Source organism: Syngnathus scovelli, chromosome 15 (genome assembly GCF_024217435.2).
Source record: "Syngnathus scovelli strain Florida chromosome 15, RoL_Ssco_1.2, whole genome shotgun sequence".
Lineage (NCBI taxonomy): Eukaryota > Metazoa > Chordata > Actinopteri > Syngnathiformes > Syngnathidae > Syngnathus > Syngnathus scovelli.
This window is the reverse complement of record NC_090861.1, coordinates 12,452,509-12,524,597: the sequence shown is the minus strand read 5'-3', so window position 1 is coordinate 12,524,597 and position 72,089 is coordinate 12,452,509. Positions and strand designations below refer to the sequence as shown.

The window sequence follows — 72,089 nt, the reverse complement described above, 5'->3', positions numbered from 1 at the left end:
GCACGCTGGCACTGTGGCTTGGCCCAGCGAGGTGTTAAAAATGTCTGTGATGACCCCAGCCAGCTGACTTGCACATTCCCTGAACACATGCCCAGGAATGTTGTCGGGGCAAGGGGCCTTACGGGGGTTGACGCTCCTCAGGGTCTTTGTTGGATTAATTTTAAGTGAAGCCTTGGCCTGCCAGACCTGGAGGCCTCGCCTTTACGAGTTTATCTTTCCTTTTATCTAGGTTCTTCCTTTTATGTGATAGGGATGTCTTTTGATCCCTGTCAGCCATTTGTATCCTTCCTGTCCTTATGTTGTCTGTGTGTTTTTGTTCCCGTAAGAGGCCTCCACTAACAATAAGCAGGGCTTATTTGCATAGGTGCCATGTTCTTTGTTTAATTCACAGGAACTTCATTTCTTTTCATTTAGCTGTAGGTTTGGTTCATAGATTGCAGACCTGTTTTTCTTTGTTAAGGGTTATATACAGTTAGAAGTAGTTGCATAAAAGTTATCCCATATTTACTCAATGTTTGTTTAAAGAACTGCATACCAGTTACCTCACGTTTGCTTAAGGTGTGTTGAGGTGTTTAGGACAAGTTACTTATTGTTATTGTGTGTTAATTTACCAAGTAGATAAAGTTAGCAAAGGTTTAGTTGCATTTGTTCGGCAGCAAAGCGGCAATCAACGTGCTTCAAGGTATTTGATCACAGTCGAGGACGAGTCAACCAACTGTGAGAGAAGACGGCTGGTTGAGGAAAGGGAACGACCTCTGCGGGGTGTCATGTAACATGGGGGTAGAGATGGTGCAAATGGTAGAATATGGATTGTTCACAGGAAGAAATTGGCAGAGCTGAAATTCCAAATTTGTCCAAAAGATGGCGCCAGACCAAAACGGGAGACCAATAGAGGTGCCAGAATAAGCTAAACCGGTTAAAATGGATATAAAAAAGGAACACGGTGTCAGACTGTGAGTCACGCATGGAAGCACAAATGTGATTTTTATTGTTATTTCTTTGCTTGGCTAAAAATGTATTCTGTAACCGCTTTAAGCAATATTATTTGTCAATTCGATCAAGAAACCCGTCACTATGAGAATAATGGCGTGACATAAGTTGTTTGGGGAAGAACACATGTGATTTTTATTTTTATTTCTTTGCTTGGCTAAAAATGTATTCTGTAACCGCTTTAAGCAATATTATTTGCCAATTCGATCAAGAAACCCGTCACTATGAGAATAGTGGCGTGACATAAATTAGGTCAAGGGTGAAAAGGGGAAGTGAAAGGTTTTACCACTAGCTGTGCATTTGGTGGAAAGTACTGCGTGGTCAGGACGGAAACAGCTGCTGAAGGCCACAGATAACAAAGCGTGGGGAGGCTGGCCAGTTCCCTCTATGGGCGTGGGAAAACTGGCCAGTTCCCTCTATAGGCGTGAGAAAGCTGGCCAGTCCCTTCTATAGGCGTGGGAAAACTGGGCAGTCTTACCCTATAGGGAAAGTACCGGAGAAAAGAAAGGGGAGGGGGGGGACGGAGAGGTCTATAAAAGGTCCTGCAGGAGCAGCTTCAGGGCTTTTCCCCCCAAAAGAGCTCTCATACGTGAAGAGGCCCGGAGGAGTTTCAAGATTTTTTTTCCAAAGTCCCAAAGATCTTTGTGTGAGACGCAGGATCACTGGACTGAAATTAACTTGGATTTACTCCTAAAAATTGGACTGGACAACTTTAAACGAGAAATTGGTGAGGATGACCGTTTTTATGTATTTTAGCGAGAGGGGGGAATAGTCATCGGGCCGCCGGCGTCCTCGTGGCCAGCCTGTTTCTCTAATTTGGATTTTAGAAGCAAGATCGAACTGATCACTCGACTTTGCTTCCACCAAAAATAGCACGCAGCTGGTATTTACCTCTTCCCTTTTTTATGAACTGTGTTTTGCAATCGAATTGTTCTGGGATTGAATGATTTTATTAACACGGGTATCAGTGAGTGAAATTGTTCAGTTTCTGGAGTAATTGAGATTTGTAATTCTATTCCATGTTTCTACAATAAATGTGTTTTGTATATTACTTACTTCGTTGTGCGCGGATTTGTACTGAATATGCAACCGAAGGCTCAGGCCCGCTTCCCCTTTTAGACGGGCCGCGTAAAAAGGAACTCCGAACAAGTTAGAGACTTAAATAACTTCCGTAGTTATCTGAGCCACGAGTGAATTTCGATCCGTTCGAAAGTTGTTTCGTCTGAATAAATTAAAGGAAGTGTTTTAATCAGATTATTGGTTTTGTGTAGAACGGAAAGTTATTTAACTATTTGAAAGGCTCAGGCCCGCTTCCCCTTTTTGACGGGTCGCGGAAAAAGTAACTCCGAGGAAGTTGGAGAATTAAATAACTTTCGTAAATATTTAAGGGAGGAGTGGATTTCGTTAAAAGTGTATTGTTGGAAATTTACTTCTTCTAAATAAAATAACGACGACGGTTAAAATAAATCATTGGAGTTGGAGGAGAATAAAAGTATTTCGATTGTCCGTCGGGCGCAGCCCAGTTCCTAAAATTGTCGGGCCGCGTCAAAAGTTAAACGGGACACGATCAAAAAATAGACTTGCCTTCCAAATTAATTATTGGGCAAATCTAAACAGAGCACGACATTTTTATCCGGTTTAGGATAGTTGTTATTCTTTTTAAAGCAATTAAGAGGGGTGAAGAACTCCGACGGTTAAGTGCTAGATTTGCGTATACGAAGTTAGAATTAATCATATAAAGTGCATTAATTTTCTTCTTAAATGCTATTATTGTCACACTTTTATTAATTCGATTCTCTTTCGAATAAAAAAGTTGGTCGGCTCGCTGCATGAGCGACCAAGTGGAACGGACCCATATCAACATTTACTTCGGCAAAACTAGTGCTTGGGTGCGCTATACAAACGAATCCCTGAGGTCTTAACAAAGACATCTAAAAAATATCCGTAACGAATAAGAACTTCAAACATTAGCGGGGAGCCATCAATACGATGCGGTCACTTCGAAGTCCTGCCTCGAATTGAGTTACTCGGCACGAGCTTCGGGTGACTTGAGAGGGATTGGCGTCGTACAGAAATTAGATTGATTCCGGTGGAGTTAATTTAACTCGGGTGGTTAGATTACGGACGAATCTCCGAACCCGGCTAAAACAAACCCGTTACCGGGAAGCCGGGGGCACCTTAATCCGAGAGGTGCGTTTGACAGGGGGGTTACGAGCCAACAATGAACTGCTAATTCACACCACACTACATTCTTTAGCTAATCAGCGTTGCTACAGACACAATCTCCCCTCCCTTAGTGTAGCAACGCCTCTGTAACCAGGGGAACCATAACATTAAAAAGAGGGGCACGTGGAGTAAGGACTCAGAACTTATGGCGGTTGTAACTGAGATTGCTTTCTCTATCGTTCTCCTCGCGAGTAAACCTGTTCTGGTTGTCTTCTCCTCTTCATTCCAGCGAGTGATTTAATGTCTAATCGTATTTAGACCCAACAGTCTTCAACACATCGGCGGAGTCAAGGCAGAGTACCTCCTCTTCCTGATGGGGGACAGTTTTAACTGCTGGAGTGCCATTTAGTGCCTCGAACCTCCCAAAGAAGTTATTTAGACCATTTAGGAAGTCAGCATCAACTTCACCCACCGGGGGGAGGGTGAGTTGTAGTCTGTAATCGGCCGTATGCCTTGCCACATACTCCTGGTGTTGTTGGCGTCGTGGAAACGATCCTGAATTTTTCAACTGTGGTCTCGCTTCGCTACCCTGATGGCACGGTTCAAGTTGGCTCTCGCTGTCCTCAGTGTATCCTTGACGCCAGACTTGAAGGCAGAGTTCCGCGCTCGTAGCGTTTGACAAACCTCCTCACTCATCCAGGGTCGTTGGTTGCCCCGGGTGATGATATTCTTAGTGGTGCTGACGTCCTCGGTGCATTTGTTGATGTAGGCTGACACAGTCATGGCACACGCATGTCAAATCTACATCGGGAAAACTGGGAGGGAGGGAGGGAGGGAGGCAGGCAGGCAGGGAGGCAGGCAGGGAGGCAGGCAGTGTCTCTCTGTTGAGGTTTTCACCTTGTTCTTCTCCTGCTGAAGTTCTGACCGGACATCCATCAGTTTGGCTCTCAGCTCGTCATTGGCGGCTTGAAGGGCGTCCGTTCGCTTTGCCTTGGCCCGCCCTGCCGGAGCTCGTTTGGACATCTCTTACTCGAGTCTCACCCGGTCGTCGGTCAGAGATCACAACAATTGTACCTGGAGAGCACAAACGCAGCGCTGTTTTCCACTGGCTTCGGACTCAACTTCAATCGGTACCGTAACTTACAACATCATAAACATAGACATAGCTTGACTTATTCATTGAATAAATGCATTTGGTTCTTCAAAACTGCATCACGCAACATAACATGACCGAGACGGCCGTTATCCACCTGCGTGAAGTTATTTGGTGAAATGAATGAGATGTTTAAGACACCATCGTTCTGTCTCTATGTAGATGAAGGGAAATAATCGATTGCTGAAGAGTTGAGTAGAAGTACGTTTGCGAGGACTAACAGGCAGGGAGGATAAAATTTTCTCCACAACTAAACAGCTGGGAGCTGTTAAGAGGTGTTGTTAAGACAAACAAATAAACATATTAGTGATTAGTGACATATTTGTGACAAACATATTAGGCAGTATAATCACATATGTTAACTTGAGTGCCCACACTGTATTTATTTATGGTTATTTCAAAGTCAAAGTCAAAGTCAAAGTCAGCTTTATTGTCAATTTCTCCACATGCCAAAGACACACAAAGAAACCGAAATTTCGTTCCCCCCTATCCCACGGTGACAAGACATGGCTCACAACAGACAAACAAGTAAACAAGTATAACAAAAGCGTGCTGAATAAATAATGAATAAATAAATAAATAGGAGGAGCAGAAAAAAAAAAGGAGCAAGTGCGCGTACAGCAGACATTCCCGAAAATAGCGCAACAGTGCCGCACGCTACGCAGAAGGGGGTAGCGAGTTCAGGGCCCTAACAGCCTGGAGAAAGAAGCTGTTGGCGAGTCTGGTGGTGCGGGAGCGCAGGCTCCTGTACCTCTTCCCAGAGGGCAGAAGGTCAAACAAAGAGTGAGCCGGGTGACTCACATCTCTGGCAATCGAGGTTGCCTTGCGGGCGACATGGGAGGTGTAAATGTCCTTCAGGGAGGGTAGCGAAGCACCAATAATCTTACCAGCCGTATTCACTATGCGCTGCAGGGCCTTCAAGTTCTGTTCAGTGCAGTTACCACCCCAGACAGCGATGCAACTGGTGAGGACGCTCTCAATGGTGCCACGGTAAAATGTAGACAGGACTGCCTGAGGAGCACATGCACGCCTGAGCTTCCGCAGGAAGTACAAGCGGCGCTGAGCTTTCTTTGCCAGTGACGAGGTGTTTTCGGACCAGGAGAGGTCCTCACTGATGTGCACCCCCAGGAACTTGGTGCAGCTCACCCTCTCCACCACAGCACCGTCGATGATCAGCGGCAGGTGTGTTGTGTGACCCTTCCGGAAGTCAACAATCATTTCCTTGGTCTTATTGACGTTCAGCAGGAGGTTGTTGTCCCTGCACCACGTGGTCAGAAGGTCAACTTCCGACCTGTACCGAGTCTCGTCGCCCTTCGTGATGAGACCCACCAGAGTCGTGTCGTCAGCAAACTTCACTATGCGGTTGTCGCTGTAGGTCGCAGTGCAGTCATGCGTCAGCAGGGTGAAGAGCAATGGACTGAGCACGCAGCCCTGGGGGGCTCCCGTGCTCAGCGTGATGCTGGCGGAGATTTTGTCGCCAACACGCACCACCTGAGGCCTCTGACAGAGGAAGTCCAGTATCCAGTTGCAGAGGGAGGTACTGAGGCCCAGCTCGTCGAGTTTGCAGATGAGTCGCTGCGGCACAATGGTGTTGAAGGCAGAGCTGAAGTCCACAAACAGCAACCTCACATATGAGTCCTTTCTCTCCAGGTGGGTGAGGGCCGAGTGGAGGGCAGAGCAGATGGCATCCTCAGAGGACCGCTTGGCACGGTACGCAAACTGGAAAGGGTCAATGGTGGGGGGGAGAACGGACTTGATGTGCTCCATGACCAGCCGCTCAAAGCACTTCATGATGATGGGCGTCAGTGCCACAGGGCGGTAGTCATTGAAGCAGGACGGTGCAGGTTTCTTTGGCACAGGAACGATGGTGGCAGCCTTGAAACACGAGGGGACGATGGCCTGCTGCAGGGAAACGTTAAAGATGTCCGTGAAGACACCCGACAGCTCCCCAGCACAGTCCTTCAGCGCTCGACCCGGGATGTTGTCAGGGCCCGCCGCCTTACGGGTGTCAATAGCGGCAAGCGCCCTCCTCACACCGTCGGCAGAGAGGCGCAGGGGCTGCTCGTGTGGGGGGGGAGTGGACTTCAGTGGGCAAGTGCTGTTCTGGGCGTCGAAGCGAGCAAAGAAGCGGTTCAGATCGTTCAGCAGACGGACGTCGCCCTCACAGCTCCTCGGCGCGGGCTTGTAGTCCGTGATGGTCTGAATGCCCCGCCAAAGGCTACGTGCGTCCTTGCTGTCCTTGAAGTGGGTGGAGACCTTGCACGAGAACGCCTTCTTCGCTTCTTTGATGCCTCGGGACAGGTCGGCCCTCGCTGTCCTCAAGCCAGCCTCATCCCCCGCTCTGAAAGCCTTGTCCCTGGCCCTCAACAGTCTGAGGACAGCCCCCGTCAGCCACGGCTTCCAGTTCGCGCGAGTGACGACGGATTTCGAGCAAGTCACATCATCGATGCACTTTGTGATGTAAGAGGTAACAGAGTCAGTATACTCCTCTATGTCCGTCCAATCGTTGTAGGTGGCTGCCTGCTTAAACAAGTCCCAGTCAGTGGTGTCGAAGCAGTCACGAAGTGCATCGGAGGCACCCTCAGGCCACACTCGAACCTGCCTCCGAACCGGCCTGGATGCCTTTACCAATTGTCTGTATGCGGGCAAAAGCAAAACGGTGAGATTGTTAAATCGAGTACTGTTAGACATGAAATAGGAAGTGTTTAAATAATTTGAGGACGAAAGGGGTACTCACCATTGTAGCTCCTGGTCAATGATACGAGCCTTTTCTTGCAGTGGAAAACATACAGCCAACAAACACCGTGGAACCTAAAGGAATGGAATTAAACATTAACATTTAGCCTCAACCAACATTCACAGATACAACGCAACGCAAACTACACAAACGTAAATCTTTTTAAACACAATGAGTTGTACTTACCGTGTACGCTCTAGACGGTCCACTTGCAAGCAGAAAATAAAGATATTTCTGTTGATAATTGTCGTGTTTGTATCCGCTGTCTCGCTCAAGGCCATTGCGCCCACAGATTTGAATTCTGGCGAGAGTTCAGCGTATTGACGTCATTTCCGCGGCACATGCCTGCGATGTAATACCCGCATATCTGAAACGGCAAAGTTAAGAGTAGAGTAAAATAAAGTTTTTAATCAACGCAATAATTTACAACCGTTGACCAGTCGAAATAATCGTCAAAATTTGGCGTCTGTGGCTGGAAGCAGACGCCGAGTTCGACGTTCCTCCCAAACGCCACACTCCTCGCTTTTCAGGGCTAAAAAAAAACGTATTTTTCAAAACAATGAGTTGTAATTACCTTGTACGCTCTAGACGGTCAAGTTGCAAGCTGAAAACGAAAATATTTGTCTTGTTAGTCGTCGTGTTACTAATCACTGTGTCTTGTTTGCCAGCATTGCCGCTTTCCTACTTCCTGTTGCAAGCCACGCCCAAGGATTATAATTTTGCCGCGAGTTCCGCCTATTGACGTCATGTCCGCGTCACATGACTGCGACGTAATATTATCTAAAACTGTTTGTGCAGTATTGTGTTGTTCTGTGCGGTATCGTGTTGTTTTGTGCGGTATTGTGATGTTCTGTGCGGTATTGTGTTCTGTGCGGTATCGTGTTGTTCAGTGCGGTATCGTGTTTTTCAGTCCAGTATCGTTGTGTTGTTCGTATTGTGTTGTGTTGTTCGTAATGTGTTGTGTTGTTCGTATTGTGTTGTGTTGTTCGTATTGTGTTGTGTTGTTTGTATTGCGTTGTGTTGTTCATATTGTGTTGTTCGTATTGTGTTGAGTTGTTCGTATTGTGTTGTGTTGTTCGTATTGTGTTGCCTCTAACACTTAGCCTCTAATACTTAGCCTCTAGCACCTAGAAGGTGAATAAATAAGAAGGAAGGACTCACCGGTGACATCTTCGCCCACGTCCAAGCGTTGTACCTTGTATTTTCATCCTTCTGACAGTGGAAAACATATAGCCAACAAACATCGGTGAACCTAAACAAATGAAAGAAAACTATCATTTGGCCACAACCAACATTCACAGATACAACACAATGTGACGTGCGGGGTTGAGGTTAAAGTGCTAGAGACATCCCTTTTTTTTTTTTTCAATTAGAACGGAATTTGATAGAATGTATAAAGTGAACACATTTGCCGCATTGGAATACAGCTGAAATGAAATGCCAGTTCATCGATCGGGTCCCGCACGAAGCCAAACTGGCGGCGCCATTACTGTGACGTCACAAGTTGTACATCTGGATGTCAACAAACCCAAACAACATGGCAGATGATAGCGACAGCTCCGTTTCTAGCGGCAATATTAGCATCATTTTATCCGATTCAGAAACCTCTTTTGACGCAGAATATGATGAATCTAGCAGTTCACTTGGGCTGAGCTGAGCACATTTTCTGAATTGTGCCCCTCCCGTCACTCTGGTTAGGTTGGCATAGTAAAAAGTAAAAAGTGCTCTTGGGGGCTTTAGAGTGCCGAGTTGATCTCGGCACATGAAGACATGACCACCTGCAACGTTTGGTTTAGGTTTTATAAGCATTTTTAATTTTATTGCTTAAATCGCATTTTCTCGACGAGCTGAGCACGTTTTCTGAATGGTGCCTCACTGTGGTTAGGTTGGCATAGTAAAAAGAGTAGAGTGCCGAGTTGACCACTGCGAATGAAGAAATGAACATCTGCAGCGTTTGGTTTAGGTTTTAGGCGCATTTTTAATTTTATTTCTTAAATCGCATTTTTTCGACGAGCTGAGCACGTTTTCTGAATTGTGCCCCTCCCGTCACGCTTCGACATACTTTTCAAAGTCAAAGTCTCAAAGTCTCCTTTATTGTCAATTCCTCCGCATGTCAAGACACACAAAGAGATCGAAATTACGTTTCTCACTATCCCAGGGTGACAAGACAGCGTTCACAACGCACATACAAGTAAACAACACAGGAAAAATAAAACAAGAAGATGAACAATAAGAGTGATAGCCCGCTAGCCGCTCCCGATGCACAGCAGAGTCCGGAAAGATAAGACAGAGTTCACAACGCACATACAAGTAAACAACACAGGAAAAATAAAACAAGAAGATGAACAATAAGAGTGATAGCACGCTAGCCGCTCCCGATGCACAGCAGAGTCCGGAAAGATGAGTCAACCAAGCCACTGTGAACACGAGCACACAGCAGGCACGCACTGTCCGGTTCGTGGATCCTATTAGGCGAACTCAACCCATCTTGTCGTCCCGCGAACGAACGTACGCCAGGATAATGGAAGGCACGGCTAGGCGAGCTGGGTTGGCCGCAAACCTGGCCCGACGTCTCCGCGCTGGCCCCTCTTCTCTTTTTGTTTACATTCACTGAAGCTAAACGCGTACAACTTGAGACGTCATGAGACGTCACTTCCGGCTGGCGGCTCGATGCAGTCAAACTCGTCTGTGCGGCAAATTTAAATTATATTTTTCAGAGCAACAGCTTCCTTTTCGTTGTTTCGAGCGTCAATTTATATTTATAAGCCCATAAGCTAACTAAAACCGATTTATACATATACCGGTGTCTCTAGCCCTTTAAAGGTTGAGTGAAGGGCCCTCGTTTTAAACTACTTTTTTGAAAAGGAGTGGGAACAAGTAAGACGTATTTATTTAATGGGAAGTAGTAAGAGCTATTGAATTTATTCTATGTATTGTATTCTATTGTATTGTATTCTGTTGTATTCTTTTGGATTGTATTCACACGAACCCCACTAAAACTTCAGCCCACAAAAACTAGCCTCTGGCACCTAGCCTCTGGCACTTAGCCTCTAACACTTAGCCTTTAACACTTAGCCTTTAACACTTAGCCTGGAAGGTGAATGAATAGGGTTAAAGGTTGAGTGAAGGGCCCTCGTTTTAAACTACTTTTTTTGAAAAGGAGTGGGAACAAGTAAGACGTATTTAATTTATTTAATGGGAAGTAGTAAGATTTATTAAATTTATTTAATCTACTTTTCTTCCCAGGCAAAATTTGATGTGCTGCAATTCCAAATTTCCAAAGTGAATGAAGGAATGAAGTCCTTTAAATTATGATTTTGTATAAATACTAGGCATAAACACAAAATCTACGGCACAAAATGGGCAGACTTTGCTTGTTTGAAGAGGACTGGTTACAAGACAGACTTTTCTGATTTATTTAATGGGAAGAAGACTTATTTAGTTTATTCAATCTATTTTTGTTCCCTGGCAAAATTGGATTTGCTGAAATTGTATTTTGCCAAATCTTGACTTGAGACCTGATAGGAAGTATTAAACGTTTAGTTAAATGAAAGCAATTTAAATTATGACTTTGTATAAATACTAGATATTAACAGAACATCTACTGCGCAAAATGGGCAGAGTTTACTTGTTTGAGAAGGAGTGGCTTATTTAAGACTAAGATTTATTTAATCTGTTTCCAAATTTCACCACATGATGGTGCCCATTTTGACTTCTTAGGACATATTAAACACTTAGCTTGTTATTATATTCAAGGTAATCAGATTTGTTTATTATTCTAATGGTCTTTTCAAAACTATTCTGGATTACTACTTTGGATCTATTCTACATTACTTGGCAACAACATACTCTGTAATAGATTAGGCAGTATAATCACATATGTTAATTTGAGAGTGCCCACACTCAATCTACAGTGGAAAACTTACAGCCAACAAACACCGTGGAACCTAAAGGAATGAAATTAAACATTAACATTTCGCCTCGACCAATATTCACACGTACAACGCAACGCGGCTACATTTCTGCTAGTGCTATTACAGCGAATGCTAGCGACATCGACAACTTTAGTCAAACTACACAAATGTAAATCTCCTTAAACACAATGAGTGTTTGTTAGAGATTTGCTCACTCCAACTTATTTCGCAAGAACCACACGAGAGACAAGCAAGTTCTTTTAGACACCAGCAGGTGGAGAGTTCACACGTTGAAGGAGTGAAGTCTGAAACTCTCCCAACTGCAAGGACATATTTATTAAGAGAAAGCGTGGGGGCATGAGTGGACTGAATAGGAAGGCCTTGTGCTCTAGTCAAAACATATCAGGGGGTGTTTTACGACCTTGTGTAGAATGGGACAAGTTATCTTATTCATTACCGGTTGCATTCCAACATAATTATACGATAAGGATACTCTGTAAAACCCTAACAGTGTTACTTACCGTGTACGCTCTGGACGGTCCAGTTGCAAGCAGAAAATAAAAATATTTCTCTTCTTAGTCGTCGTGTTACCATCCGCTGTGTGTTTGTCAATGTCGCCATTTTCCTACTTCCTGTTGCGAGCCACGCCCACGGATTTAAATTTTGGTGGAAGTTCCGCCCATTGGCGTCGTTTTCGCGTATAGCAAATCCGATTGGTTGGGAAGGGGGCGCGGTTATGCAGCCGAGGGGTCCTGTGATCAGTGGGAGGAAAAGTGTGCACGGTCTCGTCGATTTGAAATGCTGCCTTCCGATTAGCGTTGTCAGGCCAAGTTCAGCTGCGCTCTGATTGGTCAGACTGAATTTGGGCTGAGGTAGGAGGCGGGCAAAGTGGCACTTAGGTTTTAGTTTTTGAAGGCACCTTTCACTCTTGAGGTGAGCGTGTGTTGCTCTTCTGTCACTGCCATAGTCACGAGTCTTTGGTCGAGTGGTAACGTTAGTACCTCTGGTACGAAGGAACAAGTGTTCGAGACCTGCCCTTGGGCTGTACTGTGTCAATTTTCTCTCACTTCTGCATAAAGTTTGTAACTGTTCCCCCCCCCCCCCCCTGTAATTTGGCCTAGGAATGAGGGAACCTGTTCAAATTTGCCACACTACCTGAGCAGACCCCAGGAAGACAGAAAAAAAAACAGTCGATGTCCAGGATTCACCATTCTCAAAATAAGGGCGGGGGGACATATCCTCACGGGGCCGCCGTGAGGATATGTTCCCCCCCTGTAATTTGGCCTAGGAATGAGGGAACCTGTTCAAATTTGCCACACTACTTGAGCAGACCCCCAGGAAGACAGAAAAAAAGCCAGTCGATGTCCAGGATTCACCATTCTCAAAATAAGGGGGGGGAACATATCCTCACGGGGCCGCCATGAGGATATGTTCCCCCCCCCCCCCCCCCCTGTAATTTGGCCTAGGAATGAGGGAACCTGTTCAAATTTGCCACACTACCTGAACAGACCCCCAGGAAGACAGAAAAAAAGCCAGTCGATGTCCAGGACTCACCGTTCTCAAAATGGGAGGGGGGCACAAATATTCACGGCTTGACATTTTTTATAGCGTTCCTGTTACAATTTTTATCCCACCACCTTTCACTTTGCTTGGGACAAAAGGAGCCTTCAGAACTGAAATTTCTTCTCAATTATTCATTCAAATCAATTCACTCAAATCATTCTCGTTATGAAAGATTTGATTACAAAATGTGTGTGGCTTTTTCTTAAATGAACACATTTGACATTGCTATAGTGTCACCTTTTAATTATATTGTGCTGTCATTTTAAAGCAAGTTAATGAATGCAACAATATTAATTTGCTTTGAAAATACCTGAGTAATAAAATGGATGGTGTTGGATTTTGTCCACAATTTAGGGAGCGCGTTATCTGCGCCTCACGGCATAAGCCTTTGCCAATCACCTGTTATCCAATTTACTCACTGCGTGCTCGTTTGATTTCTTCAGATTTAGGAAAATGCAAAGACACTGAAGCAGAAATTAGACTTACACAGATTGGTTGAGTTCAATCACAATTCTTGTTCAAAAAGCTCTGTTTTCAGGAAAGTACAATACAGCGCTGGGCCCTTCAAGAGCGGAAAGTCTCCATTCAGAAAAGGCAAAGTCCAAGGTTCTTAGATCAGTTTTATATTCAGTAGCACATTGTGGGCCGGGATTGATGGGCGATGAGTCTTCGGGGTGGGGCAAGTTCGAAGGAGAGTCTGCTTCCATGGGAGTGGTGCTGGTTATGGGCGATTCGGTGTGTAGGTAGGGGGCTGTTGGTGTGTGTGTGTGGAGGGGGGCTGTTGTCTTCTCTCCCGTCTTTCGGCCTTGGCGATCATCTTTGGCCGAGTCTTTGGGTGGCTCCTTCTGGCACCTTCTGGTTTTATCTCCACGTGACCTTCCTGTGAACATTCTTCTCCAATCTTGGACATACACTGTCGTACCTCATTCAACCGTATCTTTTCTTTGTTAGGCAAACTATTTCCCTCTGTGCAGAGAGTGTTCAGTAGTAATCAAAAACTGGCGTCTAGCATTAGTCAAAACATAAGATACAATCAAGTACTGAACGGTCAAGACGACTCTGGCCGTGTCCATGATTCAGAGAAAAAACATCAGGCATGCATTCCACAGTTCCTTAAGGGTCATTAAGCTATTTAGGCAATATATCAAAAGTCATTTGTTATTTCAAAGTCCTCAGAAATATATCAGATCATAAAGTTATAAAAACCTTTCTCATCACCACTTATCAAAAATGTCTAGTTATGTCTTCTTTATTGATTTGGTGAGTAGGTATAATTATATGCTTAAAATGGTTCTTTTATTTATTTAATATGTGAATATACTTGTCTGCTTATGTACTTTATTCAATGAGGTTTGAGGATATCTGTTTTTGTAGCGAGGCAGGACTTTTTGTATTTCGACCTCATTCCTTCACTCCCTCTGTTGACCTCAGTTTTACTGAGGTCACCAAAATCGTTGATGCCACCAGGGTCCCTCTGATGGCACACCACGTCCCTCTGTGGAGCCGCTACAAGTCCCTCTGTGGGGCCGCCAATGAGTGAGAAAAATAAATATAGATAAAATTCATACCCAGACATTTGTAAAAGATGGAGAGTGGAAAGGCAATTAGCCTAGATGACATCCCAGTGACAGCATGGAACTATCAAGGAGAGATGGCAGGGGAGATTCTTAAAAAGCGAGAAGTTCCCCGGAAAGGTGTTGACTTCTATTTCTTATTTCAGACCACGGCGATGCGCAGAACTGTAGTAGCTACAGTGTTAAGGATCGGACAGTACAGCCAAGTGCGTGACGACGGACTTTATTGGAAGGGGATGATGGGAACAGCCGGCGCTGGAGCGGCGATCGGGCTGGAGAGGACAAACGGTTCTGCGGGGGTTTCGAATAGTCACGCGAGTCAAGTTTCTCCGGGACTGATGAGCGAAGCAGCATCAAGGGACAGACTGGCATTCGGTTCTGCGCTTGCGGCGCTGATATAGCGCTGTCCATGAACCCGTGGCAGGTGACGGTGATTCCACTGACAGGGGGGGCGTGGTCCCGTCGCAGGTGGCACCAGCACGTGACAGAACCCCCCCCCCCCACAAGGGACGGCTCCCGACGTCCCCAGGAACCGAAAACAACAAAACAACAACAAAAAAAAACAAAAAATCAAAAGGAAGGCAATACCCCGGGCAGCCAGGTGGATTGGTCAGCACACCGCTGAAACGTCCGACACCTCGCCAGACGCAGGCTCGACGGGCGCGGGGGCAGAAGACCCCGGTACCGGTGGGCAAGACCTCCCCGGACCCTCACCCCTGGTCCCCTCGTCCCTCCTCGGGCGCCCGCGCCAAGGACCCGGTTGGTCCGGATGACAGCGATGGAACTCCGTGATGAGCGAACGGTCGAGTATCCAGCGGCTCGGAACCCAGGAGCGGTGCGCGTCGTCATAACCCTCCCAGTCCACGAGATATTGTAGGCCCCGACCACGCCGCCGCGATCGGAGCAGGGAGCGGACAGCGTAAGCCGGGCCTCCATCGACGAGCTGGGGCGGCGGCGGCGGAACGGGCGCCGGTGCCAACGCGCTCTCATGTATGGGCCGCACACGGGACACGTGGAACGTGGGATGAACCTTCATGGAGTCTGGAAGGAGCAGACGGACTGCGGCCGGGCCAATCACCTTCTGGATAGTTTTGGAATAATTTTAAGTAAAGCTTTGGCCTGCCAGAGCTGGAGGCCTCGCCTTTACGAGTTTATCTTTTCCTTTTATCTAGGTTCTTCCTTTTATGTGATAGGGATGTCTTTTGATCCCTGTCAGCCATTTGTATCCTTCCTGTCCTTATGTTGTCTGTGTGTTTTGGTTCCCATAAGAGTCCTTCACTAACAATGAGCGGGGCTTAATTGCATAGGTGACATGTTCTTTGTTTGATTCACAGGAACTTCATTCCTTTTATATAGATGTAGGTTTGATTCATAGTTTTTCATATCTGTTTTTCTTTGTTAAGGGATACATACAGTTAGAAATAGTTGCATAAAAGTTATCCCATATTTACTCAATGTTTGTTTAAGGAACTGCATACCTCACGTTTGCTTAATGTGTGTTGAAATGTTTAGGACAAGTTACTTATTACTATTGTGTGTTAATTACCAAGTAGATAAAGTTAGCAAAGGTCTAGTTGCATTTGTTCCACAGCAAAGCGGCAATCAACGTGCGTCAGGGTATTTGTTGACCTCGAGGACAAGTCAGCCAACTGTGAAGGAAGACAGCTGCGGACGGCCTCTGCGGGGGGTCAAGAGCCAACAGCGAAGTGCTAATTCACACCACACTACATTCTTTTTCTAATCAGCGTTGCTACAGACACAATCCCCCCTCCCTTTAGTGTAGCAACGCCTCTGTAACCAGGGCAACCATAACATTAAAAAGAGGGGCACGTGGAGTAAGGACTCAGAACTGGTGGAGGTTGTAACTGAGATTGCTTGCTCTATCGTTCTCCTCGCGAGTAAACCTGTTCTGGTTGTCTTCTCCTCTTCATTCCAGCGAGTGATTTAATGTCTAATCGTATTTAGACCCAACATTTAAACGGTCCAACAAAGCGGGGCGCCAGTTTGCGGGATCCCGCTCGCAGCGGCAAATCCCGCGTCGAGAGCCACACACGCTGCCCCACTCTGTACTCCGGAGCCGGCGTCCGGTGCTTGTTCGCCTGGCGGGCGTAGCCTGAAACAGAGCGGAGAAGAGTGACCCGGCCCCTCGCCCAGGCACGATGACAACGGCGGACACAAGCCCGGGCCGACGGGCACGCCGCACCACGCTCCTGGTGGGCGAACAAGGGTGGCTGGTACCCGAAGACGCAGTGGAAAGGCGAAAGTCCCGTGGCCGAGCTGGGAAGGGAATTGTGAGCATACTCTACCCAGGGAAGCTGTTGAACCCACCCGCGCTGGTCCCCGGCGGCCATGCATCGGAGAGCCCTGCCCAGTTCCTGGTTCAGGCGCTCCGCTTGACCGTTGGACTGAGGGTGAAACCCCGAGGAGAGGCTGACCGTGGCGCCGAGGAGTCGGCAGAACTCCATCCAGAAGGTGGACGCGAATTGAGGTCCTCGGTCTGACACGATGTCTTGTGGAAGACCGTGGTGACAAAACACCTCCCGCACCATGATGGACGCCGTCTGCTTCGCAGATGGGAGCTTAGGCAGAGGGATGAAATGCGTCATCTTGCTAAAACGGTCTACCACCGTGAGGACCACCGTGGTTCCCTCTGAGGGGGGGAGGCCTGTGACAAAGTCAATTGAAAGGTGAGCCCAGGGACGCTGGGGAACCGGCAAGGGTTGAAGCAGCCCGGCCGGAGGACGAGTAGACGTCTTGTAGCGGTTACAGATTGAGCAGGCTCTGACGTAATCGCTGGTGTCCACTTGCCAGGTGGGCCACCAGAAACGCTGTGCCACCACGTACCTCGTGCGTGCAGCGCCGGGATGACAGGCCAGGCGTGAGTCGTGCGCCCATTGCAGCACGGCCGATCGCAGGCCTTCAGGGACGAACAGGCGACCCTCCGGGCAGTTGCTGGGGCCGGGTTGATCGCGTGATGCGGCTTCCACTTGGCGTTCAATCTCCCATGTGAGAGCCGCCACCCGAACCGAGCTCGGGAGGATAGTGGGAGGCGGACCCTGTCCCTCCTCCCCACCAGGAAACAAACGTGACAGGGCGTCCGCCTTCGCGTTACGGGAACCCGGTCTGTAGGAAAGAGAGAACTCAAACCGGTCAAAGAACAGAGCCCACCGTGCTTGTCTCGCGTTCAGTCTCTTGGCCGATCTCAGATACTCCAAGTTGCGGTGGTCGGTCCAGACAATGAACGGAGTGGTGGCGCCCTCCAGCCAATGTCGCCACTCCTCCAAAGCCAACTTGACGGCGAGGAGCTCCCGATTACCGATGTCATAGTTCCTTTCTGAGGCTGACAAACGGCGAGAAAAGAAGGCGCACGGATGAAGACGATCGTCTTGGCGGCTACGTTGAGACAACACCGCCCCGACACCCACGTCCGAGGCGTCCACTTCGACCACGAACTGTCTGTCGGGATCGGGAACTCTGAGGATGGGAGCGGATGTGAACCTCCTCTTAAGCTCCTGAAATGCCTGTTCCGCCCGTTCTGTCCATTTGTATGGGGAGGCGGGGCTGGTAAGGGCGGTGAGTGGCGCGGCCACCGTGCTGTATCCACGGATAAAACGTCGATAAAAGTTTGCGAAACCTAAGAATTGTTGCAGCCGCTTGCGTGTCTTGGGAACAGGCCATGACGTGACCGCCTCCACCTTCCCAGGGTCCATTTCGATGGATCCCTCACGCACCACGTAGCCGAGGAATTTGACAGAGGAGGCGTGGAACTCGCACTTCTCTGCCTTCACGTAGAGCGAATTCTCTAGGAGGCGTCGCAGCACCGCCCGAACATGCTTGATGTGCTCAGGAAGCGAGCGGGAGAAGATGAGGATGTCGTCCAAATAAACGAACACAAATTTGTCCAGCATGTCTCGTAACACGTCGTTTATCAGGGACTGGAAAACTGCTGGGGCGTTGGTGAGCCCAAACGGAACCACCAAGTACTCGTAGTGTCCGCTCGGGGTGTTGAAAGCCGTCTTCCACTCGTCTCCCTCCCGGATGCGGATCAGGTGGTAGGCGTTGCGAAGATCCAGCTTTGTGAAGATGGTGGCACCCTGAAGGCTCTCAAAGGCGGAAGAAAGAAGAGGCAGAGGGTATCGGTTCTTTACAGTGATCTCGTTTATTCCCCGGTAGTCGATACACGGGCGGAGCGTGCCCTCCTTCTTCTTCACGAAGAAAAACCCCGCTCCCGCAGGTGAAGAGGACGGCCGTATGATACCGGCTGCCAGGGACTCCCGGATGTATTCCTCCATAGCCCGGCGCTCAGGAGCGGACAGGGAGTAGACGCGTCCCTTGGGAGGGAAGGTGCCGGGCAACAGGTCGATGGCGCAATCGTAGGACCGGTGTGGAGGAAGAGAAGCGGCCCTGGCTTTACTAAAAACCTCCTTGAGTTCGTGATAAACTGCTGGGACATTGGAGATGTCGGGACTGTACCTGGGCGGGGCTCTGCCGAGTGGGCTGGTGGCCGCCTTCAGGCACACTCGATGGCAGCGGTCGCTCACTGCCGTACCACCCCCAGCCCCCAGTCCAGCACCGGGTTGTGCTGCCGCAACCAAGGGTGCCCCAGGATGAGCTGCTGTCCTGGGAGGGAAAGAAGAAAAAGCTGGATGGTCTCGTGGTGATTGCCGGAGAGCATTACCTTAACCGGTTCCGTCACGAAAGCCACCTCGCCAATCAGACGGCCATCAATGGTACGCGCGGGAATGGACGGGCTCAGCGGGAGGAAGCCGACACCCCACTGACGCGCCAGGCTAATGTCCATGATGTTCCCCTCCGCGCTGGAATCCACCAAGGCCGCCACGTTCTGGTCGCCCGCCGCAAGCTGGACACGTGCCTGTAGCGTGAGCGTGCTGGGACTGGGAGAGCCGGTGCTGGTCGAGCTCACGCGGATCCCCCCGACGCCGTGTGAGCTCCGGCCTTTTAACGGGCACCCTGCCACCCGATGGCCCCCTCCCCACAGTAAAAACACAAGCCCAGCGAGAGGCGTCGACGGTGCTCCTCCGAGGGAACCCGAGCCCCTCCCAGATCCATGGGCTCGGCGGGTGGTGTGGTTGACGGGTCCCCAGCAGACGGAGGAATGTGGCCACGCGATCGCGCCGCCGCGTCCGGATCCGCCGGTCTACTCGGGCCGCCAAGTCCATCGCGCCCTTCAGGGTTCGCAGGCGATCGTAAGACACCAGTTCGTGTTTCATATACTCGGCGAGGCCGTTTAGGAATGTGCTAACGAGCGCTGGCGCGTTCCATCCGCTGCTGCCGGCCAACGTCTGGAAGTTAAGGGCGTACTCCGCGACCGATCGGCTACCTTGACGCAGCGTCGCCAGTTCCTCGGCGGCGTCTTCGGCGGCGGATCCCAGGTCGAACAGGCAGAGCAATTCCTCTGCGAAGGCGTCGAAGGAATCGCATGCCGGGGCCATCCTTTCATACTCTGCCAAACCCCATAGCCGCGCCTCGCCCGTGAGGTGGGTTAGGACGAACCCGACCTTGGCTGATTCTGACGCAAACGTGACGGGCTGGAGGCTGAACATTATGCGACAGTTGGTCACAAACGCCCTCACGTGCTTGGGATCGCCGTTGAACTTTTCGATGTTGCCGAGGCGGGGCTCCGGGACGTCCACGAGCCTCCTGGCCTCGGCAGACGGGCGGTGCGGGGGTGCCGTGACAGCCGGGGACGCAGCCACCGACAGTCTCTGGAGGGCTTGGGCCATCTCCTGCTACTGCAGCTGTTGTTGCTGACCAACCTCGATCAGGTTCCGGATGGCTATGTGAAGCCCTTTGAGACTCTTTGTGATTTAGGGCTATACAAATAAACTTGACTTGACTTGACTTAATCCGGTCGGCTGGAGCTATTTTCGGCCACCTGGCGCGTGCGCACGGCCTCCTGGTGGTCCCGGGTGGCGTGCGTGAGTTCGCCGGCCGACGGAAGTGGAATGAGGCTCCGCGATCTCCTCCGCGGTGCTTATGAACATCCGATACGCTCGGCGGGAGCTACTTTCGGCCACTTGGCGCATGTGCACGGCCTCCCGGTTGTTCCGGGCGGCGTGTACGAGTGTGCTGGCCGCTGGAAGTCAAATGAGGCTCCGCAATCTCCTCGGCGGTGCTTATAAACAGCCGGTCCGCTAGGTGGGAGCTTATTTCGGCCATTTGGTGCGTGCGCACGGCCTCCCGGTGGAGCCGGGCGGCGTGCGCGAGTGTGATGGCCGCTGGAAGTGCAATGAGGCTCCACAATCTCCTCCGCAGTGCTTATAAACAGCCGATCCACTAGGCGGAAGCTTATTTCGGCCACTTGGCGCGTGCCCACAGCCTCCGGGTTGTTCCGGGTGGCGTGCGCGAGTGTGCTGGCCACTGGAAGTGCAATGAGGCTCCACAATCTCCTCCGCAGTGCTTATAAACAGCCGATCCACTAGGCGGGAGCTTATTTCGGCCACTTGGCGCGTGCCCACGGCCTCCGGGTTGTTCCGGGTGGCGTGCGCGAGTGTGCTGGCCGCTGGAAGTGCAATGAGGCTCCGCAATCTCCTCCACAGTGCTTATAAACAGCCGATCCGCTGGGCGGGAGCTTATTTCGGCCACTTGGCGCGTGCGCACGGCCTCCCGGTGGAACCGGGAAGCGTGCGCGAGTGTGCTGGCCGCTGATAGTGCAATGAGGCTCCGCGATCTCCTCCGCGGTGCTTATAAACAGCCGATCCACTAGGCGGGAGCTTATTTCGGCCACTTGGCGCGTGCCCACTGCCTCCGGGTTGTTCCGGGCGGCGTGCGCGAGTGTGCTGGGCGCTGGAAGTGCAATGAGGCTCTGCGATCTCCTCCGCGGTGCTTATAAACAGCCGATCCGCTAGGCGGGACCTTATTTCGGCCACTTGGCGCGTGCGCACGGCCTCCCGGTTGTTCCGGGCGGCGTGCGCGAGTGTGCTGGCCGCTGAAAGTGGGATGAGGCTCCGCGATCTCCTCGGCGGTGCTTATAAACATCCGATACGCTCGGCGGGAGCTATTTTCGGCCACTTGGCGCATGTGCACGGCCTCCCGGTTGTTCCGGGCGGCGTGCGCGAGTGTGCTGGCCGCTGGAAGTCAAATGAGGCTCCGCGATCTCCTCCGCGGTGCTTATAAACAGCCGATCCGCTAGGCGGGAGCTTATTTCGGCCACATGGCGTATGCGCACGGCCTCCCGGTTGTCCCGGGCGGCGTGCGTGACTGTGCTGGCCGCTGGAAGTCAAATGAGGCTCCGCGATCTCCTCCGTGGTGCTTATAAACAGCAGATCCGCTCGGCGGGAGCAATTTTCGGCCACGTGGCGCGTGCACACGGCCTCCCGGTGGTGCCAGGCGGCGTGCGCGAGTGTGCTGGCCCCTGGAAGTGGAATGAGGCTCCGCGATCTCCTCCGCGGTGCTTATAAACATCCGTTACGCTCGGCGGGAGCTCTTTTCGGCCACTTGGCGCATGCGCACGGCCTCCCGGTTGTTCCGGGCGGCGTGCGCGAGTGTGCTGGCTGCTGGAAGTCAAATGAGGCTCCGCAATCTCGTCGGCGGTGCTTATAAAAAGCCGATCCGCTAGGCGGGAGCTTATTTCGGCCACTTGGCGCGTGTGCACGTCCTCTCGGTTGTTCCGGGCGGCGTGCGCGAGTGTGCTGGCCGCTGGAAGTCAAATGAGGCTCCGCAATCTCCTCGCCGGTGCTTATAAACCGCCGATCCGCTACGTGGGAGCTCATTTCGGCCACTTGGTGCGTGCGCACGGCCTCCCGGTTGTTCCGGGCGGCGTGCGCGAGTGTGCTGGCCGCTGGAAGTGCAATGAGGCTCTGCGATCTCCTCCGCGTTGCTTATAAACAGCCGATCCGCTAGGCGGGAGCTTATTTCGGCCATTTGGCGCGTGCGCACGGCCTCCTGGTAGAGTCGGGCGGTGTGCGCGAGTGTGCTGGCCGCTGGAAGTGCAATGAGGCTCCGTGATCTCCTCCGCGGTGCTTATAAACAGCCGATCCGCTCGGCATGGAGCTATTTCGGCCACTTGACGCGTGCGCACGGCCTCCCGGTTGTTCCGCGCGGCGTGCGCGAGTGTGCTCGCCGCTGAAAGTCAAATGAGGCTCCGCGATCTCATCGGCGGCGCTTATAAACAGCCGATCCGCTAGGCGGGAGCATATTACGGCCATCTTGGCGCGTGCGCACGGCCTCCCGGTGGAGTCGGGCGGCGTGCGCGAGTGTGCTGGCCGCTGGAAGTGCAATGACGCTCCGCGATCTCCTCCGGGGTGCTTATAAACAGCCGATCCGGTAGGCGGGAGCTTATTTCGGCCACTTGGCGCATGCGCACGGCCTCCCAGTTGTTCCGGGTGGAGTGCGCAAGTGTGCTGGCCGCTGTAAGTCGAATGAGGCTCTGCGATCTCATCCGCGGTGCTTGTAAACAGCCAATCCGCGCGGCTTGGAGCTATTTCCGGCCAGCCGGCGCGTGCGCACGGCCTCCCGGTGGTCCCGCTCGCTTCCACTAACCGTTAAAAGACTTCAAGTGAGCCTACCTTAAGAGAGTTAGAGTTACTCCCGCCGTTTGCCCGCACAAAGTGTCATCGGACGCGGAGCAATGCAAGTGTGCGCTAAGTGCGAGAGGTGGTTTAGTTTCTCGCCGTGTCCGCCAGAGGGAGGTATTTCCCCGCTCCAACGGCTTCCAGACGTCTCCCCGAGCGCTTGGAAGTCCGTGCGGGGGGAGAAGCGGGCCGTGCAAGGTACCGAATGAAGCTGGTCAGTCACCGGCGGCGCGCGCTAGTGTGCTGGCCGCTGGAAGTGGAATGAGGCTCCGCGATCTCCTCCGCGGTGCTTAGAAACAGCCGATCCGCTCGGCATGGAGCTATTTCCGGCCACTTCGAGCGTTCGCACGGCCTCCCGGTTGTTCAGGGCGGCATGCGTGAGTTCGCCGGCCGCTGGAAGTGGAATGAGGCTCCGCGATCTCCTCCGCGGTGCTTATAAACAGCCGATCCGCTAGGCGGGAGCTTATTTCGGCCACTTGGCGCATGTGCACGGCCTCCCGGTTGTTCCGGGCGGCGTGCGCGAGTGTGCTGGCCGCTGGAAGTGCAATGAGGCTCTGCGATCTCCTCCGCGGTGCTTATAAACAGCCGATCCGCTAGGCGGGAGCTTATTTTGCGGAGCCTCATTGCACTTCCAGCGGCCAGCACACTTGTGCACGCCGCCCGGTTCCATCGGGAGGCCGTGCGCACGCGCCAAGTGGCCGAAATAAGCTCCCGCCGAGCGTATCCGATGTTTATAAGCACCGCGGAGGAGATCGCGGAGGCTCATTCCACTTCCAGCGGCCAGCACACTCGCGCACGCCGCCTGGCACCACCAGGAGTTTAACTAAGCGTTTAATACTTCCTATCAGGTCTCAAGTCAAGATTTGGCAAAATACAACTTCAGCAAATCCAATTTTGCCAGGGAACAAAAATAGATTAAATAAACTAAATAAGTCTTCTTCCCATTAAATAAATGAGAAAAGTCTGTCTTGTAACCAGGCCTCTTCAAACAAGTAAAGTCTGCCCATTTTGTGCCGTAGATGTTGTGTCTATGCCTCGTATTTATACAAAATCATAATTTAAACGACTTCATTTCTTCATTCACTTTGGAAATTTGGAATTGCAGCAAATCGAATTTTGCCAGGGAACAAAAATAGACCAATTAAACTAAATAAGTCTTCTTCCCATTAAATACATTTAAAAAGTCTCTCTTGTAACCAGTCCTTTTCAAACAAGTAAAGTCTGCCCATTTTGTGCCGTAGATTTTGTGTTTATGCCTAGTATTTATACAAAATCATAATTTAAAGGACTTCATTCCTTCATTCACTTTGATAATTTGGAATTGCAGCACATCAACTTTTGCCTGGGAAGAAAAGTAGATTAAATAAATTTAATAACTCTTACTACTTCCCATCAAATAAATTAAATATGTCTTACTTGTTCCCACGCCTTTTCAAAAAAGTAGTTTAAAACGAGGGCCCATCACTCAACCTTTAACCCTATTTATTCACCTTCTAGGCTAAGTGTTAAAGGCTAAGTGTTAAAGGCTAAGTGTTAGAGGCTAAGTGCCAGAGGCTAGTTTTTGTGGGCTGAAGTTTTAGTGGGGTTAGTGTGAATACAATCCAAAAGAATACAACAGAATACAATACAATAGATTACAATACATACAATAAATTAAATAGCTCTTACTACTTCCCATTAAATAAATTAAATATGTCTTACTTGTTCCCACTCATTTTCTAAAAAGTAGTTTAAAACGAGGGCCCTTCACTCAACCTTTGACCTCAACCCCGCACGTCACATTGTGTTATATCTGTGAATGTTGGTTGTGGCCAAATGATAGTTTTCTTTCATTCGTTTAGGTTCCACTGTATTTGTTGGCTATATGTTTTCCACTGTCAGAAGGATGAAAATACAAAGTACAACGCTTGGACGTGGGTGAAGACGTCACCGGTGAGTCCTTCCTTCCTATTTATTCACCTTCTAGGTGCTAGAGGCTAAGTTATAGAAGTTAAGTGTTAGAGGCCAAGTGTTAGAGGCAACACAATACGAACAACACAACACAATACGAACAACTCAAAACAATATGAACAACACAATATGAATACGAACAACACAACACATTACGAACAACACAAAACAATACGAACAACACAACGATACTGGACTGAAAAACACGATACCGCAGTGAACAACACAATACAGCAATGAACACCATGCCGCACTGAACAACACCATGCCGCACTGAACAACACCATGCCGCACTGAACAACACCATGCCGCACTGAACAACACCTTGCCGCACTGAACAACACTTTGCTGCACTGAACAACACCTTGCCGCAATGAACAACACCATGCCCCACTGAACAACACCATCCCGGACTGAACAGCACCATCCCGCACTGAACACCATCCCGCACTGAACAACACCATGCCGCACTGAACAACACCATGCCGCACTGAACAACACCATGCCGCACTGAACAACACCATGCCACACTGAACAACACCATGCCGCACTGAACAACACCATGCCGCACTGAACAACACCATGCCGCACTGAACAACACCATGCCGCACTGAACAACACCATGCCGCACTGAACAACACCATGCCGCACTGAACAACACCATGCCGCACTGAACAACACCATGCCGCACTGAACAACAGGGTGCCGCACTGAACAACACCTTGCCGCACTGAACAACACCTTGCCGCACTGAACACCTTGCCGCAATGAACAACACAATGCCGCAATGAACAACACCATGCCGCACTGAACAACACCATCCCGCACTGAACAACACCATGCCGCAATGAACAACACCATGCCGCAATGAACAACACCATGCCGCACTGAACAACACCATGCCACACTGAACAACACCATGCCGCACTGAACAACACCATCCCGCACTGAACAACACCATCCCGCACTGAACAACACCATGCCACACTGAACAACACCATGCCACACTGAACAACACGACGCCACACTGAACAACACAACGCCACACTGAACAACACGACGCCGCACTGAACAACACGACGCCGCATTGAACAACACGACGCCGCACTGAACAACACCATGCCGCACTGAACAACACCATGCCGCACTGAACAACACCATGCCGCACTGAACAACACCATGCCACACTGAACAACAACATCCCGCACTGAACAACACCATGCCGCACTGAACAACACCATGCCGCACTGAACAACACCATGCCGCACTGAACAACACCATGCCGCACTGAACAACACCATGCCGCACTGAACAACACAATGCCGCACTGCACAACACCATGCAGCAATAAACAACACCATGCCGCACTGAACAACACCATGCCGCACTGAACAAATCCATGCCGCACTGAACAACACCATGCCGCACTGAATAAATCCATGCTGCACTGAACAATACAATGGCGCACTGAACAACACAATGGCGCACTGAACAACAAACACCGTGCCGCACTGAACAACACCATGCCACACTGAACAACACCATGCCGCACTGAACAACACCATGCCACACTGAACAACACCATGCCGCACTGAACAACACCATGACACACTGAACAACACCACGCCACACTGAACAACACCACGCCGCACTGAACAACACGACACCGCACAGAACAACACAATACCGCACAGAACAACACAATACCGCACAGAACAACACAATATCGCACAAACAGTTTTAGATAATATTACCTTGCAGTCAAGTGACACGGACATGACGTCATTGGGCGGAACTCACGGCAAAATTATAATCCTTGGGCGTAGCTTGCAACAGGAAGTAGGAAAGCGGCAATGCTGGCAAACAAAACACAGCGGTTAGTAACACGATGACTAACAAGACAAATATTTTCGTTTTCAGCTTGCAAAATTTACCGTCTAGAGCGTACAAGGTAATTACAACTCATTGTTTTGAAAAACACGTTTTTTTTTAGCCCTGAAAAGCGAGGGAGTGTGGCGTTTGGGAGGAACGTCGAACTCGGCATATTCACATGCAGGGCACTCTTGAACCAGAAGAGAGCGCCACAAAAAACGGTCGTTGCCCCAAACGCGCACTAAAAAGGGTCAGAATAACAAGAGTCCAAACGGCCAGCCGGGGCCACCCGTCCATCCATTTCTTCAGGGGGGAAAAATCGGAGTCACCGGTGAGTACATTTTGCATTTACCACTGCTTTTCTGCTTCTGTCTTCAAGTGTGTGGCATCCTGCGACCAAAGATTCAGCCAACCCCAAAGCGGTTGACCTCAACATCCCACCACCATGCCTACCAGAGCAGGTGACGTGATGCTTTGGACATCCTTCCGTCTCATATGCCCAAAAGTACTCTTTGCCACATCTGCGGAAATACGGTGTCTTTTCAAAGGTGCAAATAAATCCAGCGTGGGCGGAACACGCACGTCTTCGGTTTTTCCCGCTTTGTTTGTGTGACAGCTGTTGTGAAAATTTTATACAAATGAAGTTGTATAGTACAGGTTTGGCCAAACCGCAACTCCCGAACCGCATGCGGCTCTTTGCTTGGATTCATGCGGCTCTTTTATGTTCATATCAACATTTGTGTGTGTGTGTGTGGGGGGGGGGGGGGGGGGGTTGTGCGTGTTGGCTTCACTTGAGTTCAATTTGGTATTTTCGTCAAAAGCGCATGTGGTGAAATTCCGCAAAGTAGGATGGGCAAACACATTCTGTTAGGGTTTTCCAGGTTATCTTGATCCTATGATTATGTTGGAATGTAACCTGTAATAATTAAACTCGCCTGTCTTGTCTTAACAAAAGTAGTACAACAAAGTGCTAAGATCTTTTGAACTGATTGACTAGCTGCAGAGGAAGCAATCAAAGTTGTTTTGTTCACACAACATCGTGAAGGACCCCCTGCTGTGCTTTGATCAGCCAGGGGCTTCGGCCATTTGTCTACTCTGACCCCCACTCTCAACCCCCACTCTGTTTTTCTCAATAAAAATGCTCCTGCACGAGGCCTGAGTCAGACCTCCATTTCGATCATCGCTGCACGCACAGCGATGAATGGACTCTCCACCTGCAGGTGTCCAAAAGGACTTACTTGTCTCCCGTGTGGTTCTTGCAAAATAAGTTGGAGTGAGCAAATCTCTAACACATTCCAGTAAACTATTAGTGTCAATTGGGCTCTCAAAATGGCAGGGAAAAGATGCACAGCAAAACGAAAATATGTAGATGAACACAGGACGTTTTTATGAGAGTGGGAAAGCTTCTATATTTTGTTGAACGTGATGCAAACCATTCTACCTGATATGTCAGACCTCAGCGCATTTCAAAGATTCAAATCTTCAGCGCCATGCACTTCAGCTCACTCCATGCTAACATTGATAAGGGGTCGAACCCACAACATCATGCTTAAGAGGTGGACATGTATAAAAGAAAAGGATCTGCAGACAAAACAAGTGAGGCAGAATATTGAGGTTTTTCTCGCGAGGAGTGCATTCAGATTTACAGCAATCTGACTACACTAAAAATCTGTTTGCACTCTTCGCTCTTTTTATTTGGAATGCCCTACCCACAATGTGAGACTTGCCCCTAATAGGTGGGGAGAAGGCGTGGGCTTTGTCTCATTAGAGAAGAAACAAGATTCTATGTGAACCAAGAAGTCACGGACAAGATGCCATGAGAAACAAATGCAAGGACAAAATGCTACGTGAAACAAGAAGTCACAGACAAGACGCCATGAGAAAAGAATGCAAGGACAAAATGCCATGTGCAGACATCAACAAAATAGATTGAGCTATCAACAACTTTCTTGGATTCCCAGAGGTGTAGAAGGTCAGGAAGCTCCAGACAGCATCGTTTGACTTGTTGACTGGTGGACGTCTGCAAGGCGAAACAGTAAGCATTCTGTGCAATAATCTTATTAATAGGTACTCATTAGAGAACGCATGATAACATATATATATACAATTTATCTAACACTAACCAGTGCGCCATTATGTCAACGCGTAATAACTAAGTCTGCTGATCAAAACAGCGGTTACTATATGACGTCGCTACGTCGTGGTCACGTGACGCAGACAAGACGTCAATGGGCGGAACTTCTGCCGAAATTAAAATCCGTGGGCAGAGTTAACTTGTTTAAAAGGGAGTGGGCAGAAGAAATATTTAATTTATTTAAATCTATTTTGAGTGCACACCATTATGTCAATGCATAACAACTGTAAATCTACTAAACAAAACAGCGGTTGCTATATGTCATCTGCCACGTTGTGGTCACGTGACAGACGTGACGTCGATGGGCGGAACTTCCGCCGGAATTCAAATCCGCGGGGAGAGTTAACTTGTTTAAAAGGGAGTGGGCAGAAGAATTATTTAATTTATTTAAATCTATTTGGAGTGCACAGCATTATGTCAATGCATAACAACTGTAAATCTACTAAACAAAACAGCGGTTGCTATATGACATCTGCCACGTTGTGGTCACGTGACAGACGTGACGTCGATGGGCGGAACTTCCGCCGGAATTCAAATCCGCGGGGAGAGGTTAGGGTTAGGGTTAGGGTTAGGGTTAGGGTTAGGGTTAGGATTATGTAAGGAGTTCCTCCCCTGAAGGAGAGGAGCAAAGGCACGGTCCTACCAACCACGCCCACGTCCCACAACCAGCCCCAGAGCACCCTGTCCGTCGTGGCTGCGCCAGCCATGCTGGTCAGGCCAAATTGGGCTTATTAAACAAGTATTTGTGTTGTAATTGTTGTTTGTTTTTGATTTTACTTTGCCTATCCGATCGCCTTTTTTATATGAGTAATAAATGAGTTTTGACTTGGCATGATAGATTGACAGCTGTACTTGCGTTCAAATTAGTCGTACCTCGCACTTAATTCATCAACTCCCCTATCTGGGTGGAGCGAGAGCATCTTGCTCTGTGCGGCATCCATGCGCTCTCCTATCTGGGTAGAGCGCGGGTAAATTATAATTTTGCGTCTAAATGTTTTCCTGTCGGCGCTAGTTTGCGCTCTCTTTTATTTCCTCCGTGTTTCGGTATCTTTTGTGCCTTCCTCAGGTCTGGCACACGGGAATTGCAGCTAAATTTAGTTTTATTGCATGTGGAGCTGTTTCCTCCTTCATGGCCGCATTGAGACTGAGTTTCCTGCTTTGAGCGGTCCTTATATAGTTTCATGTCAGCAATTTGCGTTTCGTTAAGGATAATTTCCCATCTACTTATTTTAGCTTATTAACTTGTTGTTTTCGCTCTTGTGTATTTCTGTTTCTTTTCTTGCAGGCACCGATTGGGCTTGAATATGTGATCTCGGCATAGGTAAGTATAACTGTGTGTTTCCTTGTTTCAGGTTTGTATCAGGTAAGTATTGTTTTTTTGATAGTGTAAATATTTACTTCCAACCACTTTTTAGTTTATATTCAATTTTGTGTTTATGTTCAAATTTTTGACTTCTTAATTTCCAATTTTTGACTTACAGGTTGAGATTTTTTTTCATATTGGGAGTCAGGGAGGGATTTGGATTAGGGTTAGGGTTGGGGTTAGGGTTAGGATTAGGGTTTGGGGTTAGGTTAGGGTTAGGGTAGGATTGGTTTAGGGGACAGCGCACAGACGTAACAGGAGCTCAATGGAAACTGGAAACGTGGGGGGCAGTGGAGGTGGCACAGGCAAGTTAGGATCATGTAAGGAGTTCCTCCCCCGAAGGAGAGGAGCAAAGGCACGGTCCTACCATCCACGCCCACGTCCCACAACCAGCCCCAGAGCTGCCTGTCCGTCGTGGCTGCGCCAGCCATGCTGGTCAGGCCAAATTGGGCTTAATAAACAAGTATTTGTGTTGTAATTGTTGTTTGTTTTTGATTAGGTAAAGAGTTCCTCCCCCGAAGGAGAGGAACAAAGGCACAGTCCTACCATCCTGGCCCGCACCCCACAACCAGCTCCAGAGCATCTTGCCCGTTGCGGCCGCGCCCGCCATGCTGGCCAGGACTAATTAGGGCTTAATAAAGATCGTTTTTGACCTTGAACACGTGTTTGTGCTTATTGTATGTTTGTTTTTGATTGCACTTTACCTATCCGGTCGCCTTTGATATATAATTAATAAGTGAGTCTCGATTTGGCATGTAAGATTGACAGCTGCGCTTGCGTTCAACTAAATATTCGTACCTCGCACCTAATTCATCGACTCCCCTATCTGGGTGGAGCGAGAGCATCTTGCTCCGTGCGGCATCCATACGCTCTCCTATCTGGGCAGAGCGTGGGTAAATTACTATTTATTTCCAATTGGTTTTGTACCGGCGTCATTTTGCGCTAAATTTTGTTCATCTGTGTGGCCATCGACAACGTTTCGGCATCTTTTGTGCCTTCTTCAGGTCTGGCACACAGGATTTGCATCTAAATTTAGTTTAGTTTCATCACATGTGGAGCTGCTTCCTCCTCCACGGCCGCATCGAGACTGAGAGCTCCTGTTCCGAACGGTGCTTATGTACACTCCTCCAAGTGGGCGGAGCCAGCGATTTGCGCTTGTTTCTTTAGCATAGTAACTTGTTTTCTTGCAGGCACCGATTGGGGGTGGATTTGTGATCTCCGGAATAGGTAAGTATATTTTTGTTTTGGGTAAGTATTATGGTTTTAATTAAGGTAAGTATTTACTTTTAACTGCTTTTTTTGCTGTTTTTGTCCCAAATAATGCTTATTTGCAATTGTTTACATTCAAATTTGATAGGTATGCACATTTTTTTGTTTTAGGTGAGTATTGTGGTTTTATTTGAGGTATTTACTTTTAACTGCCTTTTGGTCTCAAATAGTGCTTATTTGCAATTATTGTTCAAATTTGTGTTTACGTTCAAATTTTGACTTGTTTATTTTCAAAATTTAACTTGCAGGTTGACGTTTTTGTCTTATCGGGAAATGGGGTCAGGTTAGGGTTAGGGTTAGGGTTAAGGTTAGGGTTAGGGTTAGGGTTAGGTTTAGGGTTAGGATTAGGGTTAGGGTTAGGGGTTAGGTTAGGATGGGGGATAGGTTAGGATTAGGGCTGGGATAGAACCAGTTTTGGGGACAGCACACAGACGTAACAGGAGATCGATGGAAACCGGAAACGTGCGGGGGGGGCTCACTGGAGGTGGCACAGGCTAGTTAGGATTAGGTAAAGAGTTCCCCCCTCGAAGGAGAGGAACAAAGGCACGGTCCTACCATCCTGGCCCGCACCCCACAACCAGCTCCAGAGCATCCTGCCCGTTGCGGCCGCGCCCGCCATGCTGGCCAGGACTAATTAGGGCTTAATAAAGATCGTTTTTGACCTTGAACACGTTTTTGTGCTTATTGTATATTTGTTTTTGAATGCACTTTACCTATCCGGTCGCCTTTGTTATATAATTAATAAGTGAGTCTCGATTTGGCATGTAAGATTGACAGCTGCGCTTGCGTTCAACTAAATATTCATACCTCACACCTAATTCATCGACTCCCCTATCTGGGTGGAGCGAGAGCATCTTGCTCTGTGCGGCATCCATGCGCTCTCCTATCTGGGTAGAGCGTGGGTAAATCACTATTTGTTTCCAATTGGTTTTGTACCGGCGTCATTTTGCGCTAAATTTTGTTCATCTGTGTGGCCATCGACAACGTTTCGGCATCTTTTGTGCCTTCTTCAGGTCTGGCACACAGGAATTGCATCTAAATTTGGTTTAGTTTCATCACATGGGGAGCTGCTTCCTCCTCCACGGCCGCATCGAGACTGAGAGCTCCTGCTCCGAACGGTGCTTATATACACTCCTCCAAGTGGGCGGAGCCAGCAATTTGCGCTTGTTTCTTTAGCATAGTAACTTGTTTTCTTGCAGGCACCGATTGGGCGTGGATTTGTGATCTCCGGAATAGGTAAGTATATTTTTGTTTTGGGTAAGTATTATGGTTTTAATTAAGGCAAGTGTTTACTTTTAACTGCTTTTTTTGCTTTTTTTTTCTCCCAAATAATGCTTATTTGCAATTGTTTACATTCAAATTTGATAGGTATGCACATTTTTTTTGTTTTGGGTGAGTATTGTGGTTTTATTTGAGGTAAGTATTTACTTTTAACTGCCTTTTGGTCTCAAATAGTGCTTATTTGCAATTATTGTTCAAATTTGTGTTTACGTTCAAATTTTGACTTGTTTATTTTCAAATTTTAACTTGCAGGTTGACGTTTTTGTCTTATCGGGAAATGGGGTCAGGTTAGGGTTAGGGTTAGGGTTAGGGTTAGGGTTAGGGTTAGGATTGGGGTTAGGGTTAGGGGTTAAGTTAGGATGGGGGATAGGTTAGTATTAGGGCTGGGATAGGACCAGTTTAGGGGACAGCACACAGACGTAACAGGAGCTCGATGGAAACCGGAAACGTGGGGGGGCGCACTGGAGGTGGCACAGGCGAGTTAGGATTAGGTAAAGAGTTCCTCCCCCGAAGGAGAGGAACAAAGGCACGGTCCTACCATCCTGGCCCGCACCCCACAACTAGCTCCAGAGCACCCTGCCCGTTGCGGCCGCACCCGCCATGCTGGCCAGGACTAATTAGGGCTTAATAAAGATCGTTTTTGACCTTGAACACGTGTTTGTGCTTATTGTATGCTTGTTTTTGATTGCACTTTACCTATCCGGTCACCTTTGTTATATAATTAATAAGTGAGTCTCGATTTGGCATGTAAGATTGACAGCTGCGCTTGCGTTCAACTAAATATTCGTACCTCGCACCTAATTCATCGACTCCCCTATCTGGGTGGAGCGAGAGCATCTTGCTCTGTGCGGCATCCATGCGCTCTCCTATCTGGGTAGAGCGTGGGTAAATTAGTATTTGTTTCCAATTGGTTTTGTACCGGCGTCATTTTGCGCTAAATTTTGTTCATCTGTGTGGCCATCGACAACGTTTCGGCATCTTTTGTGCCTTCTTCAGGTCTGGCACACAGGAATTGCATCTAAATTTAGTTTAGTTTCATCACATGGGGAGCTGCTTCCTCCTCCACGGCCGCATCGAGACTGAGAGCTCCTGCTCCGAACGGTGCTTATATACACTCCTCCAAGTGGGCGGAGCCAGCGATTTGCGCTTGTTTCTTTAGCATAGTAACTTGTTTTCTTGCAGGCACCGATTGGGCGTGGATTTGTGGTTCAGCACTAACCTCTCGAAAGATTTCATGACCACAGATGTCAGTGCAACAGGTCTATAGTCATTCAGACCTGTGATGGCGGGCTTCTTGCCCACTGGAACGATGGTGGAGCTCTTGAAGCACGCGGGCACCTCACACAGCTCCAGGGAACGATTGAAGATCCGTGCAAAGGTGGGCGCCAGCTGCACCTGAAGGATGTCACGGGCCCCCTGCTGGACCCCCTCCAGTTTGCGTACCGGGCAAACAGGTTGGTGGATGATGCGGTCAACATGGGACTGCACTACATCCTGCAACACCTGGACACCCCAGGAAAGTACGCCAGGATCCTGTTTGTGGACTTCAGCTCGGCGTTCAACACCATCGCTCCTGACGTCCTCCAACAGAAGCTCATCCAGCTCGCGGTGCCTGCCTCCACCTGTCAGTGGATCACCAGCTTCCTGACCAACAGGAGACAGCGTGTGAGGCTGGGGAGCATCACATCTGACACTCTGACCACCAACACTGGAGCCCCTCAGGGGTGCATCCTCTCCCCACTGCTCTTCTCCCTCTACACCAATGATTTCTCCGCAAGTGACTCTTCTGTGAAGCTCCTGAAGTATGCAGACAACACCACTCTCATCGGACTGATCCAGAACGGTGATGAGACTGCGTACAGACAGGAGGTGGAGCGGCTGGTCCACTGGTGCAGCCAAAACCACCTGGACATGAACCCGCTCAAGACCGTGGAGATGACAGTGGACTTCAGGCGAGGCCCTTCACCACTTTCACCCCTCACTATCCGCAGTAATACTATTCTCTCATCAGACACCTTCAACTTCCTGGGAACCACAATCTCTCGGGACCTGAAATGGACCGGCCACATAGACTCTGTCCGGAAGAAGGCCCAGCAGAGGCTGTACTTCCTGAGACAGCTCAAGAAGTTCAACCTGCCGCGGGAGCTGCTGAAGACCTTCTACACTGCCATCATCCAGTCTGTCTTCTGCACCTCCATCACTGTCTGGTTTGGATCGGCCTCCAAACAAGACAAGCACAGACTGCAACGGACAGTAAGGACTGCAGAAAAGATAATTGGAATCAACCTCCCATATATCCAAGACTTGTACCTGTCCAGGACCAGGAAACGTGCAAGTAACATCTCAACAGACCCTTCGCACCCAGGTTGCAGCCTGTTTGAACTACTCCCCTCCGGACGCCGTTATAGAGCTCTGTACACTAAAACCAGCAGACACAGAGACAGCTTCTTCCCCCAGGCTGTCGCTCTGATGAACTCACACCACTCTTAGAGTCTCAGAGTCATTACTGTGCAATAACATCCTGCTTTCCACACCTTTTTTGTTTACACTGTTTGTACTATGTGTCCTCTCTGCATCCATTGCAGCCTGGTCATCCTAGAAGAGGGACCCTCCCATCTCTGGTCTTTTCTCAAGGTTTCTCATTTCCCCTAGCTGGAGTTTTGAGTTTTTCCTTGCCCTCTTGGGAGTTTAAGATCAGGGGATGTTTGAGAATATCTTTCGTTCTTCACATGTGCTGAGTGTTGTTGTTAGTCACCTAAATGTTGAACAGAGGCTATGATTTACCGAATTCAAATTCCTTGTTTGGCACGCTCAAACATGGCGAATAAAAAACTCTTGAATCTTGAATGTTGAATTGTGGTTTTATTTGAGGTATTTACTTTTAACTGCCTTTTGGTCTCAAATAGTGCTTATTTGCAATTATTGTTCAAATTTGTGTTTACGTTCAAATTTTGACTTGTTTATTTTCAAATTTTAACTTGCAGGTTGACGTTTTTGTCTTATCGGGAAATGGGGTCAGGTTAGGGTTAGGGTTAGGTTTAGGGTTAGGATTAGGGTTAGGGTTAGGGTTAGGGGTTAGGTTATGATGGGGGATAGGTTAGGATTAGGGCTGGGATAGGACCAGTTTAGGGGACAGCACACAGACGTAACAGGAGCTCGATGGAAACCGGAAACGTGGGGGGGGGGCGCACTGGAGGTGGCACAGGCGAGTTAGGATTAGGTAAAGAGTTCCTCCCCCGAAGGAGAGGAACAAAGGCACGGTCCTACCATCCTGGCCCGCACCCCAGGCATCCTGCCCGTTGCGGCCGCACCCGCCATGCTGGCCAGGACTAATTAGGGCTTAATAAAGATCGTTTTTGACCTTGAACACGTGTTTGTGCTTATTGTATGTTTGTTTTTGATTGCACTTTACCTATCCGGTCGCCTTTGTTATATAATTAATAAGTGAGTCTCGATTTGGCATGTAAGATTGTCAGCTGCGCTTGCGTTCAACTAAATATTCGTACCTCGCACCTATTTCATCAACTCCCCTATCTGGGTGGAGCGAGAGCATCTTGCTCTGTGCGGCATCCATGCGCTCTCCTATCTGGGTAGAGCGTGGGTAAATTACTATTTGTTTCCAATTGGTTTTGTACCGGCGTCATTTTGCGCTAAATTTTGTTCATCTGTGTGGCCATCGACAACATTTCGGCATCTTTTGTGCCTTCTTCAGGTCTGGCACACAGGAATTGCATCTAAATTTAGATTAGTTTCATCACATGGGGAGCTGCTTTTTCCTCCACGGCCGCATCGAGACTGAGAGCTCCTGCTCCGAACGGTGCTTATGTACACTCCTCGAAGTGGGCGGAGCCAGCTATTTGCGCTTGTTTCTTTAGCATAGTAACTTGTTTTCTTGCAGGCACCGATTGGGCGTGGATTTGTGATCTCCGGAATAGGTAAGTATATTTTTGTTTTGGGTAAGTATTATGGTTTTAATTAAGGTAAGTGTTTACTTTTAACTGCTTTTTTTGCTTTTTTTGTCCCAAATAATGGTTATTTGCAATTGTTTATATTCAAATTTGATAGGTATGCACATTTTTTTGTTTTGGGTGAGTATTTTGGTTTTATTTGAGGTAAGTATTTACTTTTAACTGCCTTTTGGTCTCAAATAGTGCTTATTTGTAATTATTGTTCAAATTTGTGTTTACGTTCAAATTTTGACTTGTTTATTTTCAAATTTTAACTTGCAGGTTGACGTTTTTGTCTTATCGGGAAATGGGGTCAGGTTAGGGTTAGGGTTAGGGCAGGGGTTAGGGTTAGGGTTAGTTTTAGGGTTAGGGTTAGGTTTAGGTTTAGGGTTAGGATTAGGGTTAGTGTTAGGGGTTAGGTTAGGTTGGGGGATAGGTTAGTATTAGGGCTGGGATAGGACCAGTTTAGGGGACAGCACACAGACGTAACAGGAGCTCGATGGAAACGGGAAACGTGTGGGGGCGCACTGGAGGTGTCACAGGCGAGTTAGGATTAGGTAAAGTCAAAGTCAAAGTCAAAGTCAGCTTTATTGTCAATTTCTCCACATGCCAAAGACACACAAAGAAACCGAAATTTCGTTCCCCCCTGTCCCACGGTGACAAGACATGGCTCACAACAGACAAACAAGTAACAAGTATAACAAAAGCGTGCTGAATAAATAATGAATAAATAACACAACAATAAATAAATAAATAAGAGGAGCAGAAAAAAAAAAGCAGCAAGTGCGCGTACAGCAGACATTCCCGAAAATAGCGCAACAGTGCCACACGCTACGCAGAGGGGGGTAGCGAGTTCAGGGCCCTAACAGCCTGGGGAAAGAAGCTGTTGGCAAGTCTGGTGGTGCGGGAGCGCAGGCTCCTGTACCTCTTCCCAGAGGGCAGAAGGTCAAACAAAGAGTGAGCCGGGTGACTCACATCTCTGGCAATCGAGGTTGCCTTACGGGCGAGATGGGAGGTGTAAATGTCCTTCAGGGAGGGGAGCGAAGCACCAATAATCTTACCAGCCGTATTCACTATGCGATGCAGGGCCTTCAAGTTCTGTTCAGTGCAGTTACCACCCCAGACAGCGATGCAACTGGTGATGACGCTCTCAATAGTGCCACGGTAGAATGTAGACAGGACTGCCTGAGGAGCACATGCACGCCTGAGCTTCCGCAGGAAGTACAGGCGGCGCTGAGCTTTCTTTGCCAGTGACGAGGTGTTTGCGGACCAGGAGAGGTCCTCACTGATGTGCACCCCCAGGAACTTGGTGCAGCTCACCCTCTCCACCACAGCACCATCGATGATCAACGGCAGGTGTGTTGTGTGACCCTTCCGGAAGTCAACAATGATTTCCTTGGTCTTATTAACGTTCAGCAGGAAGTTGTTGTCCCTGCACCACGTGGTCAGAAGGTCAACCTCCGACCTGTACCGAGTCTCGTCGCCCTTTGTGATGAGACCCACCAGAGTCGTGTCGTCAGCAAACTTCACTATGCGGTTGTCGCTGTAGGTCGCAGTGCAGTCATGCGTCAGCAGGGTGAAGAGTAATGGACTGAGCACGCAGCCCTGGGGGGCCCCCGTGCTCAGCGTGATGCTGGCGGAGATTTTGTCGCCAACACGCACCACCTGAGGCCTCTGACAGAGGAAGTCCAGTATCCAGTTGCAGAGGGAGGTACTGAGGCCCAGCTCGTCGAGTTTGCAGATGAGTCGCTGCGGCACAATGGTGTTGAAGGCAGAGCTGAAGTCCACAAACAGCAACCTCACATATGAGTCCTTTCTCTCCAGATGGGTGAGGGCCGAGTGGAGGGCAGAGCAGATGGCATCCTCAGAGGACCGCTTGGCACGGTACGCAAACTGGAAAGGGTCAATGGTGGGGGGGAGAACGGACTTGATGTGCTCCATGACCAGCCGCTCAAAGCACTTCATGATGATGGGCGTCAGTGCCACAGGGCGGTAGTCATTGAAGCAGGACGGTGCAGGTTTCTTCGGCACAGGAACGATGGTGGCAGCCTTGAAACACGAGGGGACGATGGCCTGCTGCAGGGAAACGTTAAAGATGTCCGTGAAGACACCCGACAGCTCCCCAGCGCAGTCCTTCAGCGCTCGACCCGGGATGTTGTCAGGGCCCGCCGCCTTACGGGTGTCAATAGCGGCAAGCACCCTCCTCACACCGTCGGCAGAGAGGCGCAGGGGCTGCTCGTGTGGGGGGGGAGTGGTCTTCAGCGGGCAAGTGCTGTTCTGGGCGTCGAAGCGAGCAAAGAAGCGGTTCAGATCGTTCAGCAGACGGACGTCGCCCTCACAGCTCCTCGGCGCGGGCTTGTAGTCCGTGATGGTCTGAATGCCCCGCCAAAGGCTACGTGCGTCCTTGCTGTCCTTGAAGTGGATGGAGACCTTGCACAAGAACGCCTTCTTCGCTTCTTTGATGCCTCGGGACAGGTCGGCCCTCGCTGTCCTCAAGCCAGCCTCATCCCCCGCTCTGAAAGCCTTGTCTCTGGCCCTCAACAGTCTGAGGACAGCCCCCGTCAGCCACAGCTTCCAGTTCGCGCGAGTGACGACGGATTTCGAGCAAGTCACATCATCGATGCACTTCGTGATGTAAGAGGTAACAGAGTCAGTATACTCCTCTATGTCCGTCCAATCGTTGTAGGTGGCTGCCTGCTTAAACAAGTCCCAGTCAGTGGTGTCGAAGCAGTCACGAAGTGCATCGGAGGCACCCTCAGGCCACACTCGAACCTGCCTCCGAACCGGCCTGGATGCCTTTACCAATTTGTCTGTATGCGGGCAAAAGCAAAACGGTGAGATGGTCAGAAAGCCCCAGATGGGGGAGGGGGGTGGCTTTGAAAGCTCCCTTTTGCGCCGAGTAGACTAGGTCCAGGAAGCTGTCGCCACGTGTCGGAAAAGGAACATGCTGGTGAAGCCTCGGGAAAACAGACTTCAGGTTGGCATGATTGAAGTCTCCAGCGAAGATGGTGAAACCGTCAGGGTGCGCTGTTTGCTGTTCACTGACAGCCTGGTACAGTTCACCAAGCGCCGCGATCCTGTCTCCTTCGATGTTGGAAGGCGGGATGTATACCGCGACTAGCAGAATCGCGGTAAATTCCCTCGGCAGATAAAAAGGACGGCACTTAATGATCACAAACTCCACAAGCGGCGAGCAGTGCTTACATACCACCACAGAGTCCCGGCACCATTCTTCTCGGATGTAGACGCATATTCCACCTCCACGCGACTTTCCCCCTCGTACAATGGCACGGTCCGCCCGATAGCACGCTAGCCGCTCCAGGTGCACTGCAGAGTCCGGAATGTTGTCACTCAACCAGGTCTCGGTGAACACGAGCACACAGCAGTTCCGCACCGTCCGGTTCGTAGACCTCAGCAGGCGAACGTAATCCATTTTGTTGTCCAGCGATCGAACATTCGCCAGAAGAATGGAGGGCACCGCCGGTCGCGCTGGGTTGGCCGCCAGCCTGGCCCGGACGCCTCCGCGCTTGCCCCTCTTCTGCCTCCTCGCACACCGTTTCCGACGGCTCCCAACCGGGGGAGGAATAGCGGGTGAGGTCGGCGACGTTTCAGGACGTAGCAGTCCGAGCGCCTTTAATGTCGACGCTTCAAAGTCCAGAACGCCGCAAAACCCACTTCTGCCGATGTCAAGCAGAACCTGCCTGCTGTACTTGTAGCACGGACGAGACGAACACACAAGACTGTCGGACGAACACTCATTAGACGAACAAATCACCGTACCGACGGGACAGAGAGTGGCCGCTGCGTGTGCACGCGCCGCCATCTTGAAAGAGTTCCTCCCCCGAAGGAGAGGAACAAAGGCACGGTCCTACCATCCTGGCCCGCACCCCACAACCAGCTCCAGAGCATCCTACCCATTGCGGCCGCGCCCGCCATGCTGGCCAGGACTAATTAGGGCTTAATAAAGATCGTTTTTGACCTTGAACACGTGTTTGTGCTTATTATATGTTTGTTTTTGATTGCACTTTACCTATCTGGTCGCCTTTGTTATATAATTATTAAGTGAGTCTCGATTTGGCATGTAAGATTGTCAGCTGCGCTTGCATTTAACTAAATATTCGTACCTCGCACCTAATTCATCGACTCCCCTATCTGGATGGAGCGAGAGCATCTTGCTCTGTGCGGCATCCATGCGCTCTCCTATCTGGGTCGAGCGTGGGTAAATTACTATTTGTTTCCAATTGGTTTTGTACCGGCGTCATTTTGCGCTAAATTTTGTTCATCTGTGTGGCCATCGACAACGTTACGGAATCTTTTGTGCCTTCTTCAGGTCTGGCACACAGGAATTGCATCTAAATTTAGTTTAGTTTCATCACATGGGGAGCTGCTTCCTCCTCCACGGCCGCATCGAGACTGAGAGCTCCTGCTCCGAACGGTGTTTATATACACTCCTCCAAGTGGGCGGAGCCAGCGATTTGCGCTTGTTTCTTTAGCATAGTAACTTGGTTTCTTGCAGGCACCGATTGGGCGTGGATTTGTGATCTCCGGAATAGGTAAGTATATTTTTGTTTTGGGTAAGTATTATGGTTTTAATTAAGGTAAGTATTTACTTTTAACTGCTTCTTTTGCTTTTTTTGTCCCAAATAATGCTCATTTGCAATTGTTTACATTCAAATTTGATAGGTATGCACATTTTTTTTTTTGTTTTGGGTGAGTATTGTTGTTTTATTTGCGGTAAGTATTTACTTTTAACTGCCTTTTGGTCTCAAATAGTGCTTATTTGCTATTATTGTTCAAATTTGTGTTTACGTTCAAATTTTGACTTGTTTATTTTCAAATTTTAACTTGCAGGCTGACGTTTTTGTCTTATCGGGAAATGGGGTCAGGTTAGTGTTAGGGTTAGGGTTAGGGGTTAGGTTAGGATGGGGGATCGGTTAGGATTAGGGCTGGGATAGGACCAGCTTAGGGGACAGCACACAGACGTAACAGGAGCTCGATGGAAACCAGAAACGTGGGGGGGGGGCGCACTGGAGGTGGCACAGGCGAGTTAGGATTAGGTAAAGAGTTCCTCCCCCGAAGGAGAGGAACAAAGGCACGGTCCTACCATCCTGGCCCGCACCCCACAACCAGCTCCAGAGCATCCTGCCCGTTGCGGCCGCGCCCGCCATGCTGGCCAGGACTAATTAGGGCTTAATAAAGATCGTTTTTGACCTTGAAAACGTATTTGTGCTTATTGTATGTTTGTTTTTGATTGCACTTTACCTATCCGGTCGCCTTTGTTATATAATTAATAAGTGAGTCTCGATTTGGCATGTAAGATTGACAGCTGCGCTTGCGTTCAACTAAATATTCGAACCTCGCACCTAATTCATCGACTCCCCTATCTGGGTGGAGCGAGAGCATCTTGCTCTGTGCGGCATCCATGCGCTCTCCTATCTGGGTAGAGCGTGGGTAAATTACTATTTGTTTCCAATTGGTTTGTACCGGCGTCATTTTGCGCTAAATTTTGTTCATCTGTGTGGCCATCGACAACGTTTCGGCATCTTTTGTGCCTTCTTCAGGTCTGGCACACAGGAATTGCATCTCAATTTAGTTTAGTTTCATCACATGGGGAGCTGTTTCCTCCTCCACGGCCGCATCGAGACTGAGAGCTCCTGCTCCGAACGGTGTTTATATACACTCCTCCAAGTGGGCGGAGCCAGCGATTTGCGCTTGTTTCTTTAGCATAGTAACTTGTTTTCTTGCAGGCACCGATTGGGCGTGGATTTGTGATCTCTGGAATAGGTAAGTATATTTTTGTTTTGGGTAAGTATTATGGTTTTAATTAAGATAAGTATTTACTTTTAACTGTTTTTTTTGCTTTTTTTGTCCCAAATAATGCTTATTTGCAATTGTTTACATTCAAATTTGATAGGTATGCACATTTTTTTGTTTTGGGTGAGTATTGTGGTTTTATTTGAGGTAAGTATTTACTTTTAACTGCCTTTTGGTCTCAAATAGTGCTTATTTGCATTTATTGTTCAAATTTGTGTTTGCGTTCAAATTTTGACTTGTTTATTTTCAAATTTTAACCCGCAGGTTGACGTTTTTTTCTTATCGGGAAATGGGGTCAGGTTAGGGTTAGGGTTAAGGTTAGGGTTAGGGTTAGGGTTAGGGGTTAGGTTAGGATGGGGGGTAGGTTAGGATTAGGGCTGGGATAGGACCAGTTTAGGGGACAGCACACAGACGTAACAGGAGCTCGATGGAAACCGGAAACGTGGGGGGTGGCGCACTGGAGGTGGCACAGGCGAGTTAGGATTAGGTAAAGAGTTCCTCCCCCGAAGGAGAAGAACAAAGGCACGGTCCTACCATCCTGGCCCGCACCCCACAACCAGCTCCAGAGCATCCTGCCCCTTGCAGCCGCGCCCGCCATGCTGGCCAGGACTAATTAGGGCTTAATAAAGATCGTTTTTGACCTTGAACACGTGTTTGTGCTTATTGTATGTTTGTTTTTGATTGCACTTTACCTATCCGGTCGCCTTTGTTATATAATTAATAAGTGAGTCTCGATTTGGCATGTAAGATTGACAGCTGCGCTTGCGTTCAACTAAATATTCGTACCTCGCACCTAATTCATCGACTCCCCTATCTGGGTGGAGCGAGAGCATCTTGCTCTGTGCGGCATCCATGCGCTCTCCTATCTGGGTAGAGCGTGGGTAAATTACTATTTGTTTCCAATTGGTTTTGTACCGGCGTCATTTTGCGCTAGATTTTGTTCATCTGTGTGGCCATCGACAACGTTTCGGCATCTTTTGTGCCTTCTTCAGGTCTGGCACACAGGAATTGCATCTAAATTTAGTTTAGTTTCATCACATGGGGAGCTGCTTCCTCCTCCACGGCCGCATCGAGACTGAGAGCTCCTGCTCCGAACGGTGCTTATATACACTCCTCCAAGTGGGCGGAGCCAGCGATTTGCGCTTGTTTCTTTAGCATAGTAACTTGTTTTCTTGCAGGCACCGATTGGGCGTGGATTTGTGATCTCCGTAATAGGTAAGTATATTTTTGTTTTGGGTAAGTATTATGGTTTTAATTAAGGTAAGTATTTACTCTTAACTGCTTTTTTTGCTTTTTTGTCCCAAATAATGCTTATTTGCAATTGTTTACATTCAAATTTGATAGGTATGCAAATTTTTTTGTTTTGGGTGAGTATTGTGGTTTTATTTGAGGTAAGTATTTACTTTTAACTGCTTTTGGTCTCAAATAGTGCTTATTTGCAATTATTGTTCAAATTTGTGTTTACGTTCAAATTTTGACTCGTTTATTTTCAAATTTTAACTTGCAGGTTGACGTTTTTGTCTTATCGGGAAATGGGGTCAGGTTAGGGTTAGGGTTAGGGTTAGGGTTACGGTGGGAGCCCCCCCTCCTAGAGGAGGGAAAGGCAAAAGCACGGTCCATCCATCCGGGATTCCAATCAGCCCCCAGCTCACGGTTCCGGCGGGCAACGCGGTGGCGTCGGCCATAGTCGACCGTCGTCCAACCCTGATCCATGGCTGTGGATCCAGAATTTGCCTTTGTCATATATTTAATAAAGTTATTTTTTTTTTAAATAAAGTTTCTTTTTTGATTTATTCTGGCCAATATGCAGTGTGTGCCCTGACAACGTTTCGGCTATCTAAAGCCTTCATCAGGTCTGGCACACCTGACATCAGGTATTATATGAAAAACTATTTTTGTTTTGTAAGGTGCAACAATGTGTCTTGCTTGCAGTCCAAATTCGCACTAAAGGCCCTTTGCCTTGTGGATTCCTTTTATACCCTCAGCTCGGTTGAAGTTTTAAATCTTTTTTGTTTTTCGAAATTTCGTTTTAGAAATGTAACGTGTTTTAGCTTATATTTTCATTTTTCAATTAATTTTCATAATTAAACTAGCCTTCATATTAGGTTTGAACAAAATAATTATAATTTGGTCAACTTGGAATTGGTATTATAGAAATGTAAACATACTAATTTTGTTTTCTAATGTTTTTTAATTGTTTTTTTTTCATGTTTTTTGATGTTTTTTGTTTTTCAAATAGACGTGGTCTAGGATCTCGGATTGCGGTCCAAACTACAGGTAAGTAGTACATAGGTAGGTGGATTATATATTGGGTTTTTGCAAATTTGTAATTATATTATTGAGAACATTTGGTGACTTTTGTTTATATTTTTGTTTTATTCCGTTTTGTCAATTTTTTTCTGCTTTTTTCAGGTGGGCGTGGTCCGGGGACCAGACGCGTGGTTCCAATTGGAGGTAAGTATCCAGGTAGGTATTAGATGTAAGTGGGTCTGAATAAAGTAAAACCAATTTGTCCTAATTATGTTAATTGTCCTACTTGTTGGAAGTTCTGTTCCTGGTGGGACGTAAAAAGGGACTGGGATTGGGGTAAGGGTTGGGGTTAGGGTTGGGGTTGGGGTTAGGGTTAGGTTTAGGTTTAGGTTTAGGGTTGGGGGTAGGGTCAGGATTGCAGTAGGAGCCCCCCTTCCTGTTGGAAGCAGGGGCAAAAGCACGGTCCATCCGTCCGGCACACCTCCCAGCGTCCAGCCCAGGGTTCTGATTGCAGTAGGAGCCCCCCTTCCTGTTGGAAGCAGGGGCAAAAGCACGGTCCATCCGTCCGGAACACCTCCCAGCGTCCAGCCCAGGGTTCTGACGAGCAAAGCGGCGGCGTCGGCCATAGTGGACCGTGGTCCAACCTTGCTACATGGCTGGAATTCGCCTTTGTTATATATGTAATAAACTTGTTTTTATCAAACAAAATTGTTTTTAATATGGTTGTTTTTAATGAAGTAGTTTTTAATAAAATTTCTTTTGTTAGATTTTGTTTGGCCAATATATAATGTATGCGTGCCTTGACAACGTTTCGGCCGCTAGGGCCTTCCTCAGGTCTGGCACACAAACAAACAAAAAATAAAATTGATGCTGAAATCTACTGTTTGTAATTACTGCTGAGTTGTTTTCTCTTTGTTCTCTCTCCACGCACTGAGCGTCTTTTGCGCTGCGCATCCTTTTATAGTCTCTGTTTGGTTAGAGTTTCTAATTTCAAATTTTAGTTTTTGTTTCTGACTTTTTCTTTTTTGGAAATAAAATTGGTTTTAGCCTCAATGAATGTGTTCCAATTACGATTTGATATTGTGAATTATGATTTTGAATATTTTATTGTTTTGTTTTTTGTTTTGTTTTTTATTTTTGTTTTTTAATTTTTTGTTTCTCATTTTTCGTACTACAGGTATATGGATTATTCAGGTAAGTATTTACGTATATATTTTTTTGATTTTTGTCTTTTCTAATTTTTTAGGTGGGCGTGGTCCGGGGACCAGAGGCGTGGTACCAATTTGAGGTAAGTATCCAAGGTAGGTATCTAAGGTAGGTAAGTGAGTCCGAATTGATTTTAATAAATTTGTCCTAATTGTGTTAATTGAGCCTGCTTTGAACACTCTGGACTCTGAAACCAGTGATCCCAGCTCAAGTCTCGGTTGGACCTCAAACCTTTGGTCACATACGGTCATATGCAAAAGTTTCATTCGTATGTAAAATAAATTTCAAGATTTTCCTTTATAAATCATTGGCTGTTCAGATCAGCAATATCAGTTAAACATATCATATAGCGGACAGAGACAAAGATAATTGAAAAGTGAAATGAAGTTCATGGGAGTTACAGATTTGTCAAGAAGAATGGTCCAATATACCTTCAACCAGAATCCACACTCTCATTGGAAGCTTTAGGAAGTATCTCGAGCAGTGGTTCTTAACCTTGTTGGCGGTACCAAACCCCACCAGTTTCATATCAAAGACAAAGTCAAAGTCAGCTTTATTGTCAATTTCTCCACATGCCAAAGACACACAAAGAAACCGAAATTTCGTTCCCCCCTATCCCACGGTGACAAGACATGGCCCACAACAGACAAACAAGTGAACAAGTATAACAAAAGCGTGCTGAATAAATAATGAATAAATGAGTCTGGTGGTGCGGGAGCGCAGGCAGAACGTCAAACAAAGAGTGAGCCGGGTGACTCACATCTCTCGCAATCGAGGTTGCCTTGCGGGTGAGATGGGAGGTGTAAATGTCCTTCAGGGAGGGGAGCGAAGCACCAATAATCTTACCAGCCGTATTCACTATGCGCTGCAGGGCCTTCAAGTTCTGTTCAGTGCAGTTACCACCCCAGACAGCGATGAAACTGGTGAGGACGCTCTCAATGGTGCCACGGTAGAATGTAGACACGACTGCCTGAGGAGCACATGCACGCCTGAGCTTCCGCAGGAAGTACAGGCGGCGCTGAGCTTTCTTTTCCAGTGACGAGGTGTTTGCGGACCAGGAGAGGTCCTCACTGATGTGCACCCCCAGGAATTTGGTGCAGCTCACCCTCTCCACCACAGCACCGTCGATGATCAGCGGCAGGTGTGTTGTGTGACCCTTCCGGAAGTCAACAATGATTTACTTGGTCTTATTGACGTTCAGCAGGAGGTTGTTGTCCCTGCACCACGTGGTCAGAAGGTCAACTTCCGACCTGTACCGAGTCTCGTCACCCTTCGTGATGAGACCCACCAGAGTCGTGTCGTCAGCAAACTTCACTATGCGGTTGTCGCTGTAGGTCGCAGTGCAGTCATGCGTCAGCAGGGTGAAGAGCAATGGACTGAGCACGCAGCCCTGGGGGGCCCCCGTGCTCAGCGTGATGCTGGCGGAGATTTTGTCGCCAACACGCACCACCTGAGGCCTCTGACAGAGGAAGTCCAGTAGCAGTTGCAGAGGGAGGTACTGAGGCCCAGCTCGTCGAGTTTGCAGATGAGTCGCTGCGGCACAATGGTGTTGAAGGCAGAGCTGAAGTCCACAAACAGCAACCTCACATATGAGTCCTTTCTCTCCAGGTGGGTGAGGGCCGAGTGGAGAGCAGAGCAGATGGCATCCTCAGAGGACCGCTTGGCACGGTACGCAAACTGGAAAGGGTCAATGGTGGGGGGAAGAACGGACTTGATGTGCTCCATGACAAGCCGCTCAAAGCACTTCATGATGATGGGCGTCAGTGCCACGGGGCGGTAGTCATTGAAGCAGGACGGTGCAGGTTTCTTCGGCACAGGAACGATGGTGGCAGCCTTGAAACACGAAGGGACGATGGGCTGCTGCAGGGAAACGTGAAAGATGTCCGTGAAGACACCCGACAGCTCCCCAGCGCAGTCCTTCAGCGCTCGACCCGGGATGTTGTCAGGGCCCGCCGCCTTACGGGTATCAATAGCGGCAAGCGCCCTCCTCACACTGTCGGCAGAGAGGCGCAGAGGCTGCTTGTGTGGGGGGGGAGTGGTCTTCAGCGGGCAAGTGCTGTTCTGGGCGTCGAAGCGAGCAAAGAAGCGGTTCAGATCGTTCAGCAGACGGACGTCGCCCTCACAGCTCCTCGGCCCGGGCTTGTAGTCCGTGATGGTCTGAATGCCCCGCCAAAGGCTACGTGCGTCCTTGCTGTCCTTGAAGTGGGTGGAGACCTTGCACGAGAACGCCTTCTTCGCTTCTTTGATGCCTCGGGACAGGTCGGCCCTCGCTGTCCTCAAGCCAGCCTCGTCCCCCGCTCTGAAAGCCTTGTCCCTGGCCCTCAACAGTCTGAGGACAGCCCCCGTCAGCCACGGCTTCCAGTTCGCGCGAGTGACAACGGATTTCGAGCAAGTCACATCATCGATGCACTTCGTGATGTAAGAGGTAACAGAGTCAGTATACTCCTCTATGTCCGTCCAATCGTTGTAGGTGGCTGCCTGCTTAAACAAGTCCCAGTCAGTGGTGTCGAAGCAGTCACGAAGTGCATTGGAGGCACCCTCAGGCCACACCCGAACCCGCCTCCGAACCGGCCTGGATGCCTTTACCAATTGTCTGTATGCGGGCAAAAGCAAAACGGTGAGATGGTCAGAAAGCCCCAGATGGGGGAGGGGGGTGGCTTTGAAAGCTCCCTTTTGCGCCGAGTAGACTAGGTCCAGGAAGCTGTCTCCATAATTCTCGGCATAATTTCTCTGTTTATGTGAACATGTTCACATATGTGCCGGTATGAATTATGCGAACGTATGATTGTTGCACGGAGTATGATATAGGCGGCTATCCGTTGCAAAAAGAGAAAGAACGCTCTGCTTTCACAGAGCATCAACAAATTGAGATATACTCTTATTGTTCCTCTCCACGGAAATGATATACTCTTATTGTTCCTCTCCACAGAAATCTTTAGTAAAAGGCGAAAGATTTATTCGATCTGAAGAGGAACGAGTATCTGAAAATCTGAGTCAAAACGGGCCATCCCACTGCTGGTCTCACTAAATTCACAGGCGGTCTCGCACTCAAATTGCAGCAACATACAAACAATAGAAGTTGATGGATTTACTATACTTACAAGGACTCAAGCAAAATAGAATGTTTAAACGAGTATTTTGTGTTCATTAATGTCTCACTTACTTTAAACATTGTTGGCGCACAGGATTGTAGGTATCTGATCGAACACTGACGGTGCTCGTTCTTTCAATTATATTGGGCGTCTATTTTGATTATTGAAGGTAAAAACAGTTGTATGTCTTGGTACGTGTACTTTTGGTCTGAGAGAACGGGAAATGATCCCATCCCTGTGTTTTATTTGAAAATTTGTAATTTCATAACTTTATTCAACACAAATCAGGAAACAAAATACGATCGTAATTTCTCAAATGGTTTTTCAAACTTCAGAAATGCTCTATGTCTCGCTTGTGTCGCAAATAATTGAGGCTTTTGACGTTGCTGGCATGGTTTGGAGTGTAATTCACCTCCACTGCGTTGGTGGCGTTTGATATTTGACATTTGAAAATATTTCTGTCATTTTACTTTAGAAAGTAAAAGTTGTTCTCTAGAAATCCATACTTGTGATGTATGAGGAAAAATCCGGCGAATTCTTAAAAAGACAGACCTACAGCCGACAAAAAGGTTTTGACACGTTCATATCATATGACGAGTCAGGAACGTGGTAATTACATATTATTTTGCATTTACTAATTTGGTGAATACAGTTTAGCGAGCAAATGCACAGTGTTAGAGATTCGCTCACTCCAACTTATTTTGCAAGAACCACACGGGAGACGAGTAAGTCCTTTTAGACACCTGCAGGTGGAGAGTCCATTTGTCGCTGTGCGTACAGCGATGTTCGAATGGAGGTCTGACTCACGGCTCCTGCAAGAGCATTTTTATTAAGAGAAACAGGGTGGGGGTAAGAGTGGACTGAATAGAGAAAGCCCTTGACCACTAGTCAAAACATAGCAAAGGGTGTTTTACGACTTTGTGTAGGATGGGACAAGCTAGGTTATTTATCACAGGTTGCATTCCAACATAAGCATAAAGCTAATCTAGCTACGTTATTTATTACAGGCTGCATTCCAACATAATCATACGATAAGGATAATCTGGAAAACCCTGACACACAGTTCCAGAGTACAGTTAATTACATAATCAAAAGCGTTCAGTGTGTCACAGCATCGCAGACTTCAACTCCATGTGCGTACTACTGCGCTTAATTTTTGTTTTCATCAGAAAGACCAGAGGAGAGCGCGAACACAGTCCCCCACTACCAGAAATAATGCAGTTGAGATTCCCACAGTAGGGGAATTTGCAGAGGTCAGCACAACCAGAGTGCAATGGCTGAGCCTCACTTTGGGTGAACCACCTTCTTGATCATGGTGTCTCCCCTTCTAGGTAGGTATGAACTGTACAAGTTGCCGGGCCGACGTCTTTACCGCACACGCCATCTTCAGTCACGGGCTTAATTGCTAAAAACGTGTGGCACACATACACACTCAGTGGATGAAACAGGATTCGTAGAACTGTTTAAAAAGTACCTTTGGTCATTACAAAACCAAAGCATTATAAATTAAGTAAAACATAGATTAAGAGACACTATCACCATGCTTTGCTTCTTTTTCTACCCTTCATTGCCCCTACCCCCACGCCTTTGTTCACCTCCTTTGTCTTCGTCGCCATCTAGTGGTGATGGCAGCAACCATAACAAACCATAAAAAATAAAGTAAAAATAATATATCGGCAAAAACATGCCTATCATGCATTGCCTCTTTTAACCTGAGAACCCTAAAACTGTATGAATTTGTATTTATTGAAAACGTCCAACATTACCACTGAATAATATATTTTTTTTCTGAACAAGTTTTGAAAATGACAAATATATCAAATAACTATAACATAAATAGTTCACCGCCACACGGCCCCAAGCACCGGCATCGACTTCCAGGCATGTTCAGTGAGGACCTCTCCTGGTCCGCAAACACCTCGTCACTGGAAAAGAAAGCTCAGCGCCGCCTGCCGCTGATCATCGACGGTGCTGTGGTGGAGAGGGTGAGCTGCACCAAGTTCCTGGGGGTGCACATCAGTGAGGACCTCTCCTGGTCCGCAAACACCTCGTCACTGGAAAAGAAAGCTCAGCGCCGCCTGTACTTGCTCAGGCGTGCATGTGCTCCTCAGGCAGTCGTGTCTACATTCTACCGTGGCACCATTGAGAGCGTCCTCACCAGTTGCATCGCTATCTGGGGTGGTAACTGCACTGAACAGAACTTGAAGGCCCTGCAGCGCATAGTGAATACGGCTGGTAAGATTATTGGTGCTTCGCTCCCCTCCCTGAAGGACATTTACACCTCCCATCTCACCCGCAAGGCAACCTCGATTGCGAGAGATGTGAGTCACCCGGCTCACTCTTTGTTTGACGTTCTGCCTGCGCTCCCGCACCACCAGACTCGCCAACAGCTTCTTACTCCAGGCTGTTAGGGCCCTGAACTCGCTACCCCCTTCTGCGTAGCGTGCGGCACTGTTGCGCTATTTTCTGGAATGTCTGCTGTACGCGCACTTGCTCCTTTTTTTTTTTTTTTTTTGCTCCTCTTTTTTATTTATTTATTTGTTGTTATTTATTCATTATTTATTCAGCACGCTTTTGTTAAACTTGTTCACTTGTTTGTCTGTTGTGGGCCATGTCTTGTCACCGTGGGATAGGGGGGAACGAAATTTCGGTTTCTTTGTGTGTCTTTGGCATGTGGAGAAATTGACAATAAAGCTGACTTTGACTTTGACTTTGATATGAAACTGGTGGGGTTTGGTACCGCCAACAAGGTTAAGAACCACTGCTCGAGATACTTCCTAAAGCTTCCAATGAGAGTGTGGATTCTGGTTGAAGGTATATTGGACCATTCTTCTTGACAAATCTGTAACTCCCATGAACTTCATTTCACTTTTCAATTATCTTTGTCTCTGTCCGCTATATGATATGTTTAACTGATATTGCTGATCTGAACAGCCAATGATTTATAAAGGAAAATCTTGAAATTTATTTTACATATGAATGAAACTTTTGCATATGACCTGTCAAACGCACCTCTTGCATTAAGGTGCCCCCGGCTTCCCGGTAACGGGTTTGTTTTAGCCGGGTTCGGAGATTCGTCCGTAATCTAACCACCCGAGTTAAATTAACTCTGTTAGGGTTTTCCAGGTTATCTTTATCGTAGGATTGTGTTGGAATGTAAACTATAATGATTAAATCAATCTTGTCTTGCCCTCACAATGCAGAGTAAGATGAAGTGGTTGCTTCCTCTGCTTGATTGACCAGCTGCAGGGGAAGCAATCAAAGTTGTTCTGTTTCCCACAACAGTGTAAAACACCCCCTGCTCTGATCTTATCAGAGGCCGGGGGTACACCAAACCTGTCCACTCTCACCCCCACTCTGTTCCTCCTAATAAATATGCCCTTGCAGGAAGGAGACTTTTAGATTTCATTCCTGTAGCGAGTGATCTCTCCACCTGCAGGTGTCTAAAAGAACTTGCTTGTCTCCCATGTGGTTCTTGCAAAATAAGTTGGAGTGAGCAAATCTCTAACGTTTTGGTGCCGAAACCCGGGATCCCTCATACCCATCATCTGGCTGACGGAGGACGACGCGCTGTACACCGTCGACGGGCCAGCGTCCATTAGCCGGACCTGGTAAAGAAAGACCTGGGAAGGAAATTCTTCGCTGGGCCAGCATCTTAGGTCTGCCTTCGTCTGACAGAGGTGGATTGACGGGACCCGGCAGTGCAACGAACCAGGGGACAAGTAAGTTAAAGGCCTGAAGTTGTGTGATTGTGTTGTTGTGAAACGCGTATAAAAAAAAAAAAAAACACACGTGAGATTCGGCTTTGGTTTGTCCGAGCTATGAGATACGGCTTTGGTTTGTCCGAGCTATAAGATACGGCTTTGGTTTGTCCGAGCTATAAGATTCGGCTTTGGTTTGTCCGAGCTATGAGATTCGGCTTTGGTTTGTCCGAGCTATGAGATTCGGCTTTGGTTTGTCCGAGCTATGAGATACGGCTTTGGTTTGTCCGAGCCATGAGAAAAATACAAAGCGCTGGAGTTTGTGTAATTGAGAGTGTGGCTGGTAGGATAAATTGACTAAATAGCAGTTCTAGCATTGATCCACGGCAATAATACAGGCTAGTAATTTGTTGAAAGGTCAATTTAAACCTGCATTGAGGATCCTCAAAGAAATAAATAAGTAATAATAGTAATAATAATAATAATAATATTTTTTGAGACAAAGAGATTGTAAAACCTAAAATTACTAGAATTAAGATGGGAAATAAAAACGGTAAATCTCTACCTCTTGACGGAGATGAGAAGTACATGGCGAGTAGATTTCTTAATTGTATGCAATATATGCCGAAGTGGAAGAAAAAGTATGGAGTAGAAAGGAAGTTGGGAAATCAAGTGGTAAAGAAATGCAACTTGCTTCTAGAAGATAAATAAATAAAATAAGAATGTGCTGTCCTCGTGTGCATGGGAGGGACCAGCTCATGATCGACCACAGGAAATGGCCAGCCTGTGACGAATCATTGGTGCTGGGAACTACCTTTTGCGTGCGAGAGCTCTGCATGTGTGTGTGTATATGTTAAAATGATGAACATTGGCTAAAGTTTTAGTATAAAAAAAAATTGCTAGACTGTGGTCTATCCAATTTGCACCGCAGAACAGAAATTATTTTGAAAGATAAAAATGAGAGGAAAAAGAGAGAAATCTGTTTGCAAGCAGAAACTAATCCACACTAGTGCATGTTAAGTGTCGAGCCCACATGAGAAATTCGAAGAAAATAAAAATGACAGAACATGCTTTCAGGAATTGGAAGAAGCTAAATTGTGAATTTAAGATTTTGCAATGCTACATTTAATAGGAATAATTGATTGGTTGTGTTATAAGATTATACAAAATTCTAAATGCAAGCTAAATCTGAGAGATTGAGTTCTTCAAATTTAAAAACAAAGAAAAAATTCAGATTAATTTGCCAATTGTTTGTTTTAGTTAATTTTTTTTGAATTGGTGGATTGTTCTACCAGGAAACCTGAGTTGAAAATGATATATGAATGTTGTGTGGTGAGCTTAGATGAATTGGGACCAATGTGATAGAAAGACTCCTTTTTGGAGACTGTGTGTGAGATGCAAATGAACATTGATGAATGATAGACTGAATGAAAAGAAATTACAGGTTGAATGGTTGAAGTCGTTGGCGACTACTATGGAAAATTAGTAGAGCGACTTTGATGAAAGAGTGATTTTGAGCAGGTTGAATGTTAGAAAGAAACACGTAGCTTTTGGATTGATAATTAACTACAGAAAAAAAAACTGGAGAACCAGTAACACATGTAGAAGATGTGTGAACTGGGAAATTGAGAAGCGTTTTGGACAGAAAGTCAAATTAAATGATGATGGAATCATATGTAGTAAAGAACGCATTCTCCCAAAAAGATTGTCAAGGTGTGAGGTATGGGCGTTGCCAAGCCTCAAAAGGAGGGAGTGAGTAGGACAGATAGTGGAAGATAGTAATAATACAACACTTTATGACAATGAATTTTCGAATACATTTGGTGTTATACTGTGGTAATTTTTTTTATTCTGGTGTAGATAGGTTAGCAACACGAGAGATTTAGAGGTTCAAAAGAAAGACAGTCAAAAGAAAACATTTTTGATTTGGACAATTGCAGGCTAACAGGAACATAAGAACGATAAGAACTACGAGAGTTGCAAACAACAGATGAAGAGCAGTCCTTGGCAGATTACATGATCAGGACGCTCAAACTGTGTCAAAGACAAATTTACTGCCGCCTGATCTTTCCTCCTCACAGGTCGACAACCCCATCAATCCAGGAGACTGGGTCTACATCAAGGTCATCAAAAGAAAGAACTGGGCCAGCCCGCGGTGGGAGGGACCGTTCCAAGTTTTGCTTGCTACTCCCACAGCGGTGAAAATTTCTCAACGGCCCAGCTGGATTCACCACAGCCACTGCAAGTTGCAGAGAGTGCTGGACCCCTAATTCGGAGTGGTGGGGAAGGCTGACTACAAAGGGGCCCCATCGTTTAGGGTGAGGCGTCTCAATGTTGGTGAAGAATTCATCGATCCCCACTCCGCTAGGCGAGGGGATGTCCCGGTGTCTCTGCCATCCTAGTAGCAACGGGGCTCCATATGCCAGATGGATCCTCTGCTGCGTTGTGGTTGGAGCGTGCTATGGTCTATTGACTCATCTGAACAGACCAAATGACAATGTTGCCCGTGGTAAACGATGGTCACATGATGAGAACTTTGAAGACTGGTCATGGGACCCCAGAAACCCATACGAAACCAACACTTGGTACCGGTATGTCAGGTTCACTGTGAGAGCTCACACACGGGAGGCGTGCTATGTGTGTTCGAAACTCCCCCCTTCCTCCACGCAAGTTCGCTTGGAGGCCAGAGCAATGAATGTCACTGAAGCAAAATGTATGGCATCCATGGGAGGAGTTGGATATCAGCACCGTGCCGTCACAGTCAAAGATGCCGACCCTTACCGCCCTGGACTTGCTGACGGTGCCTGTGATCAGCTGTTCTGGACAAATCTCAATGTGACTGTTAAAGGACGGACAATACCACAAGTGGCCTACACAGAGAGACCAGCTGGAGTGAATTACACGTTACATCCAAGGTAACAAGACCCACGTCTGCATTAACGACGACTGCCCTCCAGGAGGAAACTGGATGGGAGCTTTGGACATCACCGATGAGTGTCAAGATAAGAGAGCCATTTCAGGTGGTGAGGGCTCTCCAACCAACATGGCTACACCATCGAACGGAACATACTTCATACAGAATGGCTGGTGGCTTTGTGGTCACAAGGTTTATCCGATGCTGCCCGCCAACTGGACAGGAGTGTGTGCACCAGTGTGGGTGACAGACCACACCTACAGGATACGACATCATCTGCTGACAGGAGCACACAACTCATCTGGACGTCGACGCAGAGCAGTTGCAATCTTTGACCCTCATGACCCTGTCTGGGGTGCGAACGTTCCAGAGGACCATAAAGTGTGGTCTGCCAGAGACAAAGTTGTCCTTGCGCTCTTCCCTCAGATTGGGGTTGGGAAACTATCGCTCTTCATCGAGACACTGAACTATCGTTTTCAATCCTTTGTGAATCTCTCGCTGCAAGTCAACGATGGACAAAATAGAGAGATTCAGGCTATTAGACTGAAGGTCTTGCAAAACAGGATGGTTCTGGACTTGTTGACGGCAGCACAAGGTGGTGTGTGCCACATCATTGGGACTTCCTGTTGCACATACATACCAGGAGAAAATGACACCCACATAAACGACGCCATGAATTCGCTGAAGAACTTACAGCAGGCCATGTCTAAAGACAAGGTCCCACATCAGTTTGATTTCTTTTCATGGCTATTCTCTGGCAACTGGTGGCAACTGCTGTTGAAATTGCTGTCTTCTGTGCTTGTTGTGCTGGTGGTGTTGTGCTCGTTTACGACCTGCGTTATCCCATGTTTGAAGTCTGCTGTGTCGAAGTTTGTGTCCTCTACTGTAGCCCAAGTTCATATACAACTTCTTAGAGATGACGGATGTGATGACGATAATGACACGTGGATTGCGTAGATGCTGCTCTGTTGGGCATGTTTTACAGAAACTTGATGATTTAACCATCGAAAATGCTTCGCAGGTGATGGATACAATGATGTACTGTTTCTGTGTTTTTATTTTTATTTTTTATTGATAGCATTCTGGTCGCCTGTGGCACAGGGGCCGTGTAAGAATTTTCCTGCTAATAACATCTGGCCAGCAGGTTTTTCGCTTACACAATAAGTTTGATCTGGGGTATTGAGGTAATGCCTCATCTTCACTGGAAAGTGTTGCTATCATTGTTTGTTGCTTTTATTTTTACTATTCTTCTTTCTTCATTATACATATATATATATGTTTTTTCTTACTTGTCTTTGTTGTTTGGGGTGACATAATCATATGATAAAACAGGAGGGAGATGTTAGGGTTTTCCAGGTTATCTTTATCGTAGGATTATGTTGGAATGTAAACTATAATGATTAAATCAATCTTGTCTTGCCCTCACAATGCAGAGTAAGATGAAGTGGTTGCTTCCTCTGCTTGATTGACCAGCTGCAGGGGAAGCAATCAAAGTTGTTCTGTTTCCCACAACAGTGTAAAACACCCCCTGCTCTGATCTTATCAGAGGCCGGGGGTACACCAAACCTGTCCACTCTCACCCCCACTCTGTTCCTCCTAATAAATATGCCCTTGCAGGAAGGAGACTTTTAGATTTCATTCCTGTAGCGAGTGATCTCTCCACCTGCAGGTGTCTAAAAGAACTTGCTTGTCTCCCGTGTGGTTCTTGCAAAATAAGTTGGAGTGAGCAAATCTCTAACAAACTCCACCGGAATCAATCTAATTTCTGTACGACGCCAATCCCTCTCAAGTCACCCGAAGCTCGAGCCGAGTAACTCAATTCGAGGCAAGACTTCGAAGTGACCGTATCGTATTGATGGCTCCCCGCTAGTGTTTGAAGTTCTTATTTTGTTACGGATATTTTTTAGATGTCTTTGTTAAGACCTCAGGGATTTGTTTGTATAGCGCACCCAAGCACTAGTTTTGCCGAAGTAAATGTTGATATGGGTCCGTACCACTTGGTCGCTCATGCAGCGAACCGACCAACTTTTTCATTCGAAAGAGAATCGAATTAATAAAAGTGTGACAATAATAGCATTTAAGAAGAAAATTAATGCACTTTATATCATTAATTCTAACTTCCTATACGTAGATCTAGCACTTAACCGTCGGAGTTCTTCACCCCACTTGATTGCTTTAAAAAAAATAGCGACTTTCTTAAACCGAATAAAAACGTCGTGCTCTATTTAGATTTACCCAATAATTAATTTGGAAGTCAAGTCTATTTTCTGATCGTGTCCCATTTAACTTTTGACGCGGCCCGACAAATTTAGGAACTGGGCCGCGCCCGACGGACAGTTAAAATACTTTTATCCTCCACCAACTCCAATGATTTATTTTAACCGTCGTCGTTATGTTATTTTAAAAAAAATGAATTTTCAACCGAATTTACTTTTAACGAAATCCACTCTTCCGTTAAATATTTACGAAAGTTATTTAATCCTCTAACTTGCTCGGAGTTACTTTTTACGCGGCCCGTCAAAAAAGGGGAAGCGGGCCTGAGCCTTTCAAATAGTTAAATAACTTTCCGTTCTACACAAAACCAATAATCTGATTTAAACATCCATCCATCCATCCATTTTCTGAACCGCTTAGTCCCCACGGGGGTCGCGGGCGTGCTGGAGCCTATCCCAGCCGTCATCGGGCAGTAGGCGGGGGACACCCTGAACTGGTTGCCAGCCAATCGCAGGGCACACAGAGACAGACAACCAATCGCACTCACACTCACACCTAGGGACAATTTGGAGTCTTCAATCGGCCTACCAAGCATGTTTTTGGAATGTGGGAGGAAACTGGAGTGCCCGGAGAAAACCCACGCGGGCCCGGGGAGAACATGCAAACTCCACACAGGGAGGGCCGGAGGTGGAATCGAACCCGCACCCTCCTAACTGTGAGGCGGACGTGCTACCCAGTGCGCCACCGAGCCGCCCCTGATTTAAACACTTCCTTTAATTTATTCAGACGAAACAACTTTCGAACGGATCGAAATTCACTCGTGGCTCAGATAACTACGGAAGTTATTTAAGTCTCTAACTTGTTCGGAGTTCCTTTTTACGCGGCCCGTCAAAAAGGGGAAGCGGGCCTGAGCCTTCGGTTGCATATTCAGTACAAATCCGCGCACAACGAAGTAAGTAATATACAAAACACATTTATTGTAGAAACATGGAATAGAATTACAAATCTCAATTACTCCAGAAACTGAACAATTTCACTCACTGTATCAGTGAACGTGTTAATAAAATCATTCAATCCCAGAACAATTCGATTGCAAAACACAGTTCATAAAAAAGGGAAGAGGTAAATACCAGCTGCGTGCTATTTTTGGTGGAAGCAAAGTCGAGTGATCAGTTCGATCTTGCTTCTAAAATCCAAATTAGAGAAACAGGCTGGCCACGAGGAAGCCGGCGGCCCGATGACTATTCCCCCCTCTCGCTAAAATACATAAAAACGGTCATCTTCACCTATTTCTCCTATAAAGTTGTCCAGTCCAATTTTTGGGAGTAAATCCAAGTTAATTTCAGTCCAGCGATCCTGCGTCTCACACAAAGATCTTTGGGACTTTTGGAAAAAAAATCTTGAAACTCCTCCGGGCCTCTTCACGTATGAGCGCTCTTTTGGGGGGAAAAAGCCCTGAAGCTGCTCCTGCAGGACCTTTTATAGACCTCTCCGTCCCCCCCCTCCCCTTTCTTTTCTCCTGTACTTTCCCTATAGGGTAAGACTGCCCAGTTTTCCCACGCCTATAGAAGGGACTGGCCAGCTTTCTCACGCCTATAGAGGGAACTGGGCAGTTTTCCCACGCCCATAGAGGGAACTGGCCAGTTTCCCCACGCTTGGTTATCTGTGGCCTTCAGCAGCTGTTTCCGCCCTGACCACGCAGTACTTTCCACCAAATGCACAGCTAGTGGTAAAACCTTTCACTTCCCCTTTTCTTCTCTTTCGGTTACATGAAAATAACTTTTTAAAGTTACGCTTCAATTAACTCTGAAATAAAAATCCAAACCCTTGACCTACTTTTCTAAACAATTTATGTCACGCCACTATTCTCATAGTGGCGGGTCTCTTGATCGAATTGACAAATAATATTGCTTAAAGCGGTTACAGAATACATTTTTAGCCAAGCAAAGAAATCAAAAATAAAAATCACATTTGTGCTTCTCCAAACAATTTATGTCACGCCACTATTCTCATAGTGACGGGTCTCTTGATCGAATTGACAAATAATATTGCTTGAAGCGGTTACAGAATACTTTTTTAGCCAAGCAAAGAAATCAAAAATAAAAATCACATTTGTGCTTCCATGCGTGACTCACACTCTGACACCGTGCTACTCTTTTATTTCTATTTTACCATGTTTAGCTTATTGGCTCCTCTTTTGGTCTCACGTTTTGGTCTGGCGCCATCTTTTGGACAAATTTGGAATTTCAGCTCTGCCAATTTATTCCTGTGAACAATCCATATTCTACCATTTGCACCATCTCTACTCCCATGTTACATGACAGACCGTATGACCAAAGGTTTGAGGTCCAACCGAGACTTGAGCTGGGATCACTGGTTTCAGAGTCCAGAGTGTTCAAAGCAGGCTCAATTAACACAATTAGGACAAATTTATTAAAATCAATTCGGACTCACTTACCTTAGATACCTACCTTAGATACCTACCTTGGATACTTACCTCAAATTGGTACCACGCCTCTGGTCCCCGGACCACGCCCACCTAAAAAATTAGATAAGACAAAAATCAAAAAAATATATACGTAAAAACTTACCTGAATAATCCACATACCTGTAGTAAGAAAAATGAGAAACAAAAAAATAAAAAACAAAAATAAAAAACAAAACAAAAAACAAAACAATAAAATATTCAAAATCATAATTCACAATATCAAATCGTAATTGGAACACATTCATTGAGGCTAAAACCAATTTTATTTCCAAAAAAGAAAAAGTCAGAAACAAAAACTAAAATTTGAAATTAGAAACTCTAACCAAACAGAGACTATAAAAGGACGCGCAGCGCAAAAGACACTCAGTGCGTGGAGAGAGAACAAAGAGAAAACAACTCAGCAGCAATTACAAACAGTAGATTTCAGCATCGATTTTATTTTTTGTTTGTTTGTGTGCCAGACCTGAGGAAGGCCCTAGCGGCCGAAACGTTGTCAAGGCACACATACATTATATATTGGCCAAACAAAATCTAACAAAAGAAATTTTATTAAAAACTACTTCATTAAAAACAACCATATTAAAAACAATTTTGTTTGATAAAAACAAGTGTATTACATATATAACAAAGGCGAATTCCAGCCATGTAGCAAGGTTGGACCACGGTCCACTATGGCCGACGCCGCCGCTTTGCTCGTCAGAACCCTGGGCTGGACGCTGGGAGGTGTGCCGGACGGATGGACCGTGCTTTTGCCCCTGCTTCCAACAGGAAGGGGGGCTCCTACTGCAATCAGAACCCTGGGCTGGACGCTGGGAGGTGTGCCGGACGGATGGACCGTGCTTTTGCCCCTGCTTCCAACAGGAAGGGGGGCTCCTACTGCAATCCTGACCCTACCCCCAACCCTAAACCTAACCCTAACCCCAACCCCAACCCTAACCCCAACCCTTACCCCAATCCCAGTCCCTTTTTACGTCCCACCAGGAACAGAACTTCCAACAAGTAGGACAATTAACATAATTAGGACAAATTGGTTCTACTTTATTCAGACCCACTTACATCTAATACCTACCTGGATACTTACCTCCAATTGGAACCACGCGTCTGGTCCCCGGACCACGCCCACCTGAAAAAAGCAGAAAAAAATTGACAAAACGGAATAAAACAAAAATATAAACAAAAGTCACCAAATGTTCTCAATAATATAATTACAAATTTGCAAAAACCCAATATATAATCCACCTACCTATGTACTACTTACCTGTAGTTTGGACCGCAATCCGAGATCCTAGACCACGTCTATTTGAAAAACAAAAAACATCAAAAAACATGAAAAAAAACAATTAAAAAACATTAGAAAACAAAATTAGTATGTTTACATTTCTATAATACCAATTCCAAGTTGACCAAATTATAATTATTTTGTTCAAACCTAATATGAAGGCTAGTTTAATTATGAAAATTAATTGAAAAATGAAAATATAAGCTAAAACACGTTACATTTCTAAAACAAAAAAGATTTAAAACTTCAACCGAGCTGAGGGTATAAAAGGAATCCGCAAGGCAAAGGGCCTTTAGTGCGAATTTGGACTGCAAGCAAGACACATTGTTGCACCTTACAAAACAAAAATAGTTTTTCATATAATACCTGATGTCAGGTGTGCCAGACCTGATGAAGGCTTTAGATAGCCGAAACGTTGTCAGGGCACACACTGCATATTGGCCAGAATAAATCAAAAAAGAAACTTTATTTAAAAAAAAAATAACTTTATTAAATATATGACAAAGGCAAATTCTGGATCCACAGCCATGGATCAGGGTTGGACGACGGTCCACTATGGCCGACGCCACCGCGTTGCCCGCCGGAACCGTGAGCTGGGGGCTGATTGGAATCCCGGATGGATGGACCGTGCTTTTGCCTTTCCCTCCTCTAGGAGGGGGGGCTCCCACCGTAACCCTAACCCTAACCCTAACCCTAACCTGACCCCATTTCCCGATAAGACAAAAACGTCAACCTGCAAGTTAAAATTTGAAAATAAACGAGTCAAAATTTGAACGTAAACACAAATTTGAACAATAATTGCAAATAAGCACTATTTGAGACCAAAAGCAGTTAAAAGTAAATACTTACCTCAAATAAAACCACAATACTCACCCAAAACAAAAAAATTTGCATACCTATCAAATTTGAATGTAAACAATTGCAAATAAGCATTATTTGGGACAAAAAAGCAAAAAAAGCAGTTAAAAGTAAATACTTACCTTAATTAAAACCATAATACTTACCCAAAACAAAAATATACTTACCTATTACGGAGATCACAAATCCACGCCCAATCGGTGCCTGCAAGAAAACAAGTTACTATGCTAAAGAAACAAGCGCAAATCGCTGGCTCCGCCCACTTGGAGGAGTGTATATAAGCACCGTTCGGAGCAGGAGCTCTCAGTCTCGATGCGGCCGTGGAGGAGGAAGCAGCTCCCCATGTGATGAAACTAAACTAAATTTAGATGCAATTCCTGTGTGCCAGACCTGAAGAAGGCACAAAAGATGCCGAAACGTTGTCGATGGCCACACAGATGAACAAAATCTAGCGCAAAATGACGCCGGTACAAAACCAATTGGAAACAAATAGTAATTTACCCACGCTCTACCCAGATAGGAGAGCGCATGGATGCCGCACAGAGCAAGATGCTCTCGCTCCACCCAGATAGGGGAGTCGATGAATTAGGTGCGAGGTACGAATATTTAGTTGAACGCAAGCGCAGCTGTCAATCTTACATGCCAAATCGAGACTCACTTATTAATTATATAACAAAGGCGACCGGATAGGTAAAGTGCAATCAAAAACAAGCATACAATAAGCACAAACACATGTTCAAGGTCAAAAACGATCTTTATTAAGCCCTAATTAGTCCTGGCGAGCATGGCGGGTGCGGCCGCAACGGGCAGGATGCTCTGGAGCTGGTTGTGGGGTGCGGGCCAGGATGGTAGGACCGTGCCTTTGTTCCTCTCCTTCGGGGGAGGAACTCTTTACCTAATCCTAACTCGCCTGTGCCACCTCCAGTGCGCCCCCCCACGTTTCCGGTTTCCATAGAGCTCCTGTTACGTCTGTGTGCTGTCCCCTAAACTGGTCCTATCCCAGCCCTAATCCTAACCTATCCCCCATCCTAACCTAACCCCTAACCCTAACCCTAACCTGACCCCATTTCCCGATAAGACAAAAACGTCAACCTGCAAGTTAAAATTTGAAAATAAACAAGTCAAAATTTGAACGTAAACACAAATTTGAACAATAATTGCAAATAAGCACTATTTGAGACCAAAAGGCAGTTAAAAGTAAATACTTACTTCAAATAAAATCACAATACTCACCCAAAACAAAAAAATGTGCATACCTATCAAATTTGAATGTAAACAATTGCAAATAAGCATTATTTGGGACAAAAAAAAGCAAAACAAGCAGTTAAAAGTAAATACTTACCCAAAACAAAAATATACTTACCTAATCCGGAGATCACAAATCCACGCCCAATCGGTGCCTGCAAGAAAACAAGTTACTATGCTAAAGAAACAAGCGCAAATCGCTGGCTCCGCCCACTTGGAGGATTGTATATAAGCACCGTTCGGAGCAGGAGCTCTCAGTCTCGATGCGGCCGTGGAGGAGGAAGCAGCTCCCCATGTGATGAAACTAAACTAAATTTAGATGCAATTCCTGTGTGCCAGACCTGAAGAAGGCACAAAAGATGCCGAAACGTTGTCGATGGCCACACAGATGAACAAAATTTAGCGCAAAATGACGCCGGTACAAAACCAATTGGAAACAAATAGTAATTTACCCACGCTCTACCCAGATAGGAGAGCGCATGGATGCCGCACAGAGCAAGATGCTCTCGCTCCACCCAGATAGGGGAGTCGATGAATTAGGTGCGAGGTACGAATATTTAGTTGAACGCAAGCGCAGCTGTCAATCTTACATGCCAAATCGAGACTCACTTGTTAATTATATAACAAAGGCGACCGGATAGGTAAAGTGCAATCAAAAACAAGCATACAATAAGCACAAACACGTGTTCAAGGTCAAAAACGATCTTTATTAAGCCCTAAATAGTCCTGGCCAGCATGGCGGGTGCGGCCGCAACGGGCAGGATTCTCTGGAGCTGGTTGTGGGGTGCGGGCCAGGATGGTAGGACCGTGCCTTTGTTCCTCTCCTTCGGGGGAGGAACTCTTTACCTAATACTCACTTATTAATTATATAACAAAGGCGACCGGATAGGTAAAGTGCAATCAAAAACAAGCATACAATAAGCACAAACACGTGTTCAAGGTCAAAAACGATCTTTATTAAGCCCTAATTAGTCCTGACCAGCATGGCGGGTGCGGCCGCAACGGGCAGGATGCTCTGGAGCTGGTTGTGGGGTGCGGGCCAGGATGGTAGGACCGTGCCTTTGTTCCTCTCCTTCGGGGGAGGAACTCTTTACCTAACCCTAACCCCTAACCCTAACCCTAACCCCTAACCCTAAACCCTAACCCTAACCCAAACCCTAACCCTAACCGTTGTCCTCTTCTGCTAGGGAGGGACATCAGTTCCCCGTCCCTGGTAGGGGTTGGACTTCACAATCCAATCCTAACCCTAACCCTAACCCTAACCGTTGTCCTCTTCTGCTAGGGAGGGACATCAGTTCCCCGTCCCTGGTAGGGGTTGGACTTCACAATCCAATCCTAACCCTAGCCCTAACCCCTAACCCTAACCCCTAACCCTAACCCTAACCCCTAAACCCTAACCCTAACCCTAACCCGGCTCCCGCGGCACCTCCGCCTCCGCGGACGGTGGGGGGTGGGCCTGCCTACACAGTTAAGAAGTTGCTGGACGTGCGCCGGAAGGGCCGAGGCTGGCAATTCCTGGTGGACTGGGAGGGTTACGGGCCAGAGGAGCGGCAATGGGTGCCGCGTAGCTATATCCTGGATCCCGGGCTATTGGATGACTTTTATGCGGCTCACCCCGATGCTCCGGGTCCGTCTGGGATCCGGCCCTAGGGGGGGGGGTTATGTTATGCTGTCATGTGTCGTCCGGATCACTTCCTGTTTTATTGTGTGATTTTCCTCTCGTTCCAGTCAGTGTGTCCTTCCCCTGTGCGTCCGGTCACGTGAAGCCCTGATTCCAAGTGTGTGCACCTGCGTCAATGACCAACTGTCTTCACCTGTGTTCCCCTCCTGTGTCCATATAACCCGCGTCTTTCCCCGTATCCAGTGCCAGTGCGTCTTGCCTTGTCAGAACACTAGCGATCACGAAACCCTCGAGTTCCACGTACAAGCCTTGTTTGAGCAAACTTGATCACCGATGTTAACTTGGTTACATCGCTACCTTGTTTTTGTATTTCCCTCGGTTCGAGGCGCTTTGATTTCCCCTTTTTCTCCCTCGGTTCGAGGCGCCTTGGTTTTCCTTTTTTTCCCTCCTAGTGAGGTGTTTTTTGTTCGACTGTCAGTGGAGACAATAAAAGCCTTTTTGGACATTGAACTCTCTGCATTCAAGTCCTCTCCCTGCTCTGCGCCTGACATGGTGCCCCCCAAAATAAAAAGATGTCGGCATAACGGGTTTTTTCAACCTTGTATTCAAACACAAACACATTTGGTATATTAACACCATCAACTACAAGCCAACAAACACAAAATTAAAACATCAATGTTAGCATAACGTGTGTCGGCTGGCAATGGCATAGCAGCAATGCTGTCTGTCACTCACTCACTCACTCACTCACTCACTCACTCGTGAAGACCAATCAGCAGCGCCAGCGAGCGTTAGATGGAGGAGGGACTTTACGAGTCAGTGACGTAACTTCCCGTTCACGAACGAGCCGGGGATTGCATTTCCCATTCACCAAAGAACGAATCTGCGAGTGAACGAATCAGTGAGTGATTTGCATTTCCAGTTCATCGCGAGAGCGGATCAGTGAGGGAACGAATCCTGACTTTCCCGTTCGCGAACGGGTCAATGAGTGAACTGCCTTCCTGTGCATCAACGGATCAGTCGGTGAACGTGTAATTAGTAATTAATTAGTCAGTCAAAAATACATGTTTGTTTTGCGTTTCAATTCATCATCATCGGCGGTCACTCGGGACGAGTATGACTGTCTTCTTCTCTGGGTCATCTACTTGTGGGTCCGCAGGTGGGCGTAGAGGCCGATCCGGGATCCACATATTTTTCTGCACTGTGGCCAGGGGAAAGTCGTGGTGGGTTGTGGTCGTGCTGGAGCCTGTTTTTGTCTTTCCTTACGGCGTTGTGGTTTGGTTTCTGCGACACGGCGGAGTTCCTTTTCGTGATGTGCTGCACCTTCTTGCACCGCTGCCCTCCAGCAGTTCCTGTTCAAGGTGATGCGCTCCCAGTCCTGAGATGTTATTTGGAATTTCTTGAGATTGGACTTGAGGTTGTCCTTGAAACGTTTCTTTTGCCCGCCCGGGGCTCGCGGACCTCTCTTCAGCTGGGAGTATAACATCTGTTTGGGGAGGCGGGTGTCAGCCATGCGGATGAGATGTCCTGTCCATCGGAGTTGGTGCTGCATTATTAAGGTGGTGATGCTCGGTATCCTGGCTTCCTCCAGAACGCTGATGTTTGTGTGTCTGTCCTCCCATTTGATCCTGAGTATTTTCCTCAAGGTTCTCTGGTGTTGTTGTTCAAGAGCTCTTAGTAGGTGCCTGCTGTAGGTTGTCCATGATTCTGCCCCATAAAGTAAGGTGGGGAGAACCACAGCTTTGTAAACCAGGAGCTTGGTGTCAACCCGGAGGTCTCTGTCTTTAAAGACTCTTTTCCGGAGTCTGGCATGCGCTCCACTGGCACAGCTCAGGCAATGCTTGACCTCAGAGTCAATGTCCGCTTTGGAGGAGAGAAGGCTGCCGAGGTAGGGGAAGTGGTGAACATATTCAAGTGCAATGTTATCCACATTTGTGATGGGCGGAGTAGATGGCTGGTTGGGTGGGGGTTGATGTAGCACCTAGGTCTTCTTGATGTTCACGGTCAGACCCAGGGCTCTGTATGCCTTAGCAAAGGAGTTCAGGATGCCCTGGAGGTCTTCTGCAGAGTGTGCTGCAATGGCATTATCGTCTGCATACTGGAGCTCCATGACCGTGGTGGTTCTGATCTTGGTTTTGGCTTTGAACCTGTTAGGGTTGAAGAGCCTGCCATCAGTTCTGTACCAAATCGGGATTCCGTGTGGTAGTTCTTCATCGATGAGGTGGAGTATGGCGGCAATGAAGACAGAGAACAGGGTGGGTGCAACGATGCATCCCTGTTTGACCCCTGTCTCTCCAGTGAAAGGCTCAGACAAGGAGCTGTTGTTGAGCACTGTGGCTGCCATTCCGTCATGTAATAATTGCAGTATTCTGACATATTTATCCGGGCAACCATACCTCAGAAGGATGCTCCATAGGGCCTGGCGATCCACCGTGTCAAAGGCCTTTGTCAGGTCTATGAAAGTCATGAACAAAGGCTGTTTATGGTCACGGCATTTCTCCTGGAGTTGGCGTGCTGTAAAAATCATGTCTGCAGTGCCTCTAGATGGGCGAAAACCGCACTGTGCTTCTGGGAGAACTTCCTCAGACAGTGGCAGTAGGCGATTGGCAAGAGCACGAGCAAGTACTTTGCCAACTGCTGAAAGGAGCGAGATGCCCATATAGTTTCCGCAATCCGCTTTGTCCCCTTTCTTGAAAATGGTCACTATCAGAGCATCCCTGTGCTCCGAGGGGAGTTTCCCAGACCTTCAGAAAGAGGGAATGGAGGTAGAGCTGGAGCTCTGGTCCACCTTCCTTTAGGACCTCAGCTGGGATCCCATCTGGCTCAGAGGCCTTGTTGTTCTTCAGGCTCCTGATGGCATCTTGGACCTCTGCTGAAGTGGGAGGTTCACCCATGTCTTCCCTGATGGGACTCTAAGGGATGTGACTGAGGAAATCTGACTGAGTTGTGCTGTCACGGTTGAGGAGTTCCTGAAAGTGCTCTCTCCACCGGTTGTTTATGGACTCATTGTCCTTCAACAGCTCCTGCCCGTCTTTAGAGCGCAGGGGGTTTTGGCCGCGATGGCTTGGACCGTAGACAGCCTTGGTAGCATTGAAAAAGCCCCTGGTGTCACCAGAGTCTGCCAAACTCTGGATTTCCAGTGCCCTTTCTGTCTACCAGGAGTTTTTAATCTGTCTCACCCGGCTCTGGACGTCAGCCTTGGCTCTGGAGTGAGCCTGTCTCTTTGCTGTGCAGGTGATGTCATTTTGCCAGACACGAAATGTTTCCCTTTTCTTGGAGATGAGCTGTTCTATCTCTGTGTCGTTCTCATCAAACCAGTCCTGATGCTTTCTGGCCGTGTACCCGAGAGTGGCACTGCAGGTGTCGAGGATGGAAGACTTGAGCAGGCTCCAGTGTTCTTCAATGTCCTCAGGGTATTCCTGATTGGGGCTTTCTCCAAGAGAGGCCTGAGACAGCTGCAGGGCGGCAGTTTTATTCAGGGTCTCAAGGTTTAGTGTTTGCCGGCTCAGCTTCTTTTGCAGTCTCCTCTTCCTCTTGAGTCTGATGGACATTGTGGATCGTATCAGGCGGTGATCTGTCCAGCAGGCCTCTGAATCCATCATGGCTTTTGTGATGCTCACGTCGCGCTGATCCCTGGCTCTGACAATGACATCTCTCAATATAATAATCTTGTCCTCCTTGGGGATTTTTGACAATACCTCATCCAGACAGGCATTTTTTTTCCTCATCAGAAACGAGGGTAGGTGCATAAGCACTAAGAACTGTTGCCGTCTGGTTGCTTGCCAGCACCAGACGGAGGGTCATCAAGCGCTCACAGGGAGTTCAGAGAGGTGACTGATCAGTTGGTTCTTGATGGCAAAACCAACCCCATGGATCCTAGGCTCATCTGTGGCCTTTCCTTTCCAGAAGAAAGTGTATCCACCCTTTTCCTCCTTCAGATGACCTTCCTCTGCCCGTTGGGTTTCTGAAAGAGCAGCTATGTCAATCCGGCATCTTCTCAGTTCCCTGGCAATTATGGTGGTTCTCCTCTCCAGCCTATCACTGGTTACACTGTCCATTCGAGTGCTCACATTCCATGCTCCAAAATTCATGTTTGTGTTTTCGACCGCATATTGGTGATCCCTCTGAACGCGGTAATCCAGTCGGGAGGTTTGAGGCAGGGTATGTTTAGGGCACCTTTTCTAGCCCCTTCCCCATCAGGGGTGAGCAGAGTGGATCCTAAAAAGGGCTGCTCAGTCGTGGATGCAGCTACCAAAGAGCTCTTTCTGCCTCGGTCCAAGAGCCCAACAATCATCTAACATCCACCGCCTGATGTGCCAGCTTCGGACTAGGGGCTTCCAGGCTTCACAATCCTGCCCCCGTTGCTACTTACTGGTCGCCACAGGACTTTAATCCGGGATGTAAGGTGGATTCCCTGAAAAAGATGCCTGTGCGTGACTTTGTTTAAAGTGGGGAGACTGACAGACAGTCACCACACTGTCCTTGACAGATCGGGGTCAGAATCCAGTGGCAAGGAGACCAAGACGACTGGTGACCCTTTTCTGCTGCAGCCTTCATCCGCCTTCCCAGCCGTTGTGACGCCACCAAGGTGCCAGTTACCGTGTGTGGCTACGAGGAGGCGTGTGCAAGTCTTGGCAATGGAGAGGCTGTGTACCGGCTGAGGAGGCTTATACACTCGGCTCCTCTTGTCACCCCCGGAAACAGAGGGCTAGCCGGTGGCGGTAGCTGAAAGTAGAAAAGTAGCAAGTCGAGGCAGCATGCACAAACTACAGGCACTACTACTCCAATACTACTGCACTGACGCATCACATGCCCTGTGTGTTGATGGAACACACACACAGACACACAGCTTTTGGGTATGACTATTTGCACCTATCGTCTACCGTGTGCATCTGCCGCAATCTAACAAAATGGATGCGCCACACCCATGATGCATGCACTTTGCGTTACGGAGTAAGGACATTTCTGGAAAGAAACACGATGCGTAATTCATTTATTTCAGACGACACATAAACGGATAAAAACAACTTTTAAAGTGTTCTTTTATCAAAATCTTTGATTTCGGTTGGCCCCCCAAAAAAATGCACAGGCGCCATTATGAAATGTGCTTCCAAAATTATTTACCAGATGACATTATAACTGTAAGCACTGATATGTACTGACCAAGTAAAATCAGTAATATTGAATCATTGCCCAGTGTTAATTTGTAGCAGTCATGATATGCTACACACTCACAGAGGGCAACAGTTAGTACATTTTTTTTAAACTTTGGTGTGGATGAACGGGGCCTTTTGCTCCACACCAAACCCGGCTCCAGAATTTTCATCGGGGCGGAAGTGCACACCAGCCCACAGTTGTAGGAAGAGGCCAGGGCCCTGGTCTACCCCAACTCAGTGGTATCATCTCCTCAGGAGGTAGTCACAAAACTACCTGAGATGGGTGTCACTGGATGGCATAGTAACCAATTTAAGTTACCTGCACCCACAAATGCACATGTACACACATGTATTTGTGTACACTTGTGAAGACATGATGCATGTGCAATAATGTACATGCATACGCATGCAAAGCTCCCCCCCCCCCCACACACACACACACACAAAATCATTGAAATCCTCTGTTTAGTACTAAGGTACCAAACGTTATTATTTTTTTGTCATCTTTAAGGTTGTGTACACAGACACAGGACACACTCATTGTCAAACACAATTATTGTAATTGGGATATCAATTTGGTCCACTTTAGATGCGTCCAATCTGCATGGTGCGCCAAGGAGGGAACCGCCTTGCGCCAATTCGGAGTTTAACACTTAAGTAAAGTAAGTAGCCATTTGTACTTCCCACTTTGCACGCATACTTATACGCATTTTTAAACTACCGCAAAATTGGCCTTTGGCGGGAGGCTAATCTAGTAGAGCTGAAGGTAGGGGGTTCCTTCCAATTCACACACCTGAGTGCCCAGGTGACCGAGTCAGGAGTAACGCTCCATTCTACAACATACACAGATGTAAAGGTTAGTAAATGGCTTCATAGCAGTGGAATTGAAAAGGTGACTAAATAACATCATCAAAGCGCCAGATTAACTTTTGGCAATGGATACTCTAAACCATAGGTGTCAAACTCAAGGCCCGGGGGCCAGATACGGCCCGCCAAATCATTTTATGTGGCCCGCAAAGACAAATTGTGCATCAACTTGTGTCAATACTATACGGAAGATACTGTATATCATATATTGACAGTCATAATGGCCCTCCGAAGGAAACTATGATTATGATGCGGCCCTCGACAAAAATGAGTTTGACACCCCTGCTCTAAACGCTTTCATTTAGGTGCACCAGCACTAAATCTAGGTGCGCCGACATTTCACTTATTCTTTGTACATTTTTCAACCGATTCAACCCATTCCAAAGCATTTCCATCCTTCCAGTTTGGCATTCACATCATTCAGCACAGGGTTAGGGTTAGGGTAAGGGTAGGGTTAGGGTTAAGTAGAGAGTTCCTCCCCCGAGGGAGAGGAGCAAAGGTACGGTCCTACCATCCACGCCCACGTCCCACAACCAGCCCCAGAGCACCCTGTCCGTCGTGGCTGCGCCAGCCATGCTGGTCAGGCCAAATTGGGCTTAATAAACATGTATTTGCTTTGTAATTGTTGTTTGTTTTTGTGTTTGCACTTTGCCTATCCGGTCGCCTTTGTTATATATGTAATAAATGAGTCTCGACTTGGCATGATAGATTGACAGCTGCATTTGCGGTCAAATTAGTTGTACCTCGCACTTAATTCATCGACTCCCCTATCTGGGTGGAGCGAGAGCATCTTGCTCTGTGCGGCATCCATGCGCTCTCCTATCTGGGTAGAGCGTGGGTAAATTATAATTTTGCGTCTAATTGTTTTCCTATTGGCGCTAGTTTGCGCTCCCTTTTATTTCCTCCTTGTGGCCATCGACAACGTTTCGGCATCTTT

At 47.5% G+C, this 72,089-nt stretch overlaps 1 long non-coding RNA gene, 1 other non-coding gene and 1 pseudogene across 2 annotated transcripts; 1 reads left to right on the top strand and 2 right to left on the bottom strand.

Annotated features, from left to right (window-relative positions):
* Window positions 1-44,262: 44,262 nt before the first annotated feature.
* On the top strand, window positions 44,263-46,024 carry LOC137840979 (uncharacterized). Its single transcript, XR_011088245.1, has 2 exons — window positions 44,263-44,538; window positions 44,674-46,024. It is a non-coding gene; the product is annotated as an uncharacterized lncRNA (long non-coding RNA).
* A 2,530-nt stretch (window positions 46,025-48,554) lies between these two features.
* Window positions 48,555-48,698, bottom strand: LOC125982844 (U5 spliceosomal RNA; annotated as a pseudogene).
* A 1,286-nt stretch (window positions 48,699-49,984) lies between these two features.
* Window positions 49,985-50,148, bottom strand: LOC125982834 (U1 spliceosomal RNA). The gene has a single exon (XR_007486500.1). It is a non-coding gene; the product is annotated as a U1 spliceosomal RNA (small nuclear RNA).
* Between the last annotated feature and the right edge of the window lie 21,941 nt (window positions 50,149-72,089).